Genomic DNA, 72,089 nt, shown 5'->3' on the forward strand with positions numbered 1-72,089 from the left:
TTTGTTTAAGGGTGTGACTTAGTTTGATATTAGCTGTAGATTGTTTAAAATTTTGTACTATTTTTTTACACCATTTATATTTAAGGCTATTTCAGTTAAACAATTGTCAAAAATATAATGCATAATATTATTTAGCATATGGCATATATATGCTAGCGTTTCGTCATCTTTGAATGCACTTATAAGATTTGCTCCGTTATCACTCACAACTATACATTTATTTAAGTAATTTTCTACTTCTGTATATTCTCCTAAAATTAATTTGACTACACTTTTAATTTTGACGTTTTATTCATCCATTGCCCTTGTGGCCCAAACAAATGTTTTTAATATAAAATCCTTAATGATAATATGTCCTGTAATTGTTAAAAAACTTAGATTTTTATAGTCATCCGTCAAATATCATTGATTATGGACAAGTAATTATTATTGATCATGCTTATCTTAAATTTTATTTTATGGTATATTTTTGGACCTATAGTATTCATGAGAGTTTTCTGGTTCACAACTTTTATATTTTGTTATCCATATATGTAACACCAACATTTATCTCTTGGGCTAGATTTAAATCCTTCACTTTCTATTGCATTTAAAGATTGAAGATCTTTACAAATAAAATATAACTGACTTTCTGTAAAATGTTTAAGCAAAATTTAGCATAAAGTCTCGAGATAAACACCTAAACATAAAAAGAAAATAGAAATAATAAAATGATACCGGATGTTGTTTATAAAATGCGGAAGATTTTTAGTCATAAATTATTCTTTTTTAAAAAAGAACTAAATTAAATAAGAAAATATATAATATAATTAAAAAATTCCAAATTTATATTTATAAAAAAAACAATTTTAAAAATTAAAATTTCCGTGATACATGGAAAATTTATATTCACGCCCGATCACGCCCGGGGAAAATTTTAAGAAGGCCCGTCACGTTCAGTTACGCCTTGGAATTTAAAATTTATTAACACTCACGCCGTGACCCACCGTGACACGATGGGTCACGCTTAATTTCACGGCCCGTGTCCATCTCTATTAGGAACATATCGCAACCAATATTGTGCTGACTCAATTCTGTAAATACACTTTGTTTTTACCAAATTCACTGAGGCATTATCAGATCAAAAAGCTGACATGCAATTTATTGATAACTCGAATCTGGTATATTTACAATTATATGGTTAGCTATGTCTTTGGATTTTTCACTATTTGCGGGGGGAAAATTTAATTTTAATTTAAATGAAATAGCGGAGGATCAAGTAAAATATTTTATTATTAGATGCATCTGTTAGAATTGCATATGTATGCCCATTTTTCAAATCGTCAAGAATTGACCACCTGGATTTAGGTTCTAAAACATTGATGATAGCCTTGCTCATTTTGTTCTACAAGTATAGTTTTCATTTATATTAGAGTCGTTAAATTTTATGGGAAAAGGATTCTACCAACATTGTGATGCTAGGTATCTCTAATATGTTGTACTAAAAGGTAAGTGATTACAATTGCCGCAACTGTAGTTTCATCTGTAATTTCTTATTTTTGGAGTATCTTATTATGTATTTAAACGTGATAGGTGATAATTAAGCGCCTCCCTATAATGTTATACACACACACGGTAGATTTCCAATTGCTGTCGTTTTGCGGGACATTCGCATAAAATATATTTTTAATTGTAAAATTAAAATCGTTTTTTTTTATAAAATTTTATCTTGTTTACATTCTTTTATATATAAAAAAGATCGTTGGTTTTTTTTATAAATTAATATATTTTAATCAAGATGTTATTTTATTTTGAAAAATAATAACCGACTTTGTATTTATATAAACTAAATAAAAAATAATAGGCGGTTAATTAAGTCAATTCAAAATCCCGGCCGAAGCCCCGCAAAATTTTTTTTTTAGTAATTTATATATTTCTACCGCAATTTTTATATTTCTCCCGGATAATACCAAATTTCTCCCGCAATTTAAAAATTTTGACCTGGCAACCCTGACTGTGAAACATGCGACGTTAAGAGAAGTGCAGATTAATATGTAATTAAGTGCAGATTAAAAGTTATTTACTTTATTTGATAAAAAAAAATTACCATGACCAATATATTTTATCAATAATATTCTTTAATAATTAAACCTATTACTAAAATGATTAAAAAAGTATCAAAAATGGATATTTATATTTTATTTAAAACTTTTCAAATTCAATATTCATGTAAAAAAATTTATTTTAAAATATAAATATTTAATAAAATATATAGTCAACATAGCATAAAAGTTAAAAAATAGGTATCATATAAGAACAATCTCTAAATTATTAGCCATAGTATTTTCGCATTTTAATAGAAATTAATATAATTAGTATTCTACACATTTTATGATTACATATTTAAAGAAAGAATGTACATTTTACCTCCAGGTTTATTATCTTGCTCTAATATATTATTGTTATACTATAAAATTAATTTTATAAAATTTTATACCTAAGTTAAGAATAAGTTTTTCATTTCCCATTCCTAATATATTTTAAAACTGGTATAAATCGTTATTGGTATATTTACTAATTCCGATCACCAAATTTGGGGCTTAAAATATTTTTTTAATTATAGTAAATATTATTTAGTAAAATTCTAAAAAATTGGGAAAGTAACATACTATGAATGTAATGGTCGGCATACGTTAAATAGGCTATAAGAAATATAAAAATATTTATGGGAAATCTTATAGGTAAAATAAACTACTTACATCTAATATAACTGGCAACATCATCTACAATTATTAAAAGTTGGTAATAAATATTGATTGATAAAATTAAAAATAATTATTTATAATGATTATATATTACATGAGATCCTCAAATTTATATACTTATTTAATAAACCTGCTTCAATGTTTTTAATATCAGCTTCTATAAATAAATAATAAATTCAATAAGGTATTGTTTTAAATTAATAATCCAATTAGTACTTTCGTTTTTACAGGAGAAGTCTAGAAATCCTTAATTAATTAAAATTGTTTATATCATGGAATATATTAATGATACTTACCTTCATCTAGCTTACAAATCATGACATTTGGAACTAAACAAGTGTTAATAATTTAAAAAATATATACCCACCAACAATTTTTTTTAAATTTTATTATTAAAAAAATTTAAAAAATGTTTTTATTGCGAATTAATTTAAAAAACGGTTTCAATTTAGAAATAAAATAATATATACTATATCAAAATGAAATATATTTTAAATAAAACAAATAAAAATTTTCAATTTTAAAGGATCACATGGTTTAAAAATATATATTAAAAATTATATGAACAAAAATATTAAATAATAATAATGATATATTGTAAATATTTTCCGGCAAATTAGATATTTCTAAATTTAACAATAAAATTAATATTGTTAAACTAATTAGATAGATTTAAAAAATTTAATTTATTTTTTAAAAATTAATTTTTAAATATAAAAAAAATCGTTTAATTTGGTAAATATAAACAGCATGGATATACAAATATTTTTTTCACATGGTAATCAAGGAATATTTTAATTTATTTATAAAATTTATGTAATTTGAATTAGAAATATATATGAATTTTGCTAGTGAAAATCAGCTATCAGTTGATTACAAAATCCTCAAATGTCAATAAAGGTATTTACTTATATAATATCTTTTATTTAAATCTTGCAATTAGAAATACAAGTATACTTTACTCTAGGAAAACAAATGAGTTAGCTATAAAATCATCAAATGATGACGGTATATTCTAAATTATTTATAATTTCTCTTAATATTTTAGAATTAGAAACATTATTTGTTATAAAATCATGTGAGCTATTAGTTGATTTGGGAAATTATCAAATGATGGTATAGTATTTTATAATATAATTTAGTTCCATTTATATTTGTATTTTATACTTCTTTCTTATTGAGTTATTAAAATTTTGCAATGTGCATTATTTAGTGATAACACTTTTTTATATGATAAAGTCCATCATTTTGATTAGTGTTATTTCCCAAATAATCTTTAGAAAAAATTATAAGCACAAGCAGAGTTTGGCATTGTTGATAAAACTTTTATCTAGATACAAACAAAAATTTCATTCAATGTCTTGTACCCTATGTTTTAAATTTTTATTAGGAAACTTGAATCTATACTAAGATACATTTTAGGATACTATATTCTTTTCTAGTTGTGCTATTCAGGTCTAAACTCTAAAATTCATATTGAAATATTTAATATCAAATCTAAAAAAATATCGAAACACACTGTCCTCAAAAAGATGTTTCATTATACCTAAATTTTCATTTTAAAATGATAATGAAAAATTGTTAGCTATTGAATGTATTTGGATACCTAATAAATGTTATAAATTTCTATTTTTCTTGGATAAATTTTTTTTAACATTTCAAGCATCGTCGCTAAACAAATATAAATGGCTTGCTTACTAAGCTAATGAAAAGAGCTTTTGTTCAATTTATTGACTTACATGACACAAATCAGAGATGATAGCCAAAGAAATTAAAGCATTCCTTCAATTCTAAGATTAAATCAAATGAGAGGCCAAGGATATGATGGACCTATCTTGATGGTACAGGGCTGCAACAAGAATTAAAGAGCTTTATAGCACAGCTCTATATGTTCACAGTCGTTCGAATTCCCAAAATTTGTTGATATCTATGGCATGCAATATTCTAGAATCTGGAACAGTTTACGTAAAAATATTTTAATTTAATTGGAATTTATTAGATTTTATGTATAATAGAGATCTTTACATAATTCTAATAAATTTTTGAAAATTTAGAAACAATACGTCTGTTTATGACTTTTTCACACTACCCAAGAAGAAGCAGCTTTTTATTTGAACGTTATTCAAATAATCAAAAAAATAATTAAAAAGATTTTATTCAACTAGATTTATTGACAATCAATAAGTCATTTCATCAAATTATATGAAAATATTTTTGCAGCGCTCAAATCTACATATCAAGCAAAGAAAAACATTTCGCAGATGCTGAAAATCTTTTGCAGGCTATTATTAAATCACAATTTTTAATTTCAATCCAATATGTATATTTTTTTTATTTAATTATACATATGATTTTAGCAAAATGTTACAAAAAATTTATTTGCATTTAAGGAGGTTTGGATATTGTAGAAAAATTATAGAAATAATGTGGATGAAAAATTTCATGAAATATGCGAGAAAGTAAAAGATCTTATTAATATGTTTGGGATTAAAAGATTTAAACCTAGAGTAGCAGTCCAATTAAAGGTCTGCAAAAGTACCAGCTCGGGACGGGTCGGACCTTAGAACTATTTTAAAATATATCTAAATTTATCAATGTTATGTTTAATTTTTTATGTAAAATAAATATATGTGATTTTATTTATAGAAAGTAGACGCCAAATAACATATATCGTTTATTTTGAGTAATTATGAAAATTAATTTCTATATTTAAATAAATTCGGGCTGGGCCAGGCAAAACTTTATTAAATAAATTCCAGGCCGGGCTTGAAAAATTAGGCCCGATGCAGATCACTAAGTCCAATCACTTAAATATTGATGCATCGATGATTGAGGATTTTTATAAAATAAATATTTTTATTCCCCTTATTGATACATTTTTATTTCAATTAAAGGAAATTTGAAAAATTTTATTTTCATTTGCCAAAGTCTGAATTGTTGATTACACTTGAAACGCGAGAGGATATTAAGAAAATCTCAGAGTTTTATTTAGATGATTTATCAAGATGGTATATTGTAATTTCGAAATTTGATATAAAAATTTTGATAAAATACTTTGCAGGCCCTTTCCATATATAATTGCACTTATTATTTATTGTCTAATATCAAAACATTCACTATTATTTAAGCTACTTTACCGATTAGTACCTGCACTAATGAAAGGTCTTTTCAACTTTGAAAAGGTTAAAACCTATTAATAGCTTTGTGAAAACCATTTAAATGGATTTGCCTTATTAAATATTTATGAGGAGATTATTCTATATAATTTGATTCGAGATGAATTTGCAAATCTCATAGAAAAATCACTTATAAATTCAAATTATAAAATTGCTATATGATTATAATATGTTCTAAGTTATAATTTTTATATGCAGAACTTATAATAAACTTATTCATAATAATTATAAATTTTTTATATTATACAATTTTTAATTAAAGTATTACATTTGCAATAAGAATAATTTATATCATGATAATATAATCATTTGTATAATTATAATTTATAATTATATTTTTTTAAATACTGTACAAGAATTACTTATATTTTCTTGCAAGTATATTTTTTTAAAATAGAGTTATTTACAATAAATTTTAAATATAATACTATATAAAATTTCAACATTTTGAAATTTATTATATTGTATATTATCTATAAAATAAATACATAGTTAAATATAGGGATATTATTTATACTAAAGTATTTTAATAATATTAATCAATTTTCTGTGAAATTTTGTTATGCAAAAATTTAATTAAAAAAATTATTTTTAACATAGAATAAGATATGAGTTATCATAAATAATGGAAGGTTTGGAAGGGAGAGGGGGTGAATTTTCTTTCTTTCTATACCGAATTAATTTGCAATTGGCTAAACATTGATAAAATTTTCAGAATAATGCCTTAAAGTCGATAAATTTACTAATATTTTTTAAATTTATGCTGGCTACTATAGTGATTAGACATAAATAAATAACAAAATATGGGCAAATTTTTAAAATAGGATTTGGGGGCAAAGCCCTGGGAAAATTTTGTAAACCCCTCCATGGATAAATCTTGGTTACGCTACTGATGGTAGTTTTTAATAGATAAAATGCAATTACAAGGTTAAATAATTATAATATTAATTTTTATGAAATAAATTTAATTCGGTTTTTTTTTATATATTGAAAATTTATTTCTTAGCAGTCAGGTTGGAAGCTTTTGTCTTATTTAAAATTCGTAATTCATTATTTCAAATAAAATAAACCTTACTCTTCCTAATAAATTTTCTTGATTATCTTAAAGAAAAGGTTTTCTTTGATTGGCCCCAAATAATAATTCAAAAGATATAAATAAATGTAATTTAATTATAAAGTACATATTCCAAACTGCATCTTAATTTAGCTATCTATTCTTAATGTTCAATTTACCTAGCTGCAGAGTTCCATTATAAATTGAAATAGCTTTAGGAACTATATCTTCAAAGGAACGCATATTTTTTAGACACAGTTTATTCTATATATATTGCCATAAATTCTCAAATTTAAAATTGATAATGGAAGGGTTTTTCTATAATTTTTTTTTTTTGATTGACATCTTCATTTTTCCTAAATCTTAAAATTTTATATACAAAATCAGCATTTATTATTCTCATACAAAATTAAAAAATTTATAAATTAGAAAAAAACCTTTGATGAAATAGAGACAAATAATTTATGATTAAAACATTGCAATTCTGCAAACAGGTAAGAAGCTATTATATATATTCTTTTTTAAATATTTATAAATAATAAATTTAAATTAAAATTTTATAATTTATTTATTTTTAAAATTTATCAGAATAATATTTCTCAGAGACCTGCAGGCCCGGCCTTATTTCAATTTTTTAAATATATCCAGACTGGGCCAAAATATATTTTTTTTAAATATCCGGGGGTCATATATTTTAAAAACAAATATTTGAAATCGCTTTTATTAGCTATAAAAATCAAAAATAATTTTAAAAAAGCCCGGGCCGGGCATGGCCGAAAATTTTTTTAAAAATAAATCAGCCTAGGTCGGCCCGTACAAATGGTAACTCTGCAGGTCTCTGATATTTTTTATTAAAAATAGTGCTTCTATAAAATAAATAAAAAAAATAAAATTTTTATTTAAGTTGATGATACCTTGATCCATTTTCATTTGAACTATTGATGAATATTTTTAAAATTAGAGTTAAAAGTTCCTCTATTTAAATAATTCTTTATATTGCCTTCTGATATGTTTATAAATCTTCACAATATGGCCACTTTGGTAAGTATGGTACCTATCAGTTTGTGATTGGTATTTATGCACGTTTTCCAATAATTTATTATAAAGAAAAAGTTAATTCCTGTTTATATACTTTATGATTATTAATTTTATTTTGTCTTTGCTTAAAAAAAATTAGATGATTTTTATTGTTAATTAATGATGTTAGAGGATTTTATGAACGATGATTATTTGACGATATAAATTATTTCTACTGAATTTAAAAGATAAAAAAACAAATATATTTATTCTCATGGAATCAATACTAAATAAAATTTAAAACATAATAAATTTATGATAATTGAATTCTAATAGCCACTGTTTACGAATATTGAATATGTATTAATTATTTTTGTTGGACATGTCTAATAGTAGAATATTAAAACTAAATGTTATAAGAGTTATCCAATAGTTATTTTATCTGGTGATGTTTTATTTCCAATAGTATAATTTTTTAAATAAAATTTTTCAATTTATTTAAATTATTTTGGAATAAACTGAAAGACTCAGAAATTTTTCCTGTATTTGATGTGTATTTAAAAGTAATGCAAAATAAGAATTTTTGCTAATATCCTAGGTATTTTTTCAAAAAGTTCTATAGTAGTAATGGTAAAATTTTTTGCTATAATACTGTCGATATCTAATTAGAAACAATAAATCTATTATTAATTGTTTTAATAATAGATATGAGTCCTAAGTTCTACCAGAGAGTGGTTAAAAACCTTCTATAATAGAATATTATCTTATATGAACCGTACTTTAAATGATTGTTGTTAAATATTAAAATTGAATATTATAATTTTTGTTTAAAAGTCTAAAATTGAATATTATAAAAGGTCAGTGTAATAAAAGATAAATAAAATCGGTAACGCAAAATGAAATTGTAAAGGACATATGTACTTTGTTAACATGTAAATACGCTATTATAAAAAATGTATATAATGACAAGAATTTTGTATATAGATAGACATAATAAAATTAAATCAGAAAATCAAAGAGTTCTCCCGTTGCCTTCCACTAAACTAAAATGGTGGCAGCGTCGTCCCAAAGAACCAGATATCATTACAGAACAATTATTTTAAATTATATAAATTAAATAAAGGTAACAATAAAATATTTTATAAATTTATCATGACAAAATCGTTATCTAATGTAAAAAGTAACATAGAATATCCTACATTCAACAATAATATAGATACATACATTAAAAAATTTGAAAATTTATTAAAGGACACGCAAGTTCCCGAGGCAGAAAAAGCTAATGCGTTCATTCAAAGATTACCAGAAGATGACTATTTGGACCTGGAATCCATTTGCGTTCCATCTGATTACAACGATTTGAAAACGTTACTGGAAAAATACAGGCTAATACATCCCGATAAATCAATAGACACGTACAAAACGGAATTCAACGCAGCCGTTCAAGATAAAGGGGAAACATTTGGTAAATGGGTAACTAGACTATGTAAGTTGAATAATAAATGCAATTTTAAGGATCAAGAGAGAATAATTGAGAAGATAAAAATTTCGTCGAGTAATAAAAAAAATTAGGGAGCAGATATCGAAATTAGAAAATATAACTATCACAGACATATTAAGAATTGGGAGAGAGATAAATGATGGGGATGATTATGAAAATATAAATATTAAAATGGATAATATAAAAATAGAAGGTGAAGCAGTATCACTTCGACAATAAAGTTAGTACAAGGAGAAAAAGATGAAAAGAGAGAATCAAATAAATAAATAATAAAATACGATTCGAACATACCAACGAATAGGAGTTATGGGCAATCCTGGACACCTAGATACAACAATCATCAACAATGGCAAAATAATTACAATTACAGATATCAAGGTAATAACTATCCAAGACATCAGAACTATTATGAACCAAGGTATCATTGTCAAAATAATTTTAATAATAGATTTTACAACGACACAGGATATTACACACCAAGATCGTATAATAGATTTTCGAGTAAAAATAATTATAACAATAATAATAATTACAATTTAAATAAATATTATGATCAACCAAGGTTTAGACCTAGATACAATGAATATCAACATTATCGTCATCAGAATTTCGATCAATCACGTAACAATCGATACCAAAACTATGAAAATAATGAACAGAGATACACGAATAAAGTTAATACAGTGAACATAGAAGAAATAAACGAGGAAAATAACGTTAAATCAGAAAACAAAGAAGTTGAGAAAATAGAAAACAAGGAATACAATCTATTCAGCTTGGATATCAACAATTTAAATGATGATAATAACAAAGAATATAATGCATATAATGTCACGTTATATTTGAACGACAAACGTATTATTATGCAGATTGAACCGGATCCCGTTTTACAATATTACCGATAAATATTGCAAGAAAGATTGGGATAAAGATCTTAAATAAATCGGATACTAAATTAACTGGATATGACGGAAGAACAATAAAAGTGATAGGCAATGCCAATGTAAAAGCCAAATACGATGAAAAAACCAAAATTTTAAATGCATATGTAGTACAGAGTGACAAGATTGCACTCTTGGGAAGGACATGGATAAAAGTTTTTAAAAACATACTTAATCAATTTGTGAATTTAGTAGAAGAAGATAACAACAACGACATTCAAAAACTGATAGACGAATGTAAATCAAAAATAAATATGAAACCAATAAATCGCAGCTACGTCAAACTACATTTGAAACAAAATGCAATACCAAAAATTATAGCACCACGACGTGTCCCGTACAAACGTTATGATTTAATTACAAATGAATTACAAAAATGGATTGATGATAAAATAATAGAACCGGTAGATGATGTGCGATGGGCAAGTCCACTCACACCAGTTTTCAAAAAAGATGGTTCGCTAAGATTATGTGCAGATTTCAAGAATACGATAAATCCAGCTTTGGAAGATTTTAAATATCCTATACCACGTATCAACGACTTGATTGCAAAATTATCTAAAGGGAAGAAATTTTCAAAAATAGAATTCAAGCAAGCGTTCCTTCAGATCCCTATACACAAAACATCGCGTGATTTACTTACAATATTGACACACAAAGGATATTAAAGATTTACAAGACTACCATTCGGATTAAAAACTTCATCGGCAATTTTTCAACAATCTATGGATAAAATTTTTGGTGATATGAAAAATGTTATTTTCTACATTGATGATTTATTAATCACGGGTGATAACGATCAAGATCATTTAAACAATATAAAAAAAGTTTTTGACCGTATTTCCAAATATGGGCTAATACCAAATTTCGACAAAAGTATATTTTTCAAAAAAGAAATACGTTTTTTAGGACATGATATAGATGATAAAGGTATTCATGCAAACGGAGACAAAATTAAAGCAATTACTAACATGCCTAAACCAACAAACAAAGAGGAATTAGCAACATTTCTGGGCATGGCCAGTTATTACCGAAAATTTTTACATGACTTCGCAGACAAAGCAGATTCATTGTACAAAATAGTCAACAAAGATAAATGGATATGGGAAGAAGCGCATCAAAAGAGTTTTGATGATATAAAAAAATTAATAAGCTCTCCGCCAACATTAAATTTCTATAATCCAGAATTACCGATAGGCATAGCAACAGACGCTTCGAAAAAAGGCTTAGGAGCCGTGATATTTCATATAGAGAAAGATGGTAAAGAAAAACCCATAGCTTTCGCGTCACGAACTCTATTAAAAGCGGAAATAAATTATACGAACATAGAAAGAGAAGCATTAGCAATAATATATGCAATAAAAAAATTTCAAGAATACTTGATAGGCACCAACTTTAAAATCTACACCGATCACAAACCACTCATATACATATTTACGAAGGGATTAATAGATAATAACACGATATCAATGAGACTTCAAAAATGGAATTTAGCAATGGGAGCTCATGATTTTACAATAATTCACAGACCGGGAAAATACAACATAGTACCAGATTGCTTATCTAGATTACCACAAATTAACTCCGAAGACACTGTACAAAATATAGAAAATGAGGACGTAAATAATGATTTATGGGATATACCAATAAACTTCAAAAGAATATCAAAAGAAACAAATAATGATAAGGAATTAATGGAAATAATAAATAACATCAGGAATGGAGAAAACATAAAGAATAAAACATACAAAAATATGGAAGTAGAAATAAGTTTGATAAAAGATTGTCTTTTTAAAGATAACCGAATCATCATACCACACAAAATGAGAAAAGATATATTAGAGGAACTTCATAAAGGACATTTAGGAGCTGGAAAAACCAAATTGTTAGCAAGAGATTATGTATGGTGGCCTGGAATCAATACCGAAATTGATCAAGAAATAAAAAATTGTGAAACATGCAACAAATGGGCAGATAATCCACACAAAATACAAAATCCATGGCAAACAGCTTCGAAAAATTTCGAAAGAATACATATAGATATAGCTCAATTTGAAGACAATAATTACATGGTGATCGTCGATGCTTACAGCAAATTTCCCATAATCAAAAGAAAAATATAACAACCGAATTGACAGTAATAGAATTAATGAAAATAATTAGCTTATTTGGAATACCACACATAATCGTGACCGACAATGGTACGAACTTTACAAGCTATTTGTTTAAAAAATTTTGTGAAGACCATGGTATCAAACACATACTTACAGCTCCACATCATCAACAGTCAAATGGACAATGTGAAAGAATGATAAGATCAATGAAAATGAATATGATAAGAAACATGAAAGCCAACAAAAAAATAGATTTAGACATAGCTTTGGAAAAATTTTTGTTTAATTATAGAAACACATCTAACGCTACAACCAATATAACTCCGAACAAATTAATGTTTTCAAGAGATATTAGAACAAAATGGGACTTAGTTAAACCAAACATAGACATAAACAACGAAATTAATCGCAAAATATCAACAAATAGAACTATAGAAAAAGGAGATAAAATTTGGTACAAAACGTTTAGGAAAAACATTTGGGATAAAGGAATAATAACACAGAAAGAAGGAAATTTATCATACAAAATAGATAACGGAAATGAAATCATCAGAAGACATCTAGATCAAATAAAGAAAAGATCAACATATATACTCGAAAAAGACGACTCGACATATAAAACACCAAATTTTAGAGGGGGAAGAGTTGGAGATAGAGAACAAAATGAAAATCAAGTTCAAGATAAAATACAAAATGAGTTTCAAGTTCAAAATCAGATCAAAGATCAAAGTCAAGTTCAAACCCGAAGTCAAGATCAAGAGCGAAAATATTTTTTAAGATCTAAAAAGATTTATAATTATAATTAAAGTTTTTTTAAAAGGTATACCATTAGACGAAATAAAAACACGATAGATCGAAAGAAATAACAAGCCAATAGAAAGGATGTGACAACAAAAGCTCAAAATTGGTTATCTAGGAAATGGATCGATCTAAACGATGTACTCTCGATGATAGGAAAGAACACTCAAGCTTTCGAAGGGAGAAATTTAAAAAGAAGGGGAAATGTTAAATATTAAAATTGAATATTATAATTTTTGTTTAAAAGTCTAAAATTGAATATTATAAAAGGTCAGTGTAATAAAAGATAAATAAAATCGGTAACGGAAAATGAAATTGTAAAGGACATATGTACTTTGTTAACATGTAAATACGCTATTATAAAAAATGTATATAATGACAAGAATTTTGTATATAGATAGACATAATAAAATTAAATCAGAAAATCAAAGAGTTCTCCCGTTGCCTTCCACTAAACTAAAAATTGTAATTTTTTTTTATTAAGTTTTCAAGTAGAGGTTGGGGAAGACAATAAGAAATTAGTAAATATTATTAAAAATATACAAATATTTTAAACATTCATAGTCACTTTGGTATTTTTATTTTTAAATTTATAAAAAATCTTAAGTAAAATTATTTTAAATTATTCATTACATTCTGAAATTAATTCTATAATGGGAACTTAACTCTCCATACATATATTTGTCTTTATATATTATATTTTATTCTGTGAGATTCATCCACAACTTAAAAGATGAAAATACTAAATTAGATTAGTTTTTACAATGATATAAATATATTATCCATTAAATTTGAATAATATTTATTTACAAATTCGAAATTGATAAATGACTTTTAAATAGCGAACCCTCAATTCAGTATTAAAAAATATTGCCACGCAATAATTTTTAAGACTTATATTAGGTAATATTTTAATATCGGAAGAAGCTTTGAATAATGAAAATATTTAATTACATCTAATCATTGAATACATATCTGATAATTCAAATTTTGCAAATGTCTTTCGAAATTTTTATATATTATGTAGACCTCCTCTTTTTTAAAAAAATGCGATTTTTAATAATAAATAGCATATAAAATGCTATTTTTAATGATACATGGCATATAAAATGATATTTTTAATGAATATTGTTTACTAGAATATTGATTTTTATAAAGATATAATATTATGAGTTTTTATATAGTTATAATATATATTGTAAACTTGTTAATATTTTCAAATCATACAAGTGGTAAGTATGAAATACATATTTTTTAAACCCTTATTTTAGAACAAAGGATTTCAAGGGTTACTGAATATTAAGTATTAGTTAAATCATAAAGGCTTTGGTGACTTTAGAATATTTGAAGATAAATAAGAACAATATTTAAAATTATGCTATTGAATTATATAATAAAATCCAGATAATATTAGAGTTAAAATAAAGAAAATATAAAATAAATATTAGCAAATTAATGTATAATATATATTAAAATCAAATTCAAAAATATACACGTTAAAGCAGAATATTATATTTAATGAGAGATGCAAAAATATTTTTTACTTTTTAACCATTGAATTTCTAAGAAAAATATTATTAAAATTATATAATTAATTTATCATACTAATTGGTTAAATTTTTTATATTAAAAACAAATTTAAAACTAAAAATCTTATAAAAAAGATAAGATTTAAAAATTATTAAAATAAAACAACAATTAATTTAGGTAATAACAATAAGACTGGCTTATTTGCATTGCTATATGTAACCATGTATAGCATTGCAATTACTATGACGAATAGCCATAAAACAAGTTTTAATTAGCATTTACAATAATAAAATGGTATATAAAAATAAGATTTTTTTGTAAAATGGAAATGAATGTGAACTCAAAGTTTAATAGTGTAAAGTAGTGCTGAGTAATTCATTAATCTCGATATTAACTCAAATTCGAATACAATACAATCTGTCTATATCAAACTTATTTAGATAGTAATTTTTACACTATCAAGAATATTTAAAATTTGTTTGCTAGAATGAAAATTAAATTTATTATACTGTTTAAGTATAGCGATTTTTTATTAAAAAATTATTGGCCAACTCAGTCAAATGTAGTAAAATTTGAAATATTTTTGATATAGATAACAATTTAATATAGGAGTCAACTTACTCAAAATTAATTTTTCAATTTCTTTTTAAAATAAAGCGCCTATTAAGAATTCATTTGTATTTAAATTATATATATCCCATACTATTCACATTTTAAAAAAAAGAATTTATAATAGAATCATATTAATATATTTTGTATTTTTAAAATTTTATGATTTATGGATCATAAATTTATAAAAAATATTGTTTAATATAAAATAAGGTTTGAAATAAAAAAAAGCCAAAATATTAACTGAAAATGAATTTAAACGTATCTTCGTTTTATCAAATCTATTGAGATATAACTAAGAATATTTCAGTCAATTACGTTAAATATAATATAAGCAATTATAATATAATTATAAATGTAATCATATAAATATCTTAATTTTTTAAATTAAAGCTTTGCACAGACTAATCCGATTCCAATACGACCTAATTCAGGTGGATCTGAATAAGATAGACACACAAAATTATTTATTATCTACAAATGCTTCTTTTTTTTTGATTTCGCTTAATAGTACAAAATTTAAAATTTAGATCATATAGGATCTGATACTAAACTAAAACTGTCGCACAAAATATTTTCCTCAAATAGGGTCGGATATAAAAAAATAGGTCCGATGCTGAACCTTAAATTATTGTAAATTTTTTAATATTATCATATGAAACTATTTAAAATACAAACCATTATGCAGAACAAGATATGGTCCAGCGTCTAAAAATTTGATTTAAAAATTGTATTAATTGGTTTCTTATATTTTTTTGTACCTTTAGAGGATGCAATTCGGATTGACTCGGAGACTAAAATATTATTAAAAGAAACATTCTAATTATTTTATATACCTAGTCCACGAAATCTTTTGACTCCTCCTAAAATATATATTGTATTATTTTTAGATATGATACATAATTTATTAATTATTTTATCATATAATATGATGTATAAATATTGAATATTTGTTAACTTATAAATATAAAATAAATTTAAATCTTTAATATATTTATAATGTTGCTAGTTTGATTACCTAAAGATATTGTAAGGATACCATTTATATCTTCTAAATATGAATTAAAACAAATTATGGAATAAACTCAAACACTATATTTTGCTGCCTGAATACAAATCAATAATTATATTAGAAAACAGATTTTTAAAAACGTATACATTATAAAAGAAACTTAAAGTAATTTATTTTCTAAGGCATATAATATTACCTATTCGTTTTTGAGACGTAGCTAGATTAATATAAATTTTAAAAGATTAATAACTTTTTGAAGATTTTATATAAATGTTTTTGCTTTGTACAAATTTTATAAAATTTATTTTATAATATATGTGCTTGATAAAAAATATTTTACTTGAATTAATAATAGATTCTGTTGTACTTATTACTATAAAAATATATAAATATTAAGCAATGTAACATAATTAGTAATAAATATGATGTATAAAATAAATGTGTATCAAAAAAAGTGAGTAAAAAATAATAAACTAAATAATGTAGTTTTAAAGAAATAATGGAAGAAATAATTTATCACGATTATTTTACCTCTAGTTTATATAATATTAATACTATTTTTCATAATTCGACTAAAATATTCTCTCCACAAATTTATAATGTCTATTTTATATTTGCTGTATATAATTTTATTTTTGGTTTTAATTTAAATTTACTAATTATTTAGAGTTCATATCTAAATACACTATTAATTTTATTATTAAGAACAAGAGCTTAGAACATAATCTTGTACTCCTAAATTATTAATTTTAACTATATTATACAAATGCTTTTGATTATTGCGATATATCAAGACCTTTGCTAATTATATAGGCATAAATATAAATTATTAAAAAATGTTTTATTGAGAATGAGTATTATAAAAATTCCATAATCATTCATCTAGAATAAAATATTGACTTAGGTGATGTTGAATAGCTCTTTTTCATATAGACTCCAGTATTTATGAAATATATAATTGAAAATTTTAATATATAAAATTTATATGTTAAACACAAAAAATGAATAGTTTCATATAAAACTTTATATACTGATTAATTAAATTTTTATTCAAGATAAAATGAACATTTATATTATATACTATAAATTATTAAACATGGTAGCTGACTTCAATTTTTCATAACTTAGCCCGTTCTATGCTCTTCTTTTCCTTTCTACTTTAATCAGCATCCTGGTCTAATGAAGCGTTGTATATATGTATAATATTAATTGATTTTATCAAAAAAATGTGTAATGCTATTTTATAACCATTCTTATTTATTTTGCACTTATGTGTATTAATAAATCAACACTATAGTTTCTAAGAATTGCCAAAAAAATGGAAAACTTTTTACAAATATTTTTTTAATTTATTTAATATTTTCCAAATTTTGTAATCTTTTTGGTATTTTTATTTTAAAACCTTAATATTTGAAAAAATAATTCAATAATGATGTTCGATCATATAAATATTATCACTTAAGTCTTTTCTTATTTTAATAAATAGTAAAAATATGGCAATATTTTTCAGGCTAAAATATTGTGTTAGCTTGTTTTAAAAATCGCCTCAAATTTAGCCAATACACTTGATTATAATTTGCAAAATCTAACGAATGTATGCACTACCTTTAGGTTTTGTTTCTTGTTCTAATATTTTATTATTTAAATTATACAATTAATTATATATATTTTTTTTTACCTATTTTGAGAATAAGGTTATTATTACCCATTCCTATTGTATTTGATTATAATTATTGTATAATAATCATTATTTGTAAATTTACTAATGCCGATCACCAAATTTGATGCTTAAAATATTTTTAAATTTGTGAATTCTTATAAATTTGTATAAATTTACTTTGAATACAATGGTCTGTGTCAGTCAAGTAAGCTAAAGGAAATATAAACATCTTTTATGGGAATTTTTATATGTATAACAAAATACTTTTTAAAAAACTGGTAAGATTTTCTATATTTAATAAATAGAATAAATATTGACTGTTAATCATATACTTAAATTAGCACGAGATTCTTAAGTTTTAACTATTTTTTTGATAAACCTTCTTTGATATTTTTTTTATCGCCTTCTATAAATAAATTTAATTTATGGTAATATTTTATGTTTTAATTTAATAAATACCTTCGTTTTCACAGGAGAAAATTGAGCCCGCTTAAATAGTTAATTTTAAATTTTTGTTGCAATATATTTATTTATGATGACTTACTTTTAAGACGCCTGCAAATCATGAAATTAGGAGCTGAACAAGTAATTTAAAAATTTAACATAGATATATATGGGTAAATTTAAGTAAATAAATCATTGTTATCAGGTTTATCGATTAAGGAAAATAAAATTAGTTTAAGAAATATTAATCCCAAATCATTTTAGATATAAGGTTTTTAAATTATTCTCTAAACAGTAAGTTTGGAATAACTCTTCCCTATTTTCGACATTTCCATTCTAACTTTTATTGATATATTTTAAGTAATGGATTCTATTTCGATTAGCGCCAAATTATAATTTAAAAGATAGTATGTCATTTATATTTATAAACTATGACATTTGACAGTTAATTTAGCTGGTGTGTAATATATTTAGTTTGTTTACTATAAACACACTCACAAGATAAGGCAATTTAGATTATAAGATTTCCACTCATTTAATTTTGATGTACATATCAATATAGTAAACCAATTACTTCAACGGTAAAGTTTAAAAATTGAGATTTGACTAGTCATTATAAAAATTTTAAAAGTAAAAATATACCTATTATTAAAATACGGGAATATTATGAATTACAAATAATAATATCAGTCGATATTATTAATATGCAAGGCTAAAAATTTTCAAGTATTATACTAACTAATTACAATTATAACATTGAATATATTCAATTTTTTTTTACAGTTCTTGTATTTGTTAATAATTTGAATCACGGAACTTCGGCTTATTATGATATTATAAAATGATAAATGGTTTATTTTATAAAAATAATTTTAATTTCTATAAAATGGAATTACAGGATGTGTTGCTAGAAACACGTATTAAAATACACAATTATGTGGAGCATAGAAGTTAATAATACAAAAATATATATTATATCCTGTACTTATTTCTAAATATAACAACATTTTGATTCTAAAAATATCACAATCAAAACAAATCAGAATATAGCTCAAAGGCTGAATAGCTCCTTGAATAAACTGAAATGATCAATGATAAAGCCAACTTTGAGTAAGTGTTTATTTTATAAATTATGATGATTTCTCAAATTTATAATGTTAAATCTGGGTTTTTTCATGTTATATTTTCTTTTTCATGTATCTGATTTAAATCTATGTATTTTAATTTATATATTTTCCAATAAATATTTTTCCATACATCCTATGAATTTTATAAAAAAAACATTATTTATTACTCTTAAAAATTAAAATATATATTCATGTAATGAGAACAAATGAATTATGGTTCAGAAAGTGTGGCTAGCGAACTAATAAGAATCACCTATTTTGTATAAATTTTAAAACATTTTATATTGTTATTATCCCTAAATATTTTTTTTTCTCTTTAGCTTTCACCTTTTCTAGTAAAGCTCCTTCAATATCTCTCTCCACTTTATGATTTTCATCATACTATCTCTTTATCTAATTTATAATTCTTCATATTGGCTCTAACTTATGGCCTCATTGAAGGTTTGGCCTTACTCTTACGTTTACTCATCACTTCCAAACTCTCAACCTTATTTCTTATGTTATTCATAGGCCTTCTCATTGCATGCCTATACCACCTAAATCTGTTTACCATTATCTTAATCTTAATGGGCACTACCTTTAATCTTCCTAGTATTCTTGTATTTCTCACCTTATCCTTTCTTGTTACCCAAGCAATCATCCTCAGTGTTCTCATCTCCATAGTTTGTAGACTTCTATCGTCTGATTCTTTGGTTGGCCATGTTCGAACTATATAAAATAGTTGGTTGTAATATGGAACTGTAAATTTTTTCAATTTGTGTGGGATTCTTCTATCAAAGAACACTCCAGATAAAAATCTCCACTTTAGCTACCCTTGTTTTAATCTTTATCTCTTTCTCTATTGTGCCGTTTGTTTGAATAGTGAAGCCCAAATATTTACAGCTTTTATTTGCCGATACTTCCATTCATTTATATCAATGCTCTCTGTTTCATCTCCTCCTATAACCATATATTCCATCTTTTCTCTATTTACTTTTAGTCTAGGATATTTATCCAGCTCATTAATCTTTCTTTCATTTCATCCTTCGATTCGTCAAGTATCACAATATCATCTGAAAATATGATATTCCACGGGACTGTTTGTGGTGTGCTAATACATCTATAACTGTTATGAAGAGAAGTGGGCTGACCGAACCTTAATGAACTCCCTCGGCTATTGTGAAGCGTGTTGAAGTACCAGTTGTACTATGGACCATTGTTATATATGGCCCATATACATATCCTGTATTATTCTTATATATTTTTCTAGAATCTTTTGTTGCGTAGCGTACACCAGATAAGTTTCATGAGATTCTATCGAAGGCCTTTTCTAGATCGAGAAAGACTCTGTGTAGCTTTTTGTTCTTTTCCCTGTATTTTTTACTCATTTGCCTAATTGAATGTATAACATCAGTTGTTGATCTTCCAGACATAAATCCAAACTGAGTCTCTCCTATTTTAAATATGTCTCAACCTTTTTTCTATATTTTTTCTTAAAGTTTAAGACAGTGTGATATTAGTTTTATACCTCTGTAATTTTGACCCTTTATTTTTGAAGGTAGGAACTAGATAGCTCTGCCTCCATTTTTGAGGGATCTCTTCATTTCCCATATTTTATTGTATAGATTTGTGAGGAGATGTATTCCATCATCTCCTAGTGCTTTGAGGCTTTCTAATGGAATATCATCTGGACCCAGCTTTGTTGTTTTTCATATGCTTGAGGCATGTGATTATTTCTTGTTCTGTTATTGGTTGTACAAGGTTTTGACATGGGGAGTGTCTATATGTAATATGTGTCAATTTAAGTTGAGAAGCTCCTGAAAATATTCTTTCCATCTATTCATTATTTATTTTTCCTTTATTATCAATTTCCCATCTTTATTCTTGATTACTTTCGGAGCTCCGTTTATATCCTTAAAATTCTTTTCTCGCTGTTTGGCTAATGTGTATATTTTATTTTGCCCTTCATTGCTATGTAGTTCTTCATACATGTCATCGTATTCCGTAGCTTTGACCATAGCCACCGCTTTTGTAGCAATTTTCTTGGATTTTTTGTAATTTGTGGTTATCTGGGTTTTTGGATTTATATTTTATATAGGGCTTTTTTCTCCTGATAGTGGTTTGTAACTCTTCATTAACACCATAGTTCTTTGTATGGTTTGTTGCCTCCACTTGTTAAGTCTAGTGTCGATTTGGCAAAATCTATTAGTCTGGATGAAAGGTCTGTCCACATTTTTCATTGATTTGTTAGGAATCTATTGTTTCAATGTTTGGATTGATTGCAAAGCATCTGTCATTGATTTTAATCTACTCCATTTAAAGCATGGTTCAAGTTTTATCTTGTTTTGAGTGGATTTATTTGTATGTGTAAATCCATGACTAGTAGCTTGGGTTTCACGGCAATATCTTCTCCTGAGATGACTTTGCAGTCTATTACATCTTTTAATCTTCTACGAGAGATAAGCATGTAATCTATCTGGGTTTTCCTTGCACCAAAATGACTGTCAATTTTCTTATAGTAGGTATTAGTTAAGGCAAGATCGAAGGCTTGCGCAAATTTCAGTCATGCTCTCATCATTTTTTTCTCCATATCCAAAACCACCAAGATTTTATTTGTAGCTGTCTCTTGCTTTTCCCATACGTATTTAAGTCACCACCTATTATAACTAGGTCATTCTTAGGGATTTCCATTACAGCTTCATCAAGGATAGCTCTAAAGTCATCTTTCTCTTCTGCAACCCGTTTGAGGAGCATATACTGAAAGAATGTGTAGTATTGATTGACTAATGCAGAGTTTTATCTTCATTAGGATATCAGAGATCCTGTTCACTTCTAATACTGAGGAAGTTAGATCTTGATGAGGATGTTGCCGACACCGTTTCTATTGCTAACAATTCCATTATAGTACAATTTATACCCATCTTCAATCAATAAAGTCTTCTGACCTTTCCATTTCTTCTCTTGTATGCACGCTATTTCAACTTTTCTCTTGTTCAACATTGATGGCAATTCTCTCGTCTTACTTTTAAGTATACCAATATTCTATCTTGCTAATCTTGTTTTCTTTGTTTTGATCTTTACTTTATTTTTCGCAAGATGGAGGTCTACACCCTGCACGACGCTTGGAGGGAACGCCCTAGCTTTCATATTCATATTTTCATTTGTGTCCTTCATTTTTGTTTATTGGACAAGTATCCATAGCACCCGGCTATCCAAGCCTGTCGGTGACCGGGGTGTCATCTCCATTGAAGAAAAACTGGAAAATTTTTACGTCCTTACCTTCGAACCTAGGACTTTCTGTTTACAAGCCTACATCATAACCCACTAGGCCACTATTAGAAACATATTGCTATGGGAGATCGGACCTTAATGCCAATAAAGTTATCAATGGAATATAAAAAAATTTAAAATTAATTATACCTTCATCAATTGGCTTTTGAACTATTAACAAAAAAGATATTAAATTTACTTTAATATATAATAAATTTTCCCTTAAAAATAAAAAAAAAATTTTTAATAATGCTTTTGATATCTTTATATATTGAACTAAGATGATCGATTGTGTATTATTTATTATTGTATTCAAACATATAGACATCTGAGTAAAAATTAAGAAGAAATAATATATATATATTAGAAATAAATTAAAATATTAATTAGTAATAACTTATTACAAAATATAAGTGTGATATTAAAATAAATCTGAGCATATATTTTATAAATTCTATTATAATTTTATTTTCACATAAATAATTTTTTTTACTTTTTAGCCATTGAATTCCTAAATTTTATTTTTCATATGAATTATGAAAATGGAAAGAAAAATAAATATAACAATTTTGATTTTTTTCTAGTAATACCAAAATACATTTATAATATTATTAAAAGGGTGTCAGTTTAGTAAAATTAAAGTGGCATTTTTTAGTTATAATGCATCAAAAAATAATATAAAAATTTGAAATGAGATAAAATATAAAGTGATGATACGATTATTATGTAACTTAAATATTTTAATTATGTTGATTATTTCTCCAATGATTAAAATGATGGCAACTATGGTATTATTTAAAATGATATTAAAAGTGAGTTTGCTATGATTAATTTTTATTCTATTTTAATTGGAGTAAAATTACATAAATTAAGCCTTTTTAAAAATAAATTTACATTTTTAAATAGAACAGATATTGAGCATTAGTTGAATATATCCCAAATAGAATTTTTTTTGTTTAAGTGGAAATACTGCTCAACCTCACAGCCTTTATGGGTAGAATTTTAAAATATTTTTTAAATATTCTGTTACATTATAGGAATTAATAAATTAAAATATTTTGGAATTGAATAGTAATATGTTTTAATTTATGTAACGCACATTCATTCTGTTTATTCAAATTATATTTTTTATTTTTAGTTTTACCTTTTATTTTTATAACTTAACCTTTTTAATATTATATTTTAATTTTAGTTTATAAAAATATATATATAGGTTGTTATTATTCTGTAAAAGTTAGTTATATTAAATAAAATAAATTATTTATAGGCTCATCCTTCTTTCTCTTCATGGTGCCCTGGCTCTGGGTGGTGGACTAGAATTAGATGACTACCTAATCTATTGAGATGACTACCTTATCTATTGATATGACTGCCTAATCTATTGAGATGACTACCTATTGAGATGACTACCTATTGAGATGACTACCTATTGAGATGACTACCTATTGAGATGACTACCTATTGAGATGACTACCTATTGAGATGATTGAGATGACTACCTATTGAGATGACTACCTATTGAGATGACTACCTATTGAGATACCTATTGAGATGACTACCTATTGAGATGACTACCTATTGAGATGACTACCTAATCTATTGATATGACTGCCTAATCTATTGAGATGACTACCTAATCTATTGATATGACTGCCTAATCTATTGAGATGGCTACCTGTATTGATATGACTGCCTAATCTATTGAGATGACTACCTAATCTATTAATGACCAGTGCCTAATCTATTGAGATGACCAAGAATCAAACCTTAGCACGTTCTTTCATGCAAAAAGTTTCTTTCTTCATGGTGTCCTGGCTCTGGGTGGTAGACTACAGATGACCAACACCTAATCTAATGTGACAACCTAGAAAGAACCAATATGGAAGTAGGACGTTAGGCTATTAATTCTATAGAGTGTAACCAATGATGATACTTATTATTCTAAATCCACGTAAGAAGAAAAGTTATTATAAATTAAGATTTTATGCCAAGATAAAAGCATGTTATAAATCATTAAAATAAATAAAATGTAAATCAATCATAATGGAAATATTTTAATACATAAAAAGCCTTAAAAAAATTATTTACTTAATCAATTTCTTAGTGAAATATTGATATTTTTTGATTTCTTGTATTATGACCAATTGTTGTAAATTAACTAAACCTAAAGATGAATTCTTAGATATAATTAAAAATAAACCATTAAAAATCCTAAACAAGAAGATAAAACTTTAATTTTAAATATATTAAACATATGAATTAAAAGGTTTAAATCACATGATTGATTTAAATAACCCTTATAAGTAATATTTAATATGATAAAAATGTTTTTGAAATAAAGCTTTTGAAGACAAGTGGTTATGTAACATCTTCATTTAAGATAAATATTTAAATGATGTGATGAGATCATTTTCTAAAAATTATCTTATGAAGAATTATTATTTAAAAAAACACTTTTTGAATTAAAACTAGGGTGTGAAATTTAAATTTTTTATTTAAAGAGAGGGAAATGTGAATAATATTTTATTTGCATATTTTAACCTCGGGGATTGAAAATAAATTAAATACTAAAACGCAAAAATTAATTAAACACTAAAACGCAAAAAAATAAAGTCATTAAAATGCGAAAAAATAAAACGCTAAAAATATTATATAACATATTATTGATTTATCATTCTTCACTTATTTTTATATCTTGATGAACTATTATTTATTATTATTCGCAACTTACTGATAATAACGATTTTGAAAATGATAATAATAACAACTGAGTATCAAGCAATCTATATGACAAATTCGCGATTTGTAAGGACAACTTACGATATGGATAACAAGCTTATGATTTAAACAAACCTACGTACAAAAATAAACGATTTGGACATGAAACATTTTGATGATCAAAACGATGAACCATTTGGACAACAAACTCTCCATGAATTCTTAGATGATATTGGGAAGGTTTTTTAGAAGAGGGAGAATGTTACATTATAGGAATTAATAAATTAAAATATTTTGGTTATTGAATAGTAATATGTTTTAATTTATGTAACGCACATTCATTCTGTTTATTCAAAATATATTTTTTAGTTTTAGTTTTACCTTTTATTTTTATAACTTATAACCTTTTTAATATTATATTATATTCTAATTTTAGTTTATAAAAATATATATATAGGTTGCTATTATTCTGTAAAAGTTAGTTATATTAAATAAAATAAATTATTTATTATAGGCTCATCCTTCTTTCTCTTCATATTCAATAATAACAAAAGGCATATTAATAGAAGTCATATCTAATAAAATAACTATCTCTATGAAATAAATATTAATTTAAATAAACAAAAACTATGATTTAAATTAAGTTTGGATGATCTAAGTATAGAGATACAGTTGAATCGGCAAATTTCAAGGATATTCTCGGAAAAACTCTTTTTTTGAGTTTTATATGGTTACTCATGGTTTTTGTTTTATTGCTTTGAAAAAGTTAACGGCTTGAAGTTTAAATGAAACACATTTTTCTGATATTACAGAAATAAACACTAAGTTATTTAGATGGCCTTATTTATTAGTTTATAAGTTTACATCCATGATGAAGTTAAATGATCTGGAAAAATGATCTAACCATGTATAATCCTAAGAAAGGGGTATACCTTGGTTCTAGGGGATTATAGGCATCCCATCAGATCTAGTTCGATCGGGGCTGAGACTATCAGAGCTAGGTAGTCAGTTTTCTCAAAACGAAAATGTAATAAGTGGTGGCCTAGGCTATAAATAAATAAAGAGGGGATATATTTGATGTCAGAGTGTTTGATTCGGTGTTAGTTATTTATATCATTAATAATTGGGGAATGCTTTTGCACTGCTTTCACATCAATGTGTGGTGTTTTTTTCTTCTTTTTTGGGCTATTACCTAAACTACATTGAAATTTATGTGTCATGCAATAATAAAAAAATTCCTCTAATGTCAAAATAAACAATATAATAAATTACAACTATATTAAAGACGTAATATCATATGTTTAGCTGACCCTTTATCTGACTCTCCATAGTTAATTATATTACATGTTTAAAGCATTAATTATTATTTTTATATTAAAAGTTCATAGTTTTTTTTTTAATATGCTGCAAATTTCATATACAAAAAAAAGCTTTATAAAACAAAATTTTATATTCAAAATGCAAAAATACATCGTATTTAATTTTTAATCATCCTTCTTTTTTTTAAATATTCTTATCAATACTAATACATAAAAGGCAAATAATCAAAGAATCTTAAAGAATTCGTGAAGTTATTTCAAGTTACAATCATATTTATTATCTACAATCATAAATCAACTAATTTAAAAAATTATAAAGTTATTAAATAAATAAAGTTAATGAAGTCACCAAAAATTTGTAAAAACAATAGTAAAGAATGTTCAGAGTCAAAGTGCGAAGTGATAAAATATAGAGCTAGTAAAATTTTGTGTTAAATAAATATCATTTTCAAACCTTTAACATCTACTCAATTAATTAAGTTAAAATAATTTCTTATTGATTTAAAACACTATATATTTTTAATATGAAGAAATTATAAATTAAAAAATACCATTATGCTGTATAAAGTATAGGGCAAGATCTAAAATTATTTTTCAATGTAAGATTTATTTAATTTCTACGTAAATATTAACTTTTAGGTACAATTGTTATATTGGGAGTGACTATAATATTATAAAATAAATTAGTATCTGATTTTAAAAATTATTTAAATACCATATTTTCGGAATATTTCAGTTCTTCCTATAAAAAATATTATAATTATTATTATATTCACATTAAGATTATGAATCAAGTGTATATAGGGTAGTTAACTAAATTTTTTCGATCTAATATTTTTATTAATAAAAATTCTAAGATATTTTTAAAAAATATATAAATAGACTTTCATTGAGTTAAGAAATGTATATATTTTTTTCAAAATTATGAGCTATTTTGATTGGTTTTAGGCCAATCATAAATATAAAAAAGGAGCATTTTTAAAAAATTAATGAGAACTTTTGGGGTGTTAAAAACAGAACAATCGTATAATATATTATGCATATTTGATGGAAAAAAATTCACATATTTTGATTTATATTTGCAAATTAAATTATTTAAATTATAAATTTTTAAAAATATTAATGTGTTATTTAACAATTTTTGTTAGTTATATATTTTATTTGCAAATAAATTAAAAAATATGGAAATGTTTGCATCAAATCTTCACAACATAGTTACTAGGTTTTTATTAAAAATACATTATTTTTTTAAGTTAATTAAAACGTTTTTCGTCTTGATAAGATAGTATAAGGTAATATTTATATTATTTTTTTTTTCTCTTTAGCTTTCACCTTTTCTGGTGGTAAGCTCCTTCAACATCTCTCTCCACTTTATGTTATTCATACAATCTCTTTTATCTATTTTATACTTCTTTATATTGGCTCTAACTTTATGGCCCCATTGAAGTTTTGGCCTTCCTCTTTTACGTTTGCCCATCACTTCCAAACTCTCAACTTTATTTCCTATGTAGTTCATAGGCCTTCTCATTGTGTGCCCATACCACCTAAGTCTGTTTACCATTAACTTAGTCTTAATGGGCACTACCTTTAAGCTACTTAGTATTCTTGTACTGCGCTCTTTATCCTTTCTTGTTACCCCAGCAATCATCCTCAGCATTCTCATCTCCATAGTTTGTAGACTTCTCTCGTCTGATTCTTTGGTTGGCCATGTTTCCGAACTATATAGAATAGTTGGTTGTACTATGGAACTGTAAATTTTTCCCTTTAATTTGTGTGGGATTCTTTTGTCAAATAGCACTCCAGATAAAGATCTCCACTTTAACCACCCTTGATTAATTTTACTCTTTATCTCTTTTTCTATTGTGCCGTGTGTTTGTATAGTGGAGCCCAAATATTTGCAGCTTTCAATTGCGGATATCTGCCATTCATTTATATCAATAATCTCTGTTTCATCTCCTCCTATCACCATATACTCCGTCTTTACTCTATTTACTTTTAATCCATGCGTTTCTAGGATATTTATCCAACTCACTAACCTTTCTTTCATTTCATCCTTGGATTCGGCAAGTATCACAATATCATCTGCAAATATCATATTCCACGGGACTGTTTGAGGCATAGACTGTGCTAATACATCTATTACTGTAATGAAGAGAAGTGGGCTGAGAGCCGACCCTTGATGAACTTATTAATATAATTAATTATTTTTAATCCGAAAGATGTTTTTATTTGTTTTTTATTACATCTATAATCATTATTTTTCTGTTCTATATGGTCAAAGTGTATATTTTTTAAACACATGTTATTTTACAATAAAATGATAATATAATAAAAAAAATTTAATACTTAAAAATTAAACTTTGTTATAAATTACGCAATTTATTTTCAAAATTCTATGTTTAAGGTTAAAATTTAAAAAAAATATTTTAAATAAACATCGTAGGTAAATTTTATTATCTATTTCTAATATTATAATTTATTTTGCTCAATAATTTTATATAGGTGTTATCTCTTTTATTAAAATATAAATGCATATTTTATCAAATTTTTGGTGTATTTAAAGATATTATACATTGCATGAAAAATATTTAAGATATTGTGGGTTAGAAATTAAAGATAAAATACTTTCAATATGTATATGCTGTCAAATAGTTTTCCCAGTTGAATAGTTGTTATATCAATATAATATATTAAATGTAAGCACTAACCTCATATTCACCTTAATTATTAAATCTTACATATGGATATATCATGTCAAAATTATCTTTAATTTTTTTTATTCTTTCTTTTTGTTGTATTTTTTTTTTCTTTTTAGATTTTTTCGAAATTTAAAATTATTTATATATATATATATCTTTTCTAATCTTCTTACGCTAATTAAATTAAACATACTTTCCTTTAAGGATAGCTATTGCTATTCTTTTGAATAAAACCCTTAGCCAAGCTCTCTTGATTTTTCACTGATTTTATGATCTACGTCTTGAACAAGTTCTTCGCCAAATCATCATATTTCTAGATTTAAATATTATATTGTTATGAAAATGCAACCTGATGAGTCCGTAGATTATTCACTGTTTTAAATTCTGCAATTACCTACTGATACTGGATGGGAAAATTCATGTCCATGCAGAAGAAATTCCATATTAAAATTTGCTCGTATCCAAGGAATTCCTGACTATCAGGTCGATTACTGTCAGGGAATATATTAGAAGGTTCTAATGAAGTAGAAACGCCTGTGATTGCAATATATATTATTTTATTGCATTTAACATGCCGGTTTTATAGGCAACGTTTGCGGTTACAATGTAAAGAATGCAATGATAAATCATCTTAAATTTGGATATAGTAAAGAAAAAGGATATTAATCTTGTTACAATTGATTAATCAATTCCGATTTTAAATTTATTTGTATCCCCAAGCCTTAGGGAATTTATTGACTATGGATGTAGCCAAAGGTGAAATACTTGAAATAAAGTAATCATTGATGTTTTCGCAAGTGGTAAATCTCATGTTTCATAGAATATAAAAATTTGGCCGTATTTGTGACACATTTTGTCCATCCAGTCTAAGCTAAAAGGGATATAAAATAAAAGATTCTGCTTACATTCTCGGTAACGGCCTTGCACTAAACTAAAGAAAAACAAAATGTTGTCAAATTATTTGAACTCATTCGATTAGCCGAGATAACCTCATCATCAATATAACAAAAATGAAAATGTAATAACTATTATTCCTGATGTTAGTTATCAGCTAGTTTATTACTAAGTTGAATAAAATGTACCTCAAATGGGTACCTTGCTAAATGTGCCCTCACTAGATATATGGGCCTGTTAAATAAGATGATTTTGTAAAAGGAAAGAATATAGTTGGGTAAATCGGAAAATGTTTTAGAATTGTAAAATTAATTTTCTCCAACGCTATTATATACATTGATTTAATCAATTTTCACTAAACGTTAAATATCGTGATATTTTGAAGCAGCTGTCTCGCTAAATTAGCTTGCTTAGGTACCTAAATGAAGAGGAAGAAGTATGCTAAATTCCTGTGCGCTTAACCTGCTAGCTATAAGATCTGAAGTTAATCTTTTATAGAAAGTGCCTTTAATTGACTTGATATCGGCATTCTTTTATTTTCAAAGCAACAAGTCTGGCTCCAAAAAAAAGAGGGATACATATTTTATGGTTTTTCTTAATGATAATCTTGTTACTTAATACATATCTATTATTGATCTGGATTGGCGTAGTTAAAATTTGTAGTGATTCTTCGAAACCAAAGACAGCTTCCTTATAAAAAATCTGATCAAACCGGAATGAAAAGTGGAATGAGATTTCTGATTTTTGTTTATTATAATTTTAGTTATTTGTTTTATAGCTTTTGGCAAAACATTTTTTGCGTTGTTTAGAGTGTGTCAAAGGAGCTGTAAAGTGGTCTATTTTATTCTAAAATAGCCTGGCTTAAATTTTATATTATCTTGAATATAATCATAAAGTTTATAATACATGGTTGATTAGACATGTTTTATATTCTTAGTAAAAGAATTTCCAATTTTGAGAAAATATAAAAAAAGGTTGACTATTTTTCCATGAAATTCAAGTTTTTTAACAATATCAATATATAGAGACAAATTAGTAAAAACGGCAAGTCCGACTTCTCCTAAAATTCTGGAAATCTAATTAAGGCTAGGAATTGATTAATAAAGGATTAAGGTTACATGTGTCCAGAATATTTCTGGATAGTTTGATTTTAATCCAAAATTAATATAGAGGAATAGATTGCTGGCTCTTTGTATTAAATAGTGAACTGAGCGAAAAAAGTTTACAGAGAAATATAAGGAATAGAGCCAGAGAAGGAGCATTTTTGTCCATTTACACTGTTAGTCCTTAAACGACCATTCCTAAGTAATAAAATATAATTCTTATTCTGAAAGCAAGGGCTTCTCAACAACATAATATATATTTCATTTTATTCTCATATTGTATTTGCCTAATATCAATTAAAAATCTTTTCTATAATTATTATACATATAAAGGTTATTTCAATCATTTAGTTTAGTGCATTCAAATATTCAAACTATATCATCTAATTTGTTTGGGTTTTGATTGACAAAATTGTATCTGAGATAAATACACTGTGATAACAAATCTTGGATAAAAATTTTCATAATGTAATGCTTTTTTAATCGAACTTTGACTTCTCAAATATTTGCAAGGCTTTATTATATTCTTTTATTTATTATAACATTTTATGTAATACAAATATAGATATTAATGTTCATACTTGATATATTTCAAAACAATTTTCATAGATATAGAATAGTTATTTTTATTTTACTAAAACATTTTTATAACTATTATATACCCAGCAAGTAAGGGTTAATGATGTTTGGTACCTTAAGATACCATCTATCAAATTTGAATTTTGTTTATTTTCATTTGGATAGGCACTACCAAATATATTTATTATATATTTGAAAAATCGTGATTTTTGGAAAGCCTCTACTTATCCCATAGTCCCGGGTTCGAATCCCGGAAATGGTCATGTTTTTTTTCTTAATCTAACTTGGTGGTTCCATCCTTGGGGGGATAATATATAGGAGGCCGGACTCGACCACGTGATTCCGTATTAATATATAAAATAATAAGGGTCTTATTACATTTTAATAAATTTTGGTCGGTATTTAGCAAATTAGGTTGGTATTTAAAATATTTCCATATATTCACTTGGTAGTAAGCATCATTAACCGCAAGTAAGTCATGATTTTCCACAAACATGAATTATTTACTCTATTCAGGATTAATATATTAATATTTAATACTCTCTAGTGATAGATACAACAAATCAGCTTTCATCCAAATTATATTTATATTAATAAAATCATGATTACCTATATATATTGTCAGAATGCCGCTTAATTTCACTATATTTTTCACATTTAATAGATTTTAATATTAGTAAATATATGTAATAAATGCTCGTGGCTACATTAATTTTAAATCGTAATAACAATCATTTATCACAATAATTTTTTTTAACGAAATATTATACCTAGCATTACAATTCCCGTATCTTTTTTTAGACAAATTCAAAAGTAATTAAGATTTTAATAAAAAATTATAAAAAAAATGGTTAATCATATACCTCTTTTATATAAAAATCTTGAAAAATCTTTATATATAATTATAAAAAATAATCAATATTAGTAAAAAAATTTATATAATATAATATACACCGATTATTTAAAAGTTAGGAAGGATTCTATATTGAAACGGTTGTAAGGATTAATCGAAGTTTTTAATACTAATCACATTCAATAATAAAGTTTGTGACAAAATTTTGCAATTTTGTTCAAGTAAAAAGATTATCAAATTATATTGTAAAAAATGAAAAATAAATAAACTTATTTATCAATTTTTATATTCTTTAACAAGAATGTCAATTCTCTCGTCTTACTTTTATGGGTATCAATGTTTATTACGAACCCATCTTTTGAGTTTGCAATTAACAAAATAGAGGTTACATAAAGAAGGACACTTGGAAAAAACATTTAATTAATCATTTAATACTGAGTTGTGAACCTAGAAAATTTATAGTAGTCATACATATATCACACCTAAGATTATTTTGTTTAATTTTACTATTCGAGTTATTTTGACCTTATATTGTTGTATAAATCCTAACATTGTACTTTTTAAATTTATTTTAAATTGAAATATATTGTAAATAAACTGGGATTATAAGAAATGATGATCATAATGTTAAATAAAATATTATAATGTGAAAAATGAATGTAGATCATAATATAGTTGAATAAAACGAAAGCCACTGATGATTTATAATAACATCATAGTTATAAAATGGATTTTAAAAATAAAGTTAATAGATCCGGCAACGTATGCATTAATATTTATAAGAAATCGGACAATAAAAAATAAAATACATTATATACACACTTAGAATTAGGTGCGTAGCCATGGGGGTGGGAGAGAAATTCCCTCCATAACAAATTTTTGAAAAAATAAAAGGGTTTCATGAATTGGGAATGAAATTATTTTATTTCTATTAGGTTATATTCTATTTTAAATATTAACAAAAAGTTAACATTAATTTAGATATTTATATCTTGTATATTAAAGTTTTATATCACAAAAATTTAAGGTTTATTTTCTTACATTTTTTTAAACCTTAAAATCTGATGGATATATGAAAATTTTATCAACCAAAATAAATTCAATTTAAAATTATGATAAAATTTCTTGAGTACATAAAATATCAGATTCTGAAGGCCAATTAATTTCAATAATTTATTTTTGTAGATAATCTTCAGTGGAAGCATTACATAATTTGGAATATATTTTATAAGTTTTCCAAATTAAAATTATTTTATATTTGGCATGATTACAAGCACATATAAGAGGGCTTTTCTTCATTACAGAGCATAAAAACCTATATCAAAATTACGACATCTTAAAATTGATTAAATAGACTAACTCACCCGAGATCTAATCCCCAACACAGAATATATTAATAAAATTGGAGCAATCTCAAAGAAGTTCAAATTTTCATATATGGATGATATTTTGATCAACTTAATGTTTAATTTATATTTAATTGTGATTTCCATACAGCTTTATTTTTTAACCATAATATGTTCGCTCATATTTTAAATTTTCCAATATTTTATTATTTTTCTTCTAAATCATATTTTGAAATATAATTAGTTCAAATTAATTTTATATGATGATTAATTCTATTAAAAATTATGTGATTATTAGTTCTAATAAATTTTAAATGCTCCAAAAAAATCAATTTATTATAAAAAAAATTTCCTCCATCCCTCATAAATTCCTAGCTACGTGTATGCTTGAAATATATCATAATATGTTAAATCTAATCATTAATCATATAATAATTTTTATCAAGCATAAAAATCAGATCCATATAAAAACTGTATATTTTACCTATAGGTCTCTTTTCTTGTTCTATATTAATATTTTTGATATATATAATACATTTTCTGAAATTATTCTACCTATGTTAAAAGTAAGGATTTTATTTCCCACATCTTAAATATTAAATTAAAAATTATTATATATAAATTTTATTTTATAAATTTACTTGTTCCCATTTTGAAAAATTGAGGACCTTAATTAATTTTTATTAGTAAATATCAAGTAAAATTATAATTTCAAAAATAATATACTTATGATGAAATAATCCATCTCATATAACTCTATAAAAAATATAATTATTTTTTGAAATTATAATTCCTATAAAATTATAATTTTGCTCACTCTCTTCAAACTGGACTATATATCATTATAAAAATATGACATAACAGTGATAATATCAAATAAAAAAATGATGTAATAATTTTACAATTAATAACTCGATAAAATGATAACCTTTTCTAATATTTACAATATCATCTTCTATAACTAAATAAACATATCATTAGGATAATGTAAAATTTAAATTAATTTTCTTTATTAAATAAACCTCCAAAATTACATGTGGAATCATCTTAAATAAATATTAAATAAAATTTTTAAAATAAAATCAATATAAGGTAAAGGTTGTTTACTTTCTGTACAAATCATCATTGAAGCTAAACGTGTCAATATTAAATATACCAATATTAATTTTTTCAATATATTTTTAAAATAAACCTTAAGAAAACAATTTTTTTAAAAATAAATTCATCATATCTGTTAAGTAATTATATTTTATAATTCTCCTTTAAACTACTTGCTTTGTTTTGGTAATGACATTCAAAATTAATTGTTTTTTTTTGAACTACATTAATTCTAATTGTGAATGAGATTATATTAGTTACAAATTTTATTATAAATAGAAAAAATTTTCATTATATTTTTTAGTATAAAATTGATTCGTAATATTTCACAATTCAAAGAAGCACTAATCCTCAGAAGTTAACAATATCCATCTTCTTTTTTTATAAGTTTTATCAAATAATTTATAGTATTTTATATATTATTTTTTTAACGTGCAATTATTTATTTATTTGAATTAATGAATCAAAATTTATAAATTTATTATCATGATAATAATAATTACATAAATCAGAATTTTTAAAATTTATTATCATAATAGTGATAATGATAATTACATACATCAGATTGTATTTTTTAAATTCAGAATTATGATATGGGGGGAGGGTGGAAGCATTATTAGGTGTCCCACCCTACATAAATTTTATTCAATTTTTGATTATGTTGCAATTTTATAAAAAAAAAAATTTTTTCCAAAAATTGCACATTATAGTCGTTATTTTCAAAAATTATAAAATTTTTTCTTTCAAAATATTGTTTATAGTGATATAATGAATACATTTAATTGGTAGAAGAGGGCAGGGGAATTTTGGAGGAGGGATTGAATTTAATTAAATTTATATTGATAAACGAATTTCCGAAAGAAGCAATTCCCTGACTTGACTATGATTATGCCTAAATGTATCAAAACTTTGAAAAGATCTCTTCCTTCCATCATACAGCTCTTGATATTCTTTTTGAGTTTATGGATATTCACCTTCAATAAATTTTTAATATCCTACACCCTTTGGCATTTTTGAGAATGCGATCAGAATTCTTATTAAAATTATTGTAAACTATGGACTCAAGTTTATTTACAATCAAGAATGGTTGATTAGGTATTAGATCTCTATCCGATCTTGCCTTAACCACTCACATATTTAGTTATATATTAACAAAAAAATATAGTAAATTTCTATTTTACAAAACCTGATTGTTCCTTAGATGTTGGTAATATGAACTGGGATTCCTAAATAATTGCTGATCACCCACTTTCAAAAAGGAGGCAGAAATATAGAAACACCCTATTATTACAAGCTATGTTGAATCACTCCTTTCCAGAATTCAATTTTCTATTCGTTTATATTTTCTTAGCTGCTTAATAGATCTGGTCATGAGTTTGAAGCTCTTACATTAACTAATTTAAACTTACAACTAAACCAAAATGAGCTCATTTATTTTTTGTATCCCTAAACTGTTTATAATCAAACTTCAGAATAAATTAAGTTGCAATTCTAATGTGAGAAGGCATTTCATTTTTTGCCGTTCTTATAAAAGTCAAATTATTAGTATTAATTGATGTAATTCGACCTAAGAGGTTTGAAATGAGGTTATACCCAGATGATATTTCTCAAACTTTGAATAAATTATTTCCTTGTGTGTGATTACGCATTTTGATCCGCTCCCTTCAGTCAAACTTAAAACATTCTTGAAAAAACGGGCAATTAAAAATAATAAAATATTCAGAAATTTTACAAGTATATAATTCTATTGCGATAATTTCCACCACTACATTAACAAACTTTAGAAATCGCGTGTTACTCTTCATTTAAAAACTTGGTTCTCACATTGTAAAATTACTAATAGGCTTTCTTGAGGAAGACTAGTCTTTACTAATTAGAAGGCTAATTACATTGTCTCAGTTGTTCAATAAAACACTGCGATGAATATTATTTTAAGGAACGTCTATCAATATATATTTTGTTTTTAATTTATTTTTGTCAAAAAAAATATCATTGTATAAATTCTGATTTTAATTAAAGAAAAAATACATGATTTAGCAAAATTGAAGTGTTGTATCATATAAGTTTCCCGTCTTTTTATTTTTAAACAATATAAAGAAATATTACCTTCATATATTTTAAAATATTAGAATAAATCTCTTCGTGGCAACTTAAAATTAGCTTGCATTTGGCCTTAATTTAAGTTTGTTTTTTTTGATTATTGTTGATTTTTTATTAAAAATTTATGTTTAGAAGATGTTGTATTAGAGTTGGGCTCTATAAGAGTCTTTATTTAAAACGGCTAACTCATAATTTTATCCAGAAAAAGGATGATGCAAGCTCAAGGATTAGATGACACAAAGATTTGGACATCTATTGGTAAAATCTCGGGGTTGAGGCAATATTTTTCTGATTATCATATAAGGTTAGGCATTTTTAAAAATTATTTAAATATTATAATTGTAATCAACTTTTATGATTATTAAATATTAATTTTTTTAAATTTAATTAACCATTTTCTTCCGTGTAATTGATATAAATTACCAATTACAAAAAGGTAATTGACTTTATAATCTAAATACATTGGTAATTAATTAATTGTCAATTTTGCTTTTAGCCTCATGCATTAAAAAAAACTAACCTATCTAAAAATTAATAAATTTTTTCTGTTGTAATCTCTCAAATTCCTTGTCGATTTAAAATGTTTCATTACTCATTAATAATTTCGAATAATCCCTAAAGTTTAAGTTGCTTTTCAAGTTTCTAACAATGTTTATTTGAGCATATTAAACATGCTAAATTCATACCAATTTAAATCAAAATAAAGCTAGAAAAGATTTATAATCCTACTTATATAAAAGAATTGTTACCTTCATCAATTGAGATACCTTAATATTATATAATTAGTAATTATTTATTTAAATTTTAGATTAATAAAAATAATGAATCAAACATTCTACAAATAATTCTGCGATTTGACACATTACTCCTTAGAAATGCTATCATTATATTATATTCTACTTATACGTTAATGGAAAAGTTAAATTCTTTTTGAGGACACTTAATTATTTTTTAGATTTTATGCATAAACAAGGTTTATATTTATTCAAATATACAAATATATGCTCAATTATGAAAAAAAAATTAGAAAAATTAGTAATGAATAAAAAAAAATTTAAAACAATTTATTGCTACAATATAAGTATTATATTGCAAATTTTTTATTTTCACAATATTATTTATTATTGCAATAAATTATTTAACAATAGAAATAGATAATCAGGCATTTATGACCATTCTTTCATTGAAATTTAAATTGGTTGTATTAAATTTTATAAACAAGATTTCTTTTATTTTGATCTCTTTATTAAAAATAAAAAAAATGGATATTTTAATGTTAAAAATAAATAAATAATCCTTGGGTGTAATGAAAAATAATTTATCAAATGTATATAGATGTTGCATTGAATATTTTAATCTTTTCAGAATCTCTAGAAGAATTTGAATGATAAATTAAAATTGTTCCAAAGTAATTTGATTTTAGAATTGATTAAAAATATTTAAAATATTTATTGTTGTTCGACAAATTTTGCATGAATCGTTTATTATAAATAGAATGAATAGAATATACAAATTTTTTTCTTCACCAAGCCAAATATTTCTGATATTCAAATCCTTGACTGCTAATTATACAAAGTTTTACTTTTGTTTGCCACCTCACATTGCTAATCTTGAAAGAATCTTTCTCTAATCGAGAATAAACGAACAAATGAGAAGAATAGATTATCCCACTATAACTTTAAATTTCTTATGATAGAATTTTTATAAATTTTTGAGAAAATGTCAAATATATAACTGAAAATATGGAATAAAAATAATAATTTATTTTTAAAATTCATCTAAGCTCTATTTAACATAAAAAAAATACTTTTTCTCTAAACAAGATCTGACAACCCTAGAGAGTAGGGAGTCGGTGCTTGTTATTTAATTGATGTTAAATATCATTGAGCATTTAACATTATTTCACTGTATTGTAATCAGTCTGCTCTACCTGAAGAAAAAATAGGTTATGAGCATAATTTATAATTCATAAATTCAAATATTTTCCCTTTTCTTTTGCAACAAAACCTATGAAAAATCTCGAAGCAAGACTTTCATATATTTTAATCTTTGAGATAAGCATTTGCAAATTTTTATCTTTTTTTTCAATAAGTTTTAAAAAAAATTCTATTTTGATAATTTTTTTCGTGTTTTTTTGTTAAAAACATTTTTTAAATTTTGTTTTTACACATCCCTACAAATAATTTAATACAAGAATAATATTAATCAAATATTTCAAAAATATGTATATTGAGGAAAATATAATTATCTTTTTAAACCACTTATTAATAATATACATTTATTGGTGAAAATCATATATATATTTATAATAGGAAGCTTCGAAAAAACACAAAACATTTACACGTTTTTGTTAAAAGAATTTAAATATACTAGACTCCATTTAATCTCTCTAGGGTCTATTACTCGTATTTTAAATATTCTTAGTTAAAGACGTTAATTAAATTAGACTAAAAATAAAATGATAGTTTATTTTCTTTCTACCAAGGATAATTCTAGAATATGGACTGATATGAATCTGATTCGACATAAATTTGAGTTGGTGGTATGAACATTTTCTCAGTGATCTGAGACCTTGCTTTTAAAATGTATTTCAGACAGGATCTGATTGAACTTGAAATATTTAAAATTAATTTATTTTTTATATTTTATTGAATATATTATTTTTTAAAAAAACCAATTAAATTGTTTATCATCTTTTCGCTAATATTCGTGATTTTTAATATTCCAATAAAAATATAATGAATTGGTTTATTGGGCATATTTCTGAAAGGTCTGGACGTGAAAAAGCCCAAAAGTAGGGCTCTTTCAGGTTTTAAATCCTTTATATAACCATTTATACTATATATTTACCATTATGGTGGATATGATATGGTGTAGCATCTAAAATATTATTTTTCATATCAAATTAATTGGTATATTTATATATTTTTATACTTTTATAGGAATTAATTTGGATGGACTGGGAGACTAAAATAATAATAAATTATGAATTTTTTTCATATTACATAAAATTTATACCTGGTCCTCTAAATATTTTGTGTCTTCCTAAAAATAAAATATTATTTTATTTGTATTCATACTCCTATTTAAATTATGAACTATAATTAATCTAAAAGCAATAAGTGATAAATTAGTAAAATTATAATAATCTAAATTATTTTTTAAAATATTGTTTATATTGTTCTAGTTGTACCTAAGGATATTCTAATGATACCATTTACTTCTTCTAAATATGAATTAAAATAAATTATCTAATATAAGAAAAAATTTACAGTTCAAATAGCAATAGTTAATAATATTAGAAAATACTAAATAAAGTATATAATTGAATATAAAAGAAATTTAAATTAATTCATATATAAAATAATATTACCTATTAATTTTTGAGTCATCCCTTTATTAATACAAATTTGAGGGATCCATAATTAATAATTTTTAACGATAGTATATAGATGAATCTCCGCCTCAAATTTTATAGAATTTATCTTATAATATATGTGCTTATTGAAAATATTATTTTACTTGAATTAATAATAAATCCTGTTATATTTTTTACTACAAAAATATATAAAAATGAATACACTTTATAAAATAATATGTTGATATATAAATTTAGTATGAAAAAGAGTGAACTATATTAAACCCAATAAGTAATAATATTTGTAAGAAATAAGGAAAGAAATTGTAATTTATTACCATTATTCTGCCTATTATCGCTATTTTTATAGAAAAGCTTTAAATTATTGTGGTTCTACAGGTACAATAAAATTTTTTGAATAATCTTAGAAAATGAATAATTCATATCTCTATTTTCTACAACAAATTTACTTAGATGGAATTGAAATATATTTTTATTGTAATAGATATCATAATATTTTAAAAATTAATTTTTATAAAGAAATTTAAGATTAGAAAACTTAAAATGCTGACAACAATTTTCATTCTGATGAAAATAAGATGAACATTCAGTTAAATTATATCAAGTAGCTTTCTCCCATTAATATTCTTTCCATTTTTTACTACCCTTCCTACTTTGATTTGCATGGTATAATATTATATCGAATAAATTGATTGTTATTAATTAATTTCATAAAGAATTTTCAGCACTATTTTATATTTTATTTTTTTAACATAATTAATATTACTCGAGCAAAATACTTTTATGACTGATAGCATGTTTAATTTTCTTAATTTATTAACATATTGATAAATCAAACCAATTAAAAATGATTGAAATATTCTTATAAGTAAATATAACTTTAGAATATGCCTTAAATATAAAATAAAATCTCAAAAATTATACGAATTCAATGAAAAATAAATACAAACCATTTTTGATGTAAAATTAAAATAATGCCCATATGACATTAATTTGCGAATTTTTTGTGATCCTTAAAAGTTTTACCAAATGTAAAAATTAAATCGTTTAATCGTTAAAATTTTATAATTTGTGAAATATTTACGAGATAAATATAGAAATAATAAATTCACATCAAAAGTTAAATTAAAATGGATGATTTAGAAATATTTTAAAAAAGTGATTGTAAGATCTATACATGTTTCGCATCTTATAAAACACATGAATGGAACATTTTAGTTGTTTTATTTATTTAGTTCACAGGCTTATATAGAATTTAAGCATTTTTATTTAAAAATATGATACTTTATAAATATTCACCTAAGGACTTCAGTATAAAAGAGATACTCTCATAAAATGTTCACTGAATATATGGCTATAGCCTTTTCTTATTTTATATTAGAAAATAATAAAATAAAAAATATTTGTTAGCATTCTAAATGTTTTTATGAATAGATAAAAAATAATTAAATAAATGTATGTACTATAATTTACCTATAGGTTTCATTTCTTGTTCTAGTAAATCAACATTTATACTATACCATTAATTTCTTAATATTTTTATACCTAGGTCAAGAGTAAGAGTTTTATTTCCCAATCCTGTTGTAATCAATTATAATAAGTATAATGATTATTATTTGTAAATTTACTAATTCCGATCTCCAAATTGGATGCTTAACATTATTTAATATAGTTAATAACAAATGAAATTCTAAAAAATTAGGAAAGTAACATACTTTGAATGTAATGGTCAATGTGCGTTAAATAAGCTTTTAGAAATATAAGAAATTATGGAAATTCTTAAATATAATAGTTACTTTGTATGAAACTGGTAACATTATCTATTTAAATGCAATAATAAATTAAATCATAGCAATACAGAGATTTGTAAAATCTCTTTTCAATAAATATAAGTTAATTTAAATATATTTTAAAATTATAAATGAAATTAATATTTATTTAGACTATATATGAGTATAATCTCTAAAGAATAAATTATAATAACATAAACACCTTGTTATACAACAAATAATAAATTGATTAAATTATTTTTTTAATGATGATATAATGAATGAGATTCTTAAATTGACAACTATTTATTTGATAAACTTGCTATGATTTCTTTAATGGAGCCATCTATAAATATAAAATAAATACAATTTGATATAATTTTTTAATTTAAAAAAATACCTTGTTTTTCACATGTAAAATTTTGGCCCACTTAAATAATTTTTTTTTGTTTTTTATATCATACAATATATATTATTATAACTCACTGTTAGCACGCTTACAAATCATAACATTTGGTTCTGAAAAAATTATAATAATATTTTAATAAAGCATTTGACCAATAGATATGGTAAATATTAAGTAAATAAATCTAATCAAGTTTTATTGATGAACAAAAAAAAAATTAAATGAATATGATTATTAAAGAAATAAGTTTAATTCCACACAATAAAATAGATGCAGAAAAATTTAATAAAATTCTGTTCCTTTAAAATTTATAACAAAAAATAATTATTTTAATGAAATCAAAAACTAACTATAAATAATTAGATATAATCAAATGCATATTTATAATCATCTTAGCGAACAATCATTAAAGAGCCTTAAATGTCTGGATCCAAGTAAGATAGATATTTTCTCGAAATGTATTATTCTGACTTTGCTTATAAAACATTTTCGACCGTATGGTTAAATTTTAATCGGATCTGACTGGACTTTGGATAATTTTGCGGTTTTATATCATTTTAAATTTTTGATAAACGTATATATATAAATAATTATATATTTATACCAAGATATTTTATAAGATATAGTCTAGAACAATGGCATATCTAGGAATTTTTTTAGGGGGATTCACACCTATATTAATTACTAATAATATTGTATTACTTTGTATAGCATATAATATTTATAATCTATAAACTTTCGTGATGATGAAAAATTGAATTTCACAAAAGTATATTACAAGACATCGTTCCTGCTTATCAAGTTAAACATATACCTTCTAATATAAATTAAATTATAGATTAAATTAAGGATTACGGAAGTATTCTGTCGAGAGCTGGTGTATTAAATTGTTGAGTAATTATCTTCAATCAGTTTAATTTTTCTATATTTTATCGTTTGGTATATAAGAAGATTATTACATTTCTTTCACAGGACTAGATTAGAAGTGTCGTGATCAGGATTATATAAGAGAAGGATATGGTGATTAATGTTATAGAGTGTTATGTACTTTTGATAAATTAATAACATTTTTGTTTTTTATTGTTTTAAAAGAGAATGTAAAAAGAAGAAAAAAAAGGCGATTTATTTTTATATGAAAATTTTGGATATAATTTTAAATTAAATAAAATTATCCTTATTTTAAAGCATTATCATAATTGAATTCTTCCATTGGAACCATATATTTTACGGTTTTATTCTAAGGAATTACTATAAGAAGTATTGTTAATCAAGGTTGAAATAATTTTTTCTTAAGCGAAATAAAAATTTTGGATTTCTTTATAATATTAATTAGCTTATCTTTAAATGGTTGCAATAACATCCCGCTATTTTTATTATAATATAGTAATTGGGGATTTTGAGATAGAAGATATCAATTCGTCTAAGGAAGTAACTGAGAAAAGGGAATGTTTTCTGGTAAGAGTTGAAAAGTTCATTGTGAGGTCCAGGTAGCCAATTGTTCCTTAGGATTAGTGAAAATATTATTGTTAAATATGAGTCTAGGCAAAAGATCACTTTTAGTTGTGAATGTTTTCAATAATTTAAATGCTTTGTAGGAGTAACATGCATATTGAATTTGGGAGGCATGATTGATATCACTCATATTAAGAGCTGTCCTATACCTATGGTTTTTTAATTCTAATGACCCGACTTTGGTTTTAAACCCTATTAGTGCCTTTGCATCTAATAAATTTCTTGTAATCCGCTAATGAAAGATAAAGGACAATTTTATCAGAGTAGTTAGCGGCATATTTATTATGATCAAAGTTTGGCATTTCGATTTAAATTTAATAGCACATAATCAGCTATTTACTGCCTTCAAGTTAGAAATGGAGATAAATCTTTTAACAACCCCATTCCAGGTTATTGTTTCCTATCCAGAATTTTATATTGTATAATCATGATAGGTATTTTTATAGAATTCCGTTCAGTGAGATTTTTGGATTCGTGAAAAGTGTCTATATAAAGACTGAGAGATGGTTCTTACACTATATTTGTTATCCTTGAAAGATTTATTGAAAGAATTTTTAAGTTACAGTTAAGGATGCTTGGTACATGGGATAATTCATAGGGATTAGTTAACATATTTTTAATTACCAAAATTAGAAATAAATAATAAATATAATTATAACCTTATTAATTCTTTATTTTATGGACTCAATTCCTCTTTCCAAGATGTTCTCAAAATATGTTAAAATATAAAAATTTATTTATCATTTTGAAATTCTTAACTTCAATTTTTTTAACTGAGTAGGGACTATTAATTTATTATTATTCCTCTTTTATTATTATGAAAAAACACATGTGTTCGAGAGATGAGAGAAAATGGCTAATAACGAGGGAAAATAAACAATAACAAAAGAAAAATGAATTGAATTATCAAACACAAAATAATTCAAGAGACAAGAGATAGATAACTATTTTCTGATTAAATACAAAAGTACTAATTTAAAGAAATCATTTAAATATAATTATCATATCAATAAAATTTTAACCAAATATACGAATTAATAAATATTTTATTTCAGCTGACAATATTTTCAATATCGCACATGTACTTTGAGAATAATGATGCATAGCTTACAACTTTATAGATTTTTAAGTTTTATTAAAATATTATCCAAGGGTATTTTTAAAACAAAATATAAAATAAATCTCCATAGTATAAACATGAGTTTATTTAAAACCATATCTTTGATAGTAAATAATAAATATATTTTTAGAAGAGACATCAATAATATCTAATTGTGGCTATGCCACTGGTCTAGACTATTATCTTAGATATATTATATACCTGGTTCATCAATAAATCTTTTGACACGTCCTGAAAATAAAAATGTTTTATTAGTTTTTACTGGGGACCAGAATTATGCAAAAAAGATTCCGGATTGGTTAGTGCTGTATTTCTAAAAATCATAAAAGTTAAGGTTCGGTTAAGATTTAACAACTATTATTTGACATAAATTTAGAAATGTTATATGTTTATTTAAAATTTATTTATCTCTTTTGTAAATTGCAATATTATTGGATTTACTTTTATGAAAAGAATAAAGATATTAATTGACAATGGTAACATGGTAATATTTAATTTTTAACATAAGTGAATTTTGATTTTGCGATTCATAAATCAAAAAATTACCTTTTCTAGTTTCCCCAATATCACCATCTACAATTGAATAAATGTATTATTTTATAATGCTATTTTTTTATATATAAAATTTACTTCTATATTCACACGTGTAGTTTTCTAATTTAATTAATCAATAAATATTTTTTTAATCAAATCGATATAAAGAAAGGAAACTTACTTTCTGCACAAATAGTCAAATTTAAATCTAAACACAATGTAACAATATTAATTTTACCATAAAATTTAAAAAATATATTGAATTAAATATTAATAAAATATTTTATACTAATTTGAAAAAGAGGGGAATACAAATTAAGCAAATGTCAGCAATATATTAAACATAAAAAGCTACCACTAAAAAATCCAGAACATTATAATAAATTTCCAATTCTACTTGAACAAATTTTTAAAAAATAAATCACTATTTACCATCATTTTTGGCTTCAAGTTCTAATAAAATAAAAATATTATTATAAAAAAAATGTTAGAAAATAATTACTTTTAATGCAGACACAAATTAAATAGATGGCAGGTAGAAAAGCGAAAAAATTATTCATCTTAAAATTTATAAATAAAAAAATTTACTATGGTGGATAATAAAAATATTTTTCCTTATATAAATTTTTTAATAATAATTTAATATTGTTCTAAAGTTATGAGCCCTGAACTTAATTTTTTTACAAAAACTAATTTCAATAACTATAAATAAAAATAAATAAATATGCTTCTTTCTTTACTATAAAAACAAATAGGTACACATATTTATAGAAAATTTCAATAATTTATCATATGATATAAATGTACTCTATAAAAATTTTAAAGATTAAAATTTAAAATATTTGTTTATAATATAAAAAAAAATGGCCAACTTTTTTCGGCAAAAAACAATCACGATGTTTGCTTGAGAGTTTACTGATTTGGCAAGATATATTTTTGAAGAATGCTAGGGCGAGTTTTCAAAAAGTGGTAAGAGTGGTCTAAATGATAGGTTTAAAAATATGGTCAGAAAAAATTATTGAATATTTTGAGGTTAAAATTTTCGAGAATATTGAAACTCTTTGAGTTTTTAAAACAGGTTAAATTTTCTTATAATAAATTAATAATATTCGTTTGATGATCGATTTCTATTATTCGAAAACTATTTTTAACATTTTCAAAATTGTAATTTAAAAAGGTGTTTTAAAATTATAAATATCCCTTTTAACACAAAAAATATAATGTAGAAAATTTATTTTTATTGAAAATATCTTTAAAATGTTTTTGGCCTTGGCCAAGTAAAAATCAGTTTCTATTATTGATTCACATTCCATTTATTTTATGAATACATGAAATTTTCCTTTAGTTAAAACTTAAATAAATTTTCAAAATATAAATTGTTAAATAGCTCGATTAAGACTTAGCCAAAATAATATCATATTAAACAAGCCTTGAAATTTCGTTAATTGATGTCCAAACCATTCTGTCATCTATGAATATAATCTCTAAGCTTGTTTGATTTAGCTGTTTTATAAAATTCGACCGTTTAAAAATATCAGTTAAAATATTTGTGATTTAATTTGGCAAAATTTAAATAAAAAATGAAATTAAATTGATAGGAGGAAACTGTCCGTTAATATTTCATTTTGCAGTATATAAAATTGCTCAGACTTTTATATTTTTTTATATTTTTAGTCTCTGCTTGACAGTTGATATATAATGCTTCATTTGTTCTTAGAGAAGTATTAAAGTTTTTTTTTACAGCCTATATATCCCGTTCTTAATGGGTTATGTAAAAATAATGGCAAAATTTATATATGTTCAATCAATATATGTTTCTTGTTAAATTATATAATCTTCTAATCTTAAATAAGCTGCTATTATTATTTTAATATAAATTTAGCTTCCAAGGTTAACAGGCTTTCATATTAATTATTTTTATTCAAAATAAAGAATTTAAGGGGCGATGATTTTTATTTTGGATGCTCTTTTCCGACCCCCAACTTTTTTATGACATTTTGTTGCTGTTTTAGAAACCGTCCATGAACTGCTTTTAAAATGCTTTACCTGTCTAAAGTCAAAAGTCCGTTATTTTCAAAGATGATTTATAAATAATTTTGAAACTATTTTGAAATACTTCATTCATTTCTGCTTTAAATTGTAAAATTTTTTTCATATATGATTTAAGAATATCTCTTTGTTTAGTGTAGCTAATTATATTTTTAGTAATAACAAATAAAATCTACTGAGAAATAGAGTTTTTTGCCAAAAAATTCAATTATCATGCACACGCTGAAAAAAAGATAAATAAAATTAAATCTCAATAGCTTTGATAATCCTATTTTTAAGATAATATGCAAAATATATGTTGTAAACATGTTATTTTAAAACTCAGAAAAGTGACAATTGTTATATTTGTCATTATTTAAATTTTTTTTAATAAAATTTTTTTAAAAATAACCTCGAATTTGTTTTTAATAATTTTTAAAATGCTATTAAATTTAAAACAATTATACACATATTTGAATTTAATTAAATAAAAATTATGATTGCATACCCATTTTTGTCGATTAAGTTAGAGCATTAACAAAAAATATAATCATCTTAAATCTCATATAACTTCATTTTTTAAAAAAAAATTATTATCCTTCTTATTAAATAGTTCTAAGACTTAATTGAATATAATTTTAGATTAAATTTATTAATTTCTATTTCTCCAAAAAACTGTTCTAAATACATTAATAAATAAATTTTATTGTAATATTTAAATTTTTAAAACATTTAATATTTTACTTTTAAACTTTTTTTTATTTCAAATATGATCAAAGTCAAATTGGGCAAAGGGATTATTAAAAATTAAATTGACGATGAGAAATAGCATTTAACACAAATACAACATTTCGCAATTGCTCATAATTTGAAATATAATAACGAAAGTTCAAATTTTATAATTAACTATTAGTCTTTTATATCTAATTGTATTTATTAATTATAATTTCTATTCATATTTATGTATTATATGATGTTTTTTTCTACATTTAATAAAAGTTCAAATACATCAAATGAACTTGTTTTTAAATTATTTTAACAAAACTAAAAAAAATTAACATTTAAAAATTAAATTTTAGAAAATTAAAAACTTTAAAAACAATGAAAAAAAGAGAAAAACATAAATTCGTTAGGGTAGTATATATACTTAAATAAATATATAATTAAAGGGAAAAAAAGTTATTAAATATATTATTTTAGTTCATATAATTTTTAATATATTTTTATTTCTTTCTAAATATATAATTATTTTTAAAATTTTATAAAATTATTTAAAAATAATTTTAAAAAAAGATAACTTAAGTTCGTTAGGGTAGTAATATATACTTAAATAAATATATAATTAAAGGGGGAAAAGGTTATTAAATATATCATTTTTAGTGCATATAATTTTTAATAAATATTTTTATCAAATTAAATTTTATAAAATTAATAAACCTAAAACAATGAAATGTAAGATAAACATAAGTTCGTTAGGGTAGTAATATTTACTTAAATAAATATTTAATTGAAGGGGGAAATAAAAGTTATTAAATATATTATTTTAGTTCATATAATTTTTAATCCCCAAAATACTACCTTCAGCCCTATCGTGGCGGGGGAGTGGCAAAGTCATTTGACGGCTAATGGAGGTCTAAAAGATTCCCTGTGGTCTGGGTATGGGCTGAGGTGATAGAGACCTTTCGGTCGGAAGACAGGGTGTATCACAGATTACTGGGATAGAATAAGGTTTTAGGAGCAAGATGGGGAGAAGTAGTCGATGTATTGCATAGAAGGTATATAATTAAAGTCTGTGTGAGGAAAACTGAAAATGTATGTGGATGGATAAAATGGCCGCCTTTACATAAGGAGATATGGTGGCGGAATCAGGAAGTAGGAAAAGCTGCTGTGGACGAGAAACGCAGATTGTTCAAAAAATATAATAATAAAGAAAATAGTCATAACGATATTTACAAGGTGACCAAAAGAAATGCTAAGAATTCAATAACAAAAAGGCAGGTAAAAAAAAGGTGAGTTTGCTAAAGAAATGAATGTGGGAAATGCGGTATGAATGGCAAAAAAGAGGCAGGATGTGGTAGGTGTTAAATATTTAAAAAATCTGCTGGAAGATCTACTTGGAAGGACTTTTGAACGAAGAGAATGAATGGGATAATGATGTTAGTTGTGCAAAGATAGAAGGTCCATGGTGTAAATTTGGTAAGGACAAATAAGAGAGCAGTGAAAATATGAGGTTCTGATAATTTAGAATTGATTTGTTAATGACTTAAGCCAATCAGCACATAAGGAAATATTACCGAGGATTGGCAAAGAAGTATAATCACTCCAGTATTCAAAGGGAAACTATCCTATAGATTGTATTATAAATCTTGGAAACTGTACTCTTACAAAAAAAATTGATACATTGAATTATAAATAAAATTCATTTTTTTTAACCCTTTCATGCATAGAATAAATGGGTTATATTTGTTATGACGGATTTTTTAAACATTTTTTTGAAGATAGATTATAATAACCATTTGCTCATTCATTTCAAAAATCTTTTTGATAAGAGAAAAATATGTTTTAAAAACATTTAAGGTGGGTTAGATTGTGTATTATCATACACAATGTTGCCTCAAAAGTGAGTTATATTTTGGCTTGGTAAGATTAAAGAAGATAAATATGTAGTAGCGCCCATTAGTTTGTATTATTTTAGAAATTTATATTAAATTTAGTTACTTTTTGAAATTTTTTTTTAATTCTTAAGGATGATGGGTCATAGATCAAAATATCCTAAACACGTAAATTTTATTTTATTTTTAATTAAAATAAATAATTTTTTTTAAATACAATGAATTCCATAAATTATATGAATAATAATTATCATTGCAATATCTTTAATCATAATAAAACAAAATATTGTTATAAATTTCAAGATTCATCAAAATATAGACTATGGAGAACTTCGCATGGTTTTTAGTATGGCGACAAAGATAACAATTATCTTTTCGTGTATAAATCAGATTTTTCAAAGTTTCACCTTATTTTTTGTTTATTTAAAATAAAAATTGCTTAATATCATATTTATCAATAGTTTAATTTATATTTAGTTACAGAAAATTTATATATTAAATCGAAGACAAGAGTACTATGAAGAAATTTTAAGAAGAAAATAAACTTGTATTAAAAATAGATTAATATTTTAAAAGCCAAATATATAGAGGTATTATGATTAGAGTTATTTCTAATTATAAATAATCTACATTTTTTTGACAAACCATAACTGTTATTTACAATGATCAAAAAATTAATGTGAAAGCTATCAAAAAATTTAAAAAAATTAAAAATCGAAGTGCATAGCAATATGATATAGAACTAAATATAAATATCAAACCTAAATCGATAATCTCAGAGAATTAAAATAAGTTAAAAATGTCCCTAAATAAATAAAATCTAATAATATTCTATTCAATTTAACTTGTGGTAAATTTTTTATATGAGGAAATTATAAGAAATACCATTATGCTGTATAATGTAAGAAACATTATATGCTAAAGAAAATGTAATTTTAAAACAGCGCCATATTAGTAAACGGTAATAGTAAAATGGAGTTTGAAACGGTAAAATCAATCTAACTGATATACCAATGAAAATCCAAAATTGCAATATCATTTGGAAATAAATAATCGAGATAAAAATTAATTTGAGGCATCATTAGGAAGTGAAATAAAATTTCCATCGTTGTACCTTGAGTAATTTTTTTTTTAAAAAAATATTTGAGAGTTTTATATTTTTGTGGCCAAATCATTAAAGGAAATTATTCTCTGTCTATCCACTTTTTATCTTTAAATTCAAAAGTTTTTTTTTTGGAGGGAAGGGGGGGGGGGGTTGTGAAGTATACCCCCCCCCCATTTTGTTCTTTGAATATTTTAAAAACGGTGATGGTTCAAATCGAACTGAAAACGGTACAAATCAGTCCATAAACCATTGAAAATCAAAAATTGGGGACCATCATTCACCTGATTAAATTAATTAATATCTATTTGTCGAAAACCCCATCTAAATACGTCAATAAATAAATTTTATTGTAATTTTTTAGCTTTTTTTAATAAACTTTGACATTTTATTTTTAAACTTATTTTCAAATATTTCAAGTTTTGAGTAAAATAAAATTTCAATTTATTAAAGATAATTATTGTTTATACACCTATACATCCAACGAACTTGTTTTTAAATTAGTTTAATAAAGTAAAAATGGGCCTGAAAATGTTGTCATTTACAGACCTCTGATAGTAAATGAATTGGAAAATAAAAGTGGCAGGGGATATCATTTATAAATGAATTCTTTGACGGAGGTAAAATCCATTATGATGTCATTCTGACTAGAGGTCTGCAATGGGCAAGTTTTGGTGCACCTGCCTGCTCATTTATTTAGAAATTTTGTTTAACTTACCTGTCCAATGTTTAAAAATTATTATATCAGTTGATTTGGCTCTTTATGTATTATTTTAATAATTTTTACTAAAATTTATAAATTATGAAATAAAATAATAGTATCTAATAATAAATAGAAGTCCTCTACCTGTATCAAAATATATTTTCTTATAATAAAGATCATCTTGAGGAATGAATCCATATCATTAGAAGATGCAAACTTATAAAAACTCTGTGGATAAAAATTTACCAAGTAGTGCTTTGTGGCTTCCATTGTTAATAAAAAACCCTTAAGGAAGGATCCATACCCAGAATCTAATATTCGCATTTTATATGATTACTAGCTGTTTTCCGACAAGAATGACAAGGAATTATGTTAATAGTTTGTTTTTATAAAATAACTAATTGAGTATTAATGTTACATATTGTGTTTATTCAAATTTGTAATTGAGTATTAATTTAAATGTTTTGTTACATATTGTTTTTATTCAAATAATTTATTGACTATTAACTTAAATGTTTTGATTGAAATGTTTTAGCATATATACTAGTTGATTATTGTACATTTTATATATTATTATTATTATTTTATATTTTTAAATTAGAAATAAAATTTATTTAAAACAAAACACAACGTAAATATTTATTATTTCTTTTATGGTGCCCCGGCACGTTTTTGTTTAAAAAAAAAATAAACAAATAATATATATAAAATTTGCCTTAAATTTAAAAAAATAATGAAAAAAGAAAATTAAATTCGAAGGACGTTTTTTTTTTCTTCTATTCTGTGTACATAAATAAAAGGTGAATTGCGTGATCGCAAAATGTTATAATTTACAATTTTACGCCAATTTATATTTTGATACGCTTATTATGCTACAAATTATAGTATATAAAATTATTACGAATAACACATTTTTCATGTCACAGTATTTTCTCTATTTTGATAATCTAAATATAAAGACAAAATACATATTATCTGATTTTCTTTTATAACATAAAATTAGAGATTTAGAATAATCTAGATGTCTTTTAAACTTAAATTTAAAGAATTATCCAACTTCCTTTGACGACTTAAAATTCAACAAGATTGAATTATCTAATTTTTTTTTGACGACTCAAAATTAAAGCATAGGATTTTTTTTTGTGATTTGCTTTAACGATATAAAATTTATAGACATAGAATTATTTAATTCCGTTTGATTATGAACTCAAATTTTTTGTTAGGTATGAAATTCATAACTTAAAACATATAGTATTTTCTTAAAGTGAAATTTTTATTATGGACAATAAACTTACTGCTATATGCGATCCTTATCTTAGATTTCCAGAACTTATTGGAGAAATGACGGACACATACCTTGATATGGTTGATACATACTTTGAGGATTACATTGCGTCTGACGCATCTAAGGTTAGGACATTATTAGGTAACTTATCAATGGACATTATTAGGTAACTTATCAATGGACATTTATGGAAAAATCACATCCGTGTGTTCAAAGGCACAGTTAAAAGATTATAAAGTTATTTTTAATAAACTCAAGTTATTAATTCCGAGGGAAGATATAAATTTATGCATAAAAAATTTCAATTTAGCGGTACAACGCGACGACGAGTCTTTTTACACATTTTTCTATAGAATACATAAATTACATAAGAAGTGCAATTTCATAGATGACAGTAGAATTAAGGAAAAATTGATAACGTCTACTTTAAACGATCATATCAGAAGGAAGCTGAATAAGCATAAGGACTGGACTTTAGATGAGATGATAAAATTGGGACTTGAGTTAGATGGTGGTAATATTAAACAAGACGTTAGCGATACAAATTATGTAGACAATGATAAAAATAAAAAAATTTATAATTCAAATAATGATAAAATACCATGCAAAAGTACTTTTAGTAATAATGAGAATAATTCTAATGATTATGAACGTAATAATTTTAGAGAAAATAATTTTATTGGACGTAACACTCGTAGGGAAAATTTTGATAAGAAGAGGAATTATAATGATTTTAGGCCTACAGATAATGCTAGCCGAAACTATCATAACAATAATTTTCGAGACAGTGAGGGTCTCTATAAATTTTCGTAATAACCAATCTTCGAACAACAATTCAAACAATTACGGAAGAAACTCCATGTGGCACAACAACAATAATGCAAACAATTATGATAGAAACAATGCCTGGCAAAACAATAACAATTCAAACTATAACGGAAGAAACTCCAGGTGGCACGATAATAGCAATTCAAACAATTATGATAGAAATAATGCCTGGCATAATAATAATAACTTTGGGAGAAACATCTTTTGGTCTTACAACAACCAAAGAAATCAGAATCAATATGATGATTGAAATGGTAACCGATATGAGTCTTACAATCATAACAATAATAATAATGGAGGAAATACATGGAAAAACTATAATCTAAGTAAACAAATACAATATCATGATCAGAGCCAAAGTAATAGCAACAATTGCAATATGAATATTGAAGAGATTGTGGAAAATAAAAATGATGTTATACAAAATAATAATGATAGTGATTTTAATATCAACAATTTAACAGAGCACAAACTCCATGACAATGCATTTATGACTTTCTTAAAAGTAAACGATGTTACCGTTACTATGCAAATTGACACTGGTTCTAAGTTCACCATTATACCTCATAAAATGGCTAAACAAATAGGTATTAAAGATCTTAAAAAGTCCACTCTACAACTATCAGCTTATGATGGAAACTTAATTGAAATTATCGGCGTAACTCAAGTTAAAGTAAGCTACGATGGTATCACCAAACACTTGCTAGCAGTGGTAAAGTCTAATAAAAATGCATTATTGGGTCGAATGTGGATCAATGCCTTTAATAATATTTTGAACAAGTTTATAGCAAATATCGATGTCAATTATGAAGATGGAATAAAAAAATTAATAAAAGATTGTGAATTTAAACTGACTAACAAACCCATAAACAAAGTTAACGTCAAGATACATTTACGAAATGATGCCAAACCTAAGATAATACCACCAAGGCGTATACCTTATTCAAAAATAGATGCTGTAACTAAAGAACTTACAAGATGGATTGACGAGGGAGTCATTGAGCCGGGGACGGATGTTCGATGGGCAAGTCCTATAACCGCTGTCTACAAAGAAATTGGGAGCGTTAGGGTTTGCGCCGATTTCAAAGACACTGTTAATCCTGCTCTTGAAGACTTCAGATACCCACTTCCAAGAATAAACGATCTTATAGCTAAGCTTAAGGAAGGGAAGAAATTCAGCAAGATTGATTTCAAAGACGCGTTCTTACAAATCCCTATCGACATAAACTTCAGAAATATACTAACCATATCCACACACAGGGGATACTACCGGTTTACTAGACTTCCTTTTGGGTTAAAGACTTCTTCTGCAGTTTTCCAACAGATTATGGATCAAATTTTCGGTGACATGAAAGATGTCATTTTTTATATTGCCATGAGACCTATTGATAACGGGAAGTAGTGACGAAGCTCATTTCAACAACATAAAAAGAGTTTTTGAAAGAATATTATCTTATGGCTTAGTACCTAATTTTTCAAAAAGCTTATTCTTCAAAAGAAGTCTGAGGTTCTTAGGACACGACATCGACGCCAATGGGATCCACGCTAACCACGACAAGATCGAGGCGATCGTTAGAATGCCGGAACCTAAATCAGCTGCGGAATTGTCTTCTGGGTATGGCGGGCTACTACAGAAAATTTTTGAACAACTTTGCTGAAATAGCTGATCCCTTGTACAAGATTGTCAATAAGGAAAAATGGGAGTGGAATTTAGAACACTCCAAAAGTTTTGATAATCTAAAGACATTGATTAGCCTTCCTCCAGCTTTGACGTACTTTAATCCTGAATTACCTATCGGAATTGCGACTGATGCATCTAAAAGAGGTTTAGGAGCTGTTTTGTTTCACACCGAAAAAGATGGCAAAGAAAAGCCAATAGCTTTTGCCTCGAGAACGTTAGCAAAGTCCGAGATAAATTATACCAATATTGAGCGTGAAGCTCTGGCCATTATGTTTGCTATCAAGAGATTTCAAGAATACTTGATAGGGACTAAGTTCACTATTGTAACGGACCACTAGCCACTAATCCATATTTTCACCAAAGGGCTCAAAGATAATAGCACCATGTCATTGAGGTTACAGAAGTGGATTATAATTTTGGGGGGTTACGACTTTAACATCAGATATAAAGCTGGTAAATACAATGTTGTTCCTGATTGCCTTTCAAGACTACCACAAGTAATTGATGATGACGTTATTGATGATATCGCAATTATAAATGACTTTGGCGATATAGCTCTTAGTTTTGACCGAATACGTGATAAAACATCCAAAGATTTTGAATTATCTGAAGTTATTAATGATATTAAAAATAATGTGCCTATTAAAAACAAAACTTATCAAAATATTGAATATGAACTTAGTATTATCAAAAATTGTCTGTACAAAAGCAACAAAATAATAATTCCAACAAGTCTGAGAAAAAACATATTAAAGGCACTACATGAAGGTCATATGAGAGCAGGTAAAATTAAATCCTTAGCCAGAGACCGCATGTGGTGGTCTGGTATGGTCAACGACATTGATTTGGAAGTTAGAAGTTGCGACGATTGTAATATTTTTCACGACAATCCAAAGAAAATACAAAATCCATGGGTATTGGCAACGAAACCTTTTGAAAGGATTCACGTAGATTATGCGGGTCCATTTTTTACAAAAAATTGGTTAATAATCGTCGATGCCTATAGTAAATTCCCAATCATAGTTCCTGTAAAAAACATCACGACTGAATTCACGTTGAAAGAAATTTTTAGAACTATTTCATTATTTGGCATACCTGAAACCATTGTTACAGATAACGGCACCAACTTTACGAGCAAAGACTTTGAGATATTTTGTAGTAACTATGGAATAAAACATGTACTAACATCCGCCTACCATCAGCAATCTAATGGACAAGCTGAACGGGTGAGAACATTTAAAGCTATGAAAAGAAACATAAAGATTGACTTAGAAACTGCACTGGACAGATTCTTGTTTAACTACAGAAATACACCGAATGATACTACAGGTGTCACACCATCCAAAAGAGTGTTTAACCGCGATATTAGAATAAAGTGGGACTTATTGAAACCATTGGAGGATAAAATTGACAAAGTTAACATATCGCTACCCAGAAATCGAACCTTTAATATAGGAGACTTCGTTTGGTACAAGAAACTGAGCGATGACACATGGTGCAAAGGCAACGTCACTCACAAAGAGAGTGACACCATGTTCCAGGTGAATACGGATAAAGGTTTAGTGAGGAGACATTTGGACCAGTTACGTAAAAGAGAGTGTTTTAATAGATTTAAATATTTTGAAAGTTACCCTAAGAAGTCTTATAAGGAGGGAAGAGTTAAGTGAAAATAATGATACCTTTAAGACCGTTGAGAGTCAAACAAAAACCTTTTCATTTAAAAGATTTTGTAACTTAAATTTTTAAAATAAAATATAAAACGCAAAATTTTATAATACGCGAATATTATATAATAATCTTTGTTGATTTATCATTCTTATGGAATTCTATATATTCATCATTCCATATTACAAAATTTTTATTCTACATCATTCCCTATTCCAAAAATTTTATTCCAAATTCTTTATTCCATTAAAACTTGATCCTTATAATAATGATAACGAATAGCAACTTTTCAAACCTATAAAAACGTATGGACTCACGCCATAGACAGACTTATGCGCCCTCTGAGCAGCAACTTGATGCTTTGTCGAGGAGGGGAATGTTAATAGTGTTGTTTTTATAAAATAACTAATTGAGTATTAATGTTACATATTGTGTTTATTCAAATTTGTAATTGAGTATTAATTTAAATGTTTTGTTACATATTGTGTTTATTCAAATAATTTATTGACTATTAACTTAAATGTTTTGATTGAAATGTTTTAGCATATATACTAGTTGATTATTGTACATTTTATATATTATTATTATTATTTTATATTTTTAAATTAGAAATAAAATTTATTTAAAACAAAACACAACGTAAATATTTATTATTTCTTTTAAATTAGTATTCTCCTTAATTTAAAGATGGATAAATCAGAAATAAGCCTATATGAGGTGTGAATTAGAAATTTACTTTATTTTGATGAGTTAATTCTAATTTTCATTATTCTTATAATATATTTTTGAAGTATATATATGTATATACTTATTGCATTCAATGTGAACAAATATTTGAAACATGTTTGAATATACTTTTTTTTAAATTGTATTAATATCCTTAGTTTTTTAATTTTTATTATTTATGTACTCAATAAAAATTTAATCTTGCTAGATAAGGGTTTTGTATATTGTTACCATGGAAACAGATTTTGGATTTGGCTTATTAAGACTTATTCTTTCAAGAAATTGAAAACTAATTAAGGAAGAGCATCACAGATTGTTCCATCATCAAGATACTAAATATTTATATTCAAATAAAATTTAGATTTAAGATAATAAATGAGGTAATGAATACCAAGGTAAACTAGGACGTGTGTCCTCTGCTGGTTCCTTTTGTCAAAATCTATGACAGGGCTAAATAAAAGACTGTTTAATGTCATAGTATATCTCTAGGAATTTTGAATAATCAGGAAATTTGGAATAAAAACAATTTATGAAATGTTCACGAAATTTGCTATTGAAAGCAATTCTAAAGTTTTTAAATTCTACTTTGATAATAGCTATGTTAGGAGGAGGAGTTTGGATATAATACAAATAGCACGTGAAGCTATTTTGCATTCTCCCTTAACACCAAATCCTAATTGATACGTATACTTAATAAGTTAAGATCCTGAGTTTTGACCCGTGGCAATTGTTTTTGCAAATAACCTTGAAATAGCCCATTGCTATGGGATGGATACCACCACACTGTTTGTGAAACAGGCTTGCCCCTATAATTGATTTTAATTTATGATGGCAGGTCTTTTTTAAAAAAAAAGGTACTTAGGAAGATTTTAATAGCATTTAAATGATGAGATGAATGTAGATTTTATACCGAGTGAGATCTGGATGTGGAAAATTTGTTAAAAGAATTGCTAAATATCATAACTTACAAATCATATTTATTTTTTTCATATTTTCCATAATATATTTGGCCTTTTTCTAAAAATTTATAGAAATTTTAGAAGAACGAATACAGATAATCTATTCCTCTCACTTGACTCTTTTGATTTATCCATCGTCAAATAAAGAAAATTTATCCTCAGTTTTTATAGAATGAGCCTTTTTTTTATTTTTTTTTTTAAAAGAATTATTTGTGTATAATTTTAAATATTTTATATAATAGAAGTTTTACAAAACGAATAATTCATTTTGGCATAAAATAGTTATAACTTATAAATATCAAAGCATTTTTAATGATATTAATTACATATTAGAATAATTTGTTAGATAATTAGCTAGTATAGATTTAATAATTATATAAATAATATATTAGAGCATTTTTAATGATATTAATTATAAATTAAAATTACCTGTTAAATAAATAGTTATCATAAATTTAATTATATAAATTTTTACATCAAAAATCATTTATTTTTAGATAAGAATATTCACCTGATATACCAAATAAGATCAGAGTTAAAATTATTTAAATCGAAAGATGAGTAATGATATGTGGGTGTGCATTATATGCAAAAAATCATATTCAAAGAACAAGAAAGGGGAATAGTTGATTTTTGCATTATTGTGAAGAATGTGCTCGTGATCAATGCATACCAATAAAAATGATTCATTTGTTTGTTATTTATGTAAATATATTATCATTTTTTCATTTATAAATTGATAAAATGACTTTTATTGTTGTTGAATTCATAATAATTGGCTAATTGAGTTTATTAAACATAAAGTTTTAAATTGGCGAATGATTAAATTATTAAAATAAACATTTAAACTTGTAGATAATTAAGATATTAATTTATAAATTATTATCATTAAATATATGAGAATGATAATTGAGATGCTAATTTAATTAAATTTTATAATTAAATTTTTAAATAATTTAAATAATGACAAGTATTTATGTTATAAAATTTTATATATAAAATTATTGGTATGGGACTATTCATGTATAGACCCCCTTGCCCCATCTAAGCAAGCCCTCAACATTATTGACATAAGGAACAGCTTAAAACTTCAAAATACTCAGAAATAACTACAATTTTGGTAAATGATTGGAATAAAACAACACGGGGTACTTTGGGCTGTACCCCGCCCATGCTTTGTTGTAATCATAGGGATTTTGTAGTAAACTTTTTACAATCGGATGCCCTTCCTGACATTAACCCCTTTAAGTGGTTTATACACCCCGTCGAGGAGACGGTGATCGCATATTAGACCCAGATCACAGAGAAACTTTAGACCTTCATTAGCCACCAAAAGACGTTGCCACTCCTCCGCTACAGGTAGAATTTTGGGCGAGATTTAGGGCACTGTAATTAATAATAAATCACTCTAAAAATATCGCTTAATGTGGGTATATTAGAATTGAGACAAAAAAATGTAATTAATATTATCATTGATTATAAATTAGATGAAATAAAATTATAAAAACATCTAGATTCGGAAACATTAATTTTATTATTTATAAATTTTGCTATAATATACATTATGTAAATCGAGTAAATATTATTTTCCGTGTATTTCTGATTCTGAGGAAAAAAGGTTTGCCATCTATCTTTTCGGAAATTTATTAATATTTCTTTTACTTTCTTTTCTTCTTTTTTTTTTCTTGGATAACTTCAGAATTCCCCAAATATTTTTGAATAATTAAGTATGCATTAGTAATATTATTATCTAACAGAATATTTCAAATTTATTTTTAAATGATATGAATTATTGTCCTGCTGGAAGATATTTCTCTTAATATTTGGACATTTTGCTCAAGCTGGAACACGCAGGACTTTTCTATCTAGTTAAGAAGGGATAAATAAAGAAATTAAATAAATATAAATATTCAACACATTTATATCATTTAGAAAAAGAGTAAAAAGTTGCATGCAGTAAGTTTTGAGATTGGTTCGACTGGAAAAGGCGTGCTTGGAAATAGGAAGGCAGAAAAGATTTCACAGGGGATATTGACCAATTTTAATCTGATTAAAATAATAGGCGAAGGAGCTTTTGGTAAAGTTATTTTGGCAAAGGCAGCAGCAACTAAAGAGCCTTTTTCTCTAATTTGATGTAATGTAGTTTAGCTCAATCTAATTCACTTGTCATATGCATTTTACTATAGTTTTTACGTGGGACTGGCACATTCAACATTGCATTTTTGTCATCATCAAATATAATAGCTTCTTTATACCCAACTTTAAGTATTCCTTACCCTCTCTTTATTATCTCTAAATTGGTATTCCCTGATCAAATCTTTTCTCTATCATTTTTTTCGGGACGCTTTTGGCAGTCAAAAATCGTGCTTTTTCTATATACTTTTTAGTTCCTTTGTATATTTTATAAAACGTTTTTACTTAACCCTTTTCAACTGAGCTCTCCAATTTTCATTGAAGTAAAATTCATATCTTATTATTTGAGAATAATACAGTATATTTTAAACATTTTAAAAGAATAACAATGATGATTGTTATTTGATATTGTTGAAAATATTTTTAGAAGTTTTTATTGTTGACAAACCAACGATTATAAGAAATTAATATCTATTTCTATTAATTTAAATGAACTTAAGAATATGTTTATATTATTGGTATATTTGAAGAGACCATAAATTGATACTCTATGCGACGGTTATGCATTCATGAATTAATTATTATTCCATGTGTTTGGAGAAAGGGGGTAGAATAAATTTTTTTACAAATCTTTGAAAATTTAATTTTACAAATTTGTACTTTTAGTATTTAATATAGAATAAAATAATCGAAAATTTAATTTGCTATTCATAAAGTAAGTATTTTTTATAATAATAATAAATCTTTCAATGGATTTTAAGGCCTTTTATTGTCTGTTAATAAGCACTATACTCAGCCGCTATTCCACATTTATTATAAATAATTATTTTTAACAATGTTTAGATTAGAAGAATTAATAATCCTTTAAAAGATCCAATTAAGAACAAGAATATTAAATAATATCGATAGGAAATTTCATAAAAATATCAGTTAATTAATAATGGTCCGTGTTGGAAAAATTAAAGAAAAATTCTGGAGAAGACAATTTCTAAATCTAATGCAGTCAGATAAATTTGAAATCCTATAAGCTGGTTTTTCTAAAAAATTATTTTAAAATAAATTATATAAATATTTATAATTATGCGAATACATTTATCATATATAATTGAACCTGTGCGTCAGTTGATATCAAAATTATCCTTCTGTAAACTTTATTGATATCCATAAATTTAAAAAATTGAGTATAAATTTTTAATTAGTATTTTTTTTTTAATGAATGATCTAAAAATTTACCGATATTTCTGTAATATATTATTTTATCTTTATATTTAACTTTTCTTTTAAAAAATTTAAATAGCAATTTAAAAAATATATGTATAATAAGTAATTTATTTTAGTACGATTTACGCCTAAAAAATGGCGCCGCCAGCTGCCGGTTATTTTTATAACTTGCACCAGTTACCGATAGTTCCGTCATCAAACAGGTCTAAATTTCTTTTAATTATTACTGTCTAATTTTATATAATGCGATTTGGCTTCATCATACTTACTTACCATGTGCTTTTTACTACGTGAAACATTCACACTCAATATGGCATCACAGAACAAATAGCTTCTTAATGTCTAAGTTTGTTCCTCTTTACCCTCTCCTCATCGTCTAATCCAATTGTTTAAACAATTTCAATTTCAACATTCATCACCGCGTCTATATTATCTCTATTATAATTTTCCGACCAAATCATTGATCACTTCATTTTTCCAAGCGCTCTTTTAGCAATCTAACTAATCTCGAGGCACTTTCTCCATTTTGTTCCTTTTCTAAATTATATAATAAACATTTATATTTATTTTATATTTTTACCTATCTCCATTTTCTACTGAGACCCAGTTATATTTAAAATAACATTCTTATTCCATTTTCTTTATGCAACGAGAGAATAATCATTTACATAACAAATTTTATAAATTTTTGAATAAGTATTAATGATGATTTTATTAGATATTATAAATTAGAACATCTTTCTATATATTAAAATGAACTTAAGAATATTTTTGTATTATTTATATTAATACTAAGCCATGAATTGATATTCTATTCGCCATGATGGGTCAAATAGGTATTATTTATTTTAAATTCTGAGCGGGATTGGGCCAGACTTTACTTTATGTAATTAAGAGGGGTGGGTGAATTTTATACGAATCACGATATATTGTTTGTTTGTTTTTTCAAATTTGTTTCACTCTCCATAATAAACGAATATATTAGGTATATTTTTAATTTTTATAAAGTCAAATATAAAAGCTACTAACAAGCCTGATAATGCAAAAATAGAAACATGGATAATAAGTTTTAATAGCGATATATTGATATAAGTTTATTTTTTATCTTCCTCTGAAAGCATTACTCACCTGAGTTCAATAAAGGACTTGAAACATCTCCAATTCTAGGTTTTTTTAGTGATATCCACAATAAATAAATGTTTCTTTTTTATTATTAGGTTTGAAGAAGCCATATCCAAGGTAAATTATGTTTAATGCACGATGTGTATATATATATTATAAAATTAATTATAAAAAAACCATCTTACATAATAGAAAGAAACTGAAAAAATATGTTGAAAAATATCTGTAAAGAACTACAAACGACAAATTATTTATCTTTTTTTAAAAAAAATATATTGTTTAAACTTTTTTTAAATTGAATGAATGTAATAAAGTAACGGTTCGTCAAAATCAATACATCTCTTTTAAAAATTTGCCTAAAATAAAAGATTTACCACTCATCATATTTTTCAAAAGAACAAATTTTATTTATGATCGGATCAATTTCAATGCGCATTAGTATATAGAAGAACACATATAGAATATATAAGAATAAAATATTAATAAACTTATAATAAATGACTGTAGTTTAATAATAATTATGTAAATATGTCTAATATTTTTAAATTATTATTTGCTTTTACTCTTAAATACATAAAAAAGACAAAATTTGAAAGGCCTTTAAAATATTCTAATTTTGGCGACCATCGCAAGAACTGATTTTCTTTGTCTCTTATCTCTCTTATCATTTTTCAAAATTCCTTAAATATTTTGAATAAGTTTTACACCTAGGTCATTCCATTGCTGAATTGTTATTATCCAACAAAATTTTAATATTTTATTTTCGATGAATAACATGGAGTTTTTTTTTATTGAAAGATAAACTCTCAATATTTATAAATCTTGTCATAAAATTTGATCAAATCATAATAATCTAAAATTCCATTTTCTCTCATATTTACCAAGCTTCAAGTAATACCACCCAAGAATTTATCATACCATTTAAGCAAATTCTAATTTAAGTGTTTCTTTTTTGCATAACCAAAGTATTTAAAGTTTAAATATTACAAAACATATCTAGATTTATCATCATTTAAAGCATGAGCTTTTAAAGTCAATATAGAATAGAAATTAATTATTTTAAGAGACTTATAGAGTGAATTAGATTGAAACAGTCAACTTTCAAAATACCTTATGAGGCTTAAATCTCTATATTTCTAAACTTCTCAAAGATAGTTCAATCCCTCTAAGATTTTACTAATTATCATCCCTTTTTGCATGTAGAATCGATAAGTATTTTAGATTTTTCTATAATGTAGGAGATCGCCAATCTTTTATCTAGTAATTGATAATTTTCCATAAATTTAATGAGGATGTCTTTAACTCATTTTACTATTAAGATTGTACGAATCCATTCTAATATCTTTTAATAATTAATTAGTAATAGTAAATAATGAATAGTAGCTAAGTATAATGATAAAACTGCTAGTAAAAAGCCTTATAATAAATTTTTAATTTAGCATAATAATTTCTAACTTAAATATAAATTTTAATTTCTGAATTAATATACTATTCATTTGTATTATTCATAATATAAATTTGAATAATAAATTTCCGTGTATTTGTGAAATTTTTTTATTCCCAATCAATCATACAGTAATGTTTTTTACAGCTTAAAATAAATCTAATTCAGCACATGACCCACATAGAGATTCATCAGCATCTTTCAATTAATATGAATAATGTAAAAATATTCTTAAGTTCATTTAATTTAATCTAAAGATATTTTCACATCTTATGTAGTTTGTTAGACAAGAATAAAAACTTCTAATAATATATACAACATGTATTTTTTAACAATATCTGAATAAATCATTGTTTATTTGTTCTAAAATTTGAAATATGTTGTGTAAAAATTTGTTTTCTTGTATCAAAGAAGATGGGAATGATACTATGGAAGAGAACGGGCGTGTCTATTTGAAAAAGGGTAAATAAAAAAAAGAAAATAAATATAAATATTTAACATTTATATAATTTAGAAAGAGAACAAAAAGGTTTATGTGGAAAGTTGGGAGATTGGTACGACTGTAAGAGGCTCGCCCGGAAAATGGAAAGAAGAAAAGATTTTACTGGGAATAACGTTCCGAAAGATGAGAAAGAGGCTGTTTATTCTAGAGCCCGGTTTAGGAAGGCTATGACATTGAATGAGGCTAGCTTGACAATTTTAATATGATTAATGTGGTGAAGGTGCCTCTGGAAAGGTATTTTTGGCCGAATCAATGGCCACTAAAGAGCTTTACGAGGTTATACAGAAAAATACCCTCAAGTCTCAGAAGGTTATTTCTCGAAGTTTAGAAAACCTCCTTTTCAATGCGGAAACTATCAAATGCCTATATTAAAAATATGGTAGATATAAAATTGGCAGCAATGAATATTTTTTTAAATAGTTAGTATTTAGTCAATAAAAACTCTCAAAAGTAACAGAATATTTTCAAGAAATATTGCATCAGATTTGAATAATCATTAATTCTCAAAAAATGTAATATAATATAATCGTGACTATTTCTAAGAAACAAAAAAACAATTTTCATAAGAATAGAAATACTTGAGGGTATTTTTATGTATAACCTCGTAAAGCTCTTTAGAGGCCATTGATTCGGCCAAAAATACCTTTCCAAAGGCACCTTCACCACATTAATCATATTAAAATTGTCAAGCTAGCTTCATTCAATGTCATAGCCTTTCTAAACCGGGCTCTTGCATTAACCGCCTCTTTCTCATCTTTCGGAAAGTTATTCCCAGTAAAATCTTTTCCTTCCATTTTCCGGGCGAGCCTCTTCCAGTCGAACCAATCTCCCAACTTTCTACATAAACCTTTTCGTTCATTTTCTAAATTATTTAATGTTAAATATTTATATTTATTTCTTTTTTTTTATTTACCCTTTTTCAACTGGACGCGCCCGTTCTCTTCCAAAGTATCATTCCCATCCTTTTTGATACAAGCAAACAAATTTTTACACAACATATTTCAAATTTTAGAACAAATAAACAATGATGATTTATTCAGATATTGTTGAAAATAATTGTTGTATATTATTAGAAGTTTTAATTCTTGTCAAACAAACTATATAAGATATGAAAATATCGTTAGATTAAGTTAAATGAACTTAAGAATATTTTTACATTATTAATATTAATTCAAAGACACTGGTGAATCTCTTCTAAATTTCTTGTAACTTTATAAATTCAATATATAATTATAACAAAAATAACACGATAAATTGCTCTTTGGAATAAATCAGATTTATATTTGCTCTAGAATACGTCAATGGTGGCGTCCTATGTCGCTACATGGAAAAAGTAGAGAGATTGACGGAGGATTCTGCCAGGTTATATTTATCGGAGATGATAGTTGGCCTAACATTTCTCTATTCTAATGGTACTATTTCAAACTTGTTCTTTTAATAAACTTATTTTTAAAAATTAATCATTTTTTTATTTTCTTCATTTTATATTTAAATTTTTGATATTCATGACTGTTATACTAGTAATAACGTTAAATTTTCATTTTTATATTTCAGATATAACTCATAGAGATATCAAACCCGTGAATGTGCTCTTAGATAAAGATAGGCACATTAGAATTATAGATTTTGGCCTAAGCATAGTAACATTTTCAATTTTTTTTTTAGAAATCAACATGTCTTATTTAAAAGTTTCGGTAAGGCCAGTCATTTAGTCACTCTCACAGTAAATTATTACCCTTTGTTAAAACAAATAATATTATACAGATTCATTCATATATTGGTTTTTATTACATTTTCACACTTTAATTAATATTTAGTTTATGTTATTAACTATTCTAGATCGGTCGTAATAAAAAAACTTGGAGTTCATGTGGGACCCCAGGATACCTGGCCCCTAAAATGATGCGGTTCAAATGCTATGGTAAATATTTTAATTTTTTTTTATACTTATTTCCAATATATTATTTTTGATATTTTATACATCAAATAAAAACGGGAAAGGAGGGAGGAAACAATTAATTTCTAAAACGATATATTATTTTTGCATAATTGTGTTCTAATGTTTATATTTGCCATTTTAGATAAGATAAAATAAATTGAAATTAATTAAATTTTAAATGCAATGATTAAATAATTTTTTTTTTTATCTTTAGCTTTCACCTTTTCTGGTGGTAAGCTCCTTCAACATCTCTCTCCACTTTATGTTATTCATACAATCTCTTTTATCTATTTTATACTTCTTTATATTGGCTCTTACTTTATGTGCCCATTGAAGTTTTGGCCTTCCTCTTTTACGTTTGCCCATCACTTCCAAACTCTCAACTTTATTTCCTATGTAGTTCATAGGCCTTCTCATTGTGTGCCCATATAACCTAAGTCTGTTTACCATTAACTTAGTCTTAATGGGCACTACCTTTAAACTACTTAGTATTCTTGTACTGCGCACTTTATCCTTTCTTGATACCCCAACAATCATCTTCAGCATTCTCATCTCCATAGTTTGTAGACTTCTCTCGTCTGATTCTTTGGTTGGCCATGTTTCCGAACTATATAGAATAGTTGGTTGTACTATGGAACTGTAAATTTTTTCCTTTAATTTGTGTGGTATTCTTTTGTCAAATAGCACTCCAGATAAAGATCTCCACTTTAACCATCCTTGATTAATCTTACTCTTTATCTCTTTTTCTATTGTGCCGTTTGTTTGTATAGTGGAGCCCAAATATTTTCAGCTTTCAATTGCGGATATCTGCCATTCATTTATATCAATACTCTCTGTTTCATCTCCTCCTATCACCATATACTCCGTCTTTTCTCTATTTACTTTTAATCCGTGCGTTTCTAGGATATTTATCCAACTCACTAACCTTTCTTTCATTTCATCCTTGGATTCGGCAAGTATCACAATATCATCTGCAAATATCATATTCCACGGGACTGTTTGAGGTATAGACTGTGCTAATACATCTATTACTTTAATGAAGAGAAGTGGGCTGAGAGCTGACCCTTGATGAACTCCTTCGGCTATTGTGAAGCCTGCTGATGTACCTGTTGTGCTACGGACCATTGTTTTATGTCCCATATACATATCCTGTATTATTCTTTTATATTTTTCGGGAACTTTTTTGTGGCGTAGCGCCCACCAGATAAGTTTTCTTGGAATTCTATCGAAGGCCTTTTCTAGATCGAGAAAGACCATGTGTAGCTTTTTGTTCTTTTCCCTGTATTTTTCACTCATTTGCCTAATTGCATGGATAGCATCGGTTGTTGATCTTCCAGGCATATAGCCAAACTCTGTCTCTCCTATTTCGATTATATCTCTTAATCTTTTTTCTATTATTTTTTCGTATAATTTTAAACAGTGTGACATTAGTTTTATCTTAAATTGACAACTATTTATTTGATAAACATGCTATGATTTCTTTAATGGAGCCATCTATAAATATAAAATAAATACAATTTGATATAATTTTTTAATTTAAAAAAATACCTTGTTTTTCACATGTAAGGTTTTGGCCCACTTAAATAATTTTTTTTTGTTTTTTATATCATACAATATATATTATTAATAACTCACTGTTAGCACGCCTACAAATCATAACATTTGGTTCTGAAAAAATTATAATAATATTTTAAAAAAGCATTTGACCAATAGATATGGTAAATATTAAGTAAATAAATCTAATCAAGTTTTATTGATGAACAAAAAAAAAATTAAATGAATATGATTATTAAAGAAATAAGTTTAATTCCACACAATAAAATAGATGCAGAAAAATTTAATAAAATTCTGCTCCTTTAAAATTTATAACAAAAAATAAATTTTAATGAAATCAAAAGGACTAGATTAGAAGTGTCGTGATCAGGATTATATAAGAGAAGGATATGGTGATTAATGTTATAGAGTGTTATGTACTTTTGATAAATTAATAACATTTTTGTTTTTTATTGTTTTAAAAGAGAATGTAAAAAGAAGAAAAAAAAGGCGATTTATTTTTATATGAAAATTTTGGATATAATTTTAAATTAAATAAAATTATCCTTATTTTAAAGCATTATCATAATTGAATTCTTCCATTGGAACCATATATTTTACGGTTTTATTCTAAGGAATTACTATAAGAAGTATTGTTAATCAAGGTTGAAATAATTTTTTCTTAAGCGAAATAAAAATTTTGGATTTCTTTATAATATTAATTAGCTTATCTTTAAATGGTTGCAATAACATCCCGCTATTTTTATTATAATATAGTAATTGGGGATTTTGAGATAGAAGATATCAATTCGTCTAAGGAAGTAACTGAGAAAAGGGAATGTTTTCTGGTAAGAGTTGAAAAGTTCATTGTGAGGTCCAGGTAGCCAATTGTTCCTTAGGATTAGTGAAAATATTATTGTTAAATATGAGTCTAGGCAAAAGATCACTTTTAGTTGTGAATGTTTTCAATAATTTAAATGCTTTGTAGGAGTAACATGCATATTGAATTTGGGAGGCATGATTGATATCACTCATATTAAGAGCTGTCCTATACCTATGGTTTTTTAATTCTAATGACCCGACTTTGGTTTTAAACCCTATTAGTGCCTTTGCATCTAATAAATTTCTTGTAATCCGCTAATGAAAGATAAAGGACAATTTTATCAGAGTAGTTAGCGGCATATTTATTATGATCAAAGTTTGGCATTTCGATTTAAATTTAATAGCACATAATCAGCTATTTACTGCCTTCAAGTTAGAAATGGAGATAAATCTTTTAACAACCCCATTCCAGGTTATTGTTTCCTATCCAGAATTTTATATTGTATAATCATGATAGGTATTTTTATAGAATTCCGTTCAGTGAGATTTTTGGATTCGTGAAAAGTGTCTATATAAAGACTGAGAGATGGTTCTTACACTATATTTGTTATCCTTGAAAGATTTATCGATATAATTTTTAAGTTACAGTTAAGGATGCTTGGTACATGGGATAATTAATAGGGATTAGTTAACATAGTTTTTAATTACCAAAATTAGAAATAAATAATAAATATAATTATAACCTTATTAATTCTTTATTTTACGGACTCAATTCCTCTTTCCAAGATGTTCTCAAAATATGTTAAAATTTAAAAATTTATTTATCATTTTGAAATTCTTAACTTCAATTTTTTTAACTGAGTAGAGACTATTAATTTATTATTATTCCTCTTTTATTATTATGAAAAAACACATGTGTTCGAGAGATGAGAGAAAATGGCTAATAACGAGGGAAAATAAACAATAACAAAAGAAAAATAATGAATTGAATTATCATACACAAAATAATTCAAGAGACAAGAGAAATAAATAACTATTTTCTGATTAAATACAAAAGAACTAATTTAAAGAAATCATATTATGATAAAGCTTATACTAAATAATAATAAAATGGGGATGAAGAGAAGTGGAGTCCAGGGTTTTAAATATAATTATCATCAATAAAATTTTAACCAAATGTACGAATTAATGAATATTTTATTTCAGCTGACGATATTTTCAATATCGCACATGTACTTTGAGAGTAATGATGCATAGCTTACAACTTTATAGATTTTTAAGTTTTATTAAAATATTATCCAAGGGTATTTTTAAAACAAAATATAAAATAAATCTCCATAGTATAAACATGAGTTTATTTAAAACCATATCTTTGATAG

The 72,089-nt window shown here is 25.0% G+C and overlaps 1 protein-coding gene across 1 annotated transcript; it reads left to right on the plus strand.

The window, feature by feature from the left end:
- The first annotated feature begins 54,128 nt into the window (after positions 1 to 54,128).
- On the plus strand, positions 54,129 to 55,213 carry LOC135928197 (uncharacterized protein DDB_G0287625-like). Its single transcript, XM_065464584.1, has 3 exons — positions 54,129 to 54,260; positions 54,508 to 54,745; positions 54,801 to 55,213. The coding sequence occupies exons 1-3, from the start codon at positions 54,129 to 54,131 to the stop codon at positions 55,211 to 55,213; spliced, it is 783 nt and encodes a 260-aa protein (XP_065320656.1).
- The last annotated feature ends 16,876 nt before the right edge of the window (positions 55,214 to 72,089 follow it).

Source organism: Gordionus sp. m RMFG-2023, chromosome 4 (assembly GCF_954871325.1).
Source record: "Gordionus sp. m RMFG-2023 chromosome 4, tfGorSpeb1-WG-v2, whole genome shotgun sequence".
NCBI classification, from domain to species: Eukaryota; Metazoa; Nematomorpha; class Gordioida; order Chordodea; family Parachordodidae; genus Gordionus; species Gordionus sp. m RMFG-2023.

Coding starts and splice junctions, on each gene's coding strand:
- LOC135928197 (XM_065464584.1), top strand. CDS start 54,129: ATGGACAATAAACTTACTGCTATATGCGATCCTTATCTTAGATTTCCA. Junction 54,261..54,507: donor TTGCGTCTGACGCATCTAAG/GTTAGGACATTA, acceptor AAATTACATAAG/AAGTGCAATTTCATAGATGA. Junction 54,746..54,800: donor TGATAAAATACCATGCAAAA/GTACTTTTAGTA, acceptor TAATAATTTTAG/AGAAAATAATTTTATTGGAC.